Genomic DNA, 69,517 nt, shown 5'->3' on the forward strand with positions numbered 1-69,517 from the left:
TGCCAGAATCCAAACTCTTTGCCCTTGCCAAACATTTTTTTTTTTGGACACTTATTTGATGTTTTCCTTATTTGGCCTGGAGTCGTTTTAAATAGAAGTTGCTCAATATTCAAAGATTTGCTCCATTAAAGCACAGATGAATCCTCGCGAAAGGCTTTGCATCAGTATCTGCTTCTCAGGGTTGACTTATGGAAATCTCTCTCATTACTTCTGCCTTATATGGTTCAAAATCTCACATAAAAATATAATGATCCGAGCTGTTTCTGTTGTCTGCTGTGTCAGTCAACGATTTTTTAATGTTCTAAGTCTCTTCAGTTTCCATCCTCAGAAAGTCTGGGATAATTATGGGAGTAAAAAGGCTCCCTATCAGAGCAGATTAACAACATCTCACTAGCCTGAACTCCTCACTCCCTTTTATCTCCTCAAACACAGTAGAAGAGAAGAGGAGTTACGTAATTCCCACCTTAGGGACCCAGCCGACTTTCCACCCAACTTTTGTCTGTCTCTGCATGTCTAGGGCATCTGCTAGTTCTAAGCTGTTTGATGTGCATGTTTGAAGCAGCCATGCGATCGGGGAGGAAAGGATGTGTCTGTTGTTCGCAGCTCTTGCCGCTTTGCTCTGATCCCTCAAGGAACGAGTTTCAAAGCATGGCAAAGTTGGACCTTTCCTGGTTCTGCATTTAACACCTTCTCGATTCGCAGAGCTAAGGTGCTGTATAGCTTCCCTCCTTACCCGCTGTTTAAGGATTCCTCAAAAGACCCTCCCTTGTCATTTAGTTATAACGTCTCTTTTGTCAAAATCTGTTTCAAATTATTTCTGAGGTCCCTAAAAGCCATGTTAGCACACAGAGCCCTTAATGTGAGGTTATTTTACTGATTAAAAGAATATTAGATCATGTCAGCCATGAAAAAATTTTTATTACATATTCAAAATGGTAAAAACCGACAAGATTTTTTCTGTCTACTCATTAGAAACAGCTTTCATTCCCCTTGTGGAAAATAAATGAACAACAAGTTGAACTTTGGGTTAATTAGTCTCTGGCAGTTGGTGAAAAACATGTAGAAGAATTTCAAGGCTGTAGCTGTCTTGCTTGTTTCTATTAAAACAAGTATAGGCCATATGAATCAGCGGTCAAATGTGAGCATAACCTGTGTTTGTGCAGTGTAAATTAAATTATAACATTTCTACCGCGCAAACAGTTCTTAATCTTGCTTTTCCCTTGTTTGACAGTACAATAGCTAATAAGAGATCATTCCTGTTTTTATAATTTCCTTAAGGAGCTCCCGCTCCTTCTGCTATTCATAAGGGAAAAGCAGCACAGAACTCCTTTAAATAAAAATAACCAAAGCAAAAACGAAATCTTTGATTGAACACGTGTGCTTTCAGGATAAAAACTAATTACCAGCATCAGATTTACCTAACATGAATCAATTAGATATACACAGAGAAGAAATACTAAGACTTATGGATGCTCTCTTGAGTGGAATGAGAAATCACTGCACATTAAATAACATGATTAAGCATCTTTTGCAGGATTGATCTATGGAGAAACATTAATAGAGGACAAATTCTGCTTCGGTTGTCACTGTTGTATTTGTTGTGTTTGTGTATGCTTTTGGACTATAGCATTAATAACATAAGCATAAATGCCCATGGCCCATTAGAGCTGGAAACATAGTCTATAAATCTGTCTTTGGAACTGAAAAAGAATAGTTACAAAAGGCTTAAATAAGTAACAATGTTACAAAGAAAAATTGTACAGATATTGCTGTTAAGAATATTTATTTATTTTAACAAGACAAGACGTGAATGAAACAGTGTCGGAAGTGCTACCAGGTATCTTTTATTCATAAATCCCATTTTACATTGTACATTTAGGCACTTTGTTGCTAGCAGCCTATCACAAAAATACATAAATTGTTCCCATTTCTTTAAAATAAAAAAGGTATCGCGTAAAGCAGGCAAAGTGATTCCTAAAACTCGGCAATGCCAACACTCTCAGTCATGGATTGGCTGCCCCAGAACCTGGACATCAACATAATTGAAGCAGTGTGGGTTCCTCTTGACAGAAAACGGAACAAAAGACAGCCAACATCCAAAGAAGAGCTTTGAATGTCCTTCAAGAAGCCTGGAGAACTATTCCCAAAGACTAATTAAAGAAATTATAATGTTTCCCTAAGAGTGTTCCGGCTGTGTTGAAGAATAAGGGTGGTCATACTAAATATTGACTCAATTTTTTTGTATAACCTCCTTTTCTATTTAAAAGTGTTAGATAAAAATATGAAACTACATTGTTGAAGAATGGGAGACCCCATTTTTAGATTCCTCCATTTCCAGATGCTTGTTAAAGTCCCCCACTGCTTACGCAATTGTTTCGTCAAGTTCAAAAAACACACGAAGCTTTGAAGCTGGCAGATTCCTCGGCTGCACAGAATAATTTCTGAAGGTTAATGCTCAAATAATGCTAATTCTTGAATAGAATCGGAAAACTGTATTTTAAATGTTAGGTTAACTGCAAGATAAGTAATGTAATAAAAAAAAGAAAAGATTTACATTTCACATCGCACATAGAAGAGTTCATATGATAGCATAGAAAAGCTATAAAAGAATGTAACTACCATGAATTGTAAATTGTAAATAGATTAACAGAACTAATGATGAATATATTTACTGGTTGCATGCAGTGAATGGTCAACATTTTACATTATGAGAATTATTTGTCTTTTTATGGGTCCAAGCAGTAAAGCTGTAGTAACACAAATGTAATTTGTTCATTTTGTGTTATCATTATTATTCTTCAATAAAAGCGCAACAACACTGCAAAGACCTGGAAAGATAAAAGTTTGTGACATTGTGCCAAATTCCCTCCTCAACCTAGAAACCGTAACCATAGCAGGTACTATAATAACCAGGTTCATGCTTTTAGCAGTCATCTTATTAACATCTGCATCTCTTTGCAAGTTTTTCTAGTGTCCTTTTAAAAATACATTTTCTGAGTCCACATCATCTACAGCATTTGCTGAGTGTAAGTTGTTTAAGAAAATGTCAGCAAGCTATTAATCCACATGTCCACAACATCTAGAAATGTGACTACATTTCTAATTCATAATTAGTTTCAAAAAATAAATTTGTACAAAATTTGATAGGAGTATTTTATCATTTAGAGTATATATATATATATTATTATAAATGTCATACATTTATATTTGTAGTCAGTGTATATACACATGTATATGCATATATATATATATATATATATATATATATACACATAGAATTCAGTCATTTTTAGTTTTTAAGAGATTTCTATATTATTTGTGCGTGTGTGTGTCTTTTGCATTGTGATATGGGGATAAAGGCACGAATATAATACAATATAACTTTTTTCTCGACTAAATAAAAACGCCCATGTGAACTTGCATATGTACATCTGTAACTTGGACTTGAATGACGCAAACATTATTCACATGAGTCCTATGTGACAGTACCTAAAAACACCAGCAGTGGTCACTGGCAAACTTGGAAGTCCATGGCGCTTGTGATCAGAACATGGCATATGGTGTTTGTCAGTCATCCTGTTACCAGAGCAAGTCAGGACAACACACAGCAGGGGTTGAGTTGGGCATCGCTGGATGTCTGCCTTCTCAACTACATCCCGTTATTGCAGGTCCACACTCCGTTAAATGACGTAGTGCGACTGAAGAGCAGATCAGCATGCTTACGGGTCAGGGTTTTAATGAGAGGACCTTAGGGTTTTCCGCTGAGGCTGACAAAAGCCAGGTGGAGAGTTATTAAGGGGCAAAGGTAGCCAAGTAGAGATGTTCTCTACCAGTATAGCCCTATATGCCTAGGCCCTTTTCATCTTTAACCACCAGCTGCTCTGCTGCACTCGGGCCTCAAACACAGGTAAGGAAGTTTCTCTGTATTCCCTCAAGATTTTCACTGTTAAAATTTATGTGTATAATAACCAGGATGAAAATAAAGTGTGGGCAGAATCTATAATTCAACCCATCTACTGTGCCAAGGAGCCTGGCACAAGGCCGAGAGGGATAGAGGAGTGGCGGACCCGATAGAGTGTTCTGCCAATGCTGTAATGTCTGGCACAGGTGCATTGTTAAAGACACTGTTAAAATGATTTATTTTCAATCCAATAATCTGCAGTACATTATATGATGTCCACAAAAGGTCTATATAGTTTCTAAATGACTGCTAAATATGTTTTTCACCTTGAAACAGAAGCTGAACTTCAAACGTGCAAGAATATCCATCACAAATAGGATTTAACTAATATCACTTCTGTAATACTGGACAAATCATCTCCACTCTTGAGCACTGTAACTGCTAAGCTGGACAGCAAGGTGTGGGCTGACCTTGAGGATACACTGACAGTATCCACATTGGTGATTCTGGGGCATATTCTTTCTAGCTTTGATGGGGCCATCATAAAATCTGGCTCAACTGGGGATAAAAGTAAAGCAAACGGACTGAGAACAAAATCAATTTTCAATCTACTTCAACAGAGGCTGTGCAGAAATAACATTAGGCTCAACTTTGGGTGACTGAAATCTAAAAAAAACTAAAAAGGAAAAAAAAATATACCTATGAAACTTAGAACATTACAAAAATATTACATTTTTGGGGATGATTTTCTATTTAGAAAAAGATTATCACTATATGTTGCATTAGCCTTGTGAAAAACAGAGTGAAGACCAAGTGCGTCATCAAGATGTAACATTTCAAATGATCCTCTTTTCTCAAACACTGAAAATTTGGAGAATACGACAACTCTTCCACAGATCTTGTTTTTCAAATGGCATTTCCATCAAAGAATGCAGTATTAGCTTTTCCCCCCCTCTCTCTCCTTTCTAAATTTTGAGTTGGGGTATTGCCACGTGCCTCATCTTTGCAGCTATTAGGTAGAATCTCACAAGAAGTTATTAACAGAAAATGCCAGGAAAAGTCATCATTCGGCATCACTTCATGCTCTTTCACTCCTCCAAACCTTCAGGCATTATGTATTAATAACTGAATTCACTTTTACACTTTTCTTTGAAACCCAACACAATAAAAATCTGAATAGCTTTCAAATGTTTGTGTATGAAGTCCTCTTTTTTGTCCTTTGTTCAAGCGGTCTCCCTCGTATGGCCAGGGTATCATGGGCAGTGTCCATGCTGTTACTGCTGATGCTCTGCTCTCCAGGGGGGTCTTCGGTCCCCCTCAAGCATCTGTGTGGTTCCCACCTGGTGGACACCCTCTACTTTGTGTGTGGAGAAAGGGGCTTTTTCTACAATCCGAGCCGGACCCACAAGCGTGATGTGGAACATCTGCTCGGTAAGACCACCGTTCTGCTTCTCTTTTTTTTTGACTTGTGTAAAATAAGCTCTAATTGTCCCCTTGATGGTGGGAGTTCAGAAAGGAACAGCATGACATCACCCCAAGACCCCAGTGGTGCTTTGTGTGTCTAGTCTCTGAACACAGTGTTCAAAGTTCAGACTCAGTCTAATGAAAATGCCAAATTGGATGCTAGCTGGAAGAAAAATGTTTAGGGACAACATGCTGAAAACTTTACAGAACTATATCAATGTATTGAGTCATCATTAGTGTGCAAAGCCTAACTCCAGGCTCCTCTGAGTTCAGTGGTGTAGCCAGGCTTGTGGTTTGTAGCTTTCAACATCTATGCTGTGACAAAACCAGTTGATCAAAATTGTGAAATCGCTAAATTATTCATTATGTTATTTCTAGAAACTTTTTTGGATCTTCCGCATCAAACGCTCTATTGATGTTTCGACGTTAACATTAGGGGTGTAAGCTATGATATGCCTCCATTAGCGCTCCATCATATCTCCTACAGACTAACAAGACTAAATGGATTGGGGAGATCAGATTAACTAGCCATTAAGTCTCCGTTAAAGTGTGAACAGTAAATGGTATTTTGCGGAACTGGAGATTTGCACAGCAGCATCAGGACTTAACACAGGGCTGTGGAAACTTTCTCCACTTCAAAGGGTTCCTGTCTAAAAGGGCCAGACAGGACCAGCGACTGTGGAGGGCTTTGTCGGGCCGCGACGAGCCCAAAGTGAAGAGAGGGATCGTGGAACAGTGCTGCCACAAGCCGTGCAGCATTTACCACCTGGAGGGCTACTGCGACTGACTCGCCACTTCAGGAGCACCACTCATAGCCTGTAAAAAGGTCCTGAAGTCAATTTCTGGCCTGATACTTGCTGGCTATGTCTTATCAACTGAAGGAAATAAAGCTTCCTGACCCATAACCCAAGGCTCTTCTCTGCAAAGATGTGAATTTGTGTTTTTTTTGTCGCTCATATATAGTGCAGCTGAAACATGGGCTGTGGTAGCCTTTTGCTGTACTCCAACCTGTGGCTGCAGTCCTAGAGTGCTCTCTTCTGGCTAAGGATAGACATGGCCAAAATGATCCAAATGAGAGAAAAGAAAAAAGCTCCTTATAAAGCATTTCTACACCTAGCATGTGAATAGGTCTCAAGAACGATTGGGCACAAGAAGAGTATTAAAATTTGTCTTTATTTACAGAATAAGACAGAGCTTTTCCCCATGAGATAATTACTACAACCCTAAGATTAATGAAAAAGATTAAAATTCAGTTAGCAAAATGCACCTTGGATTTTTAGCCAGTTATACTTTTGATCTCCAATTGTTAGCATCTAAGACTTTATTCCATCTTTTACCTCATTAAGTTTAAACAGTTTTTGTTAAAAAAAAAAAAAAAAAAAAAAAATCCAAACAAAATGTACACACTAAAACAAAAGGCTGTAAAACCTCAGTTTACACTCTCATAACCCACAGATACTAGATCTCAGAAAAGTCTCTTGGCAGCACTGCTAGCAGAGTCCTAAAGCCCATAATGGTTTCCTAACAAAACAAACAGAGAATCAGAGTTTTAAAAACACTTTAGGAGTTACATAAAAATGAGACTCATCCACAAAAAAAATGTCATAGTTCATCTCATCATTCCTTCAAGGTTCTGGCCAGATGAAAGTGCTTACCGTCTTTAAGCGGCTCAGACGTTTCAGTTTGCCTGTTCTCCTTATCATGTTGGAAAGCTTTGCTGGGGTCAAACCTGCGGCGAGGCGCACCGGGGAGCTTTGACTTCACTTGCTCCAGATCAGTCTTTAGCCAGCTCACCTGAGAGCGAAGCTTAGACACCTCCTACACACACACGAAAAAAAAAGGGAAAATAAATAAATAAAAAGAAGGTGGGGAGGGTGTAGTGTAGAGGCATGTTAGCTTGAAATGATGTCTGCGTTTTGGAAGGCAGGCAATTCTGCATCACGTTTTACCTGTTTCAGAGAGATGTTCTCATCCTTCAGCTTCACCACGTGTTTGATCTTCTGCTTCTGGTTCTGGTGTCCCAAGAGGCGAGCGTAAGCGTCAGCCAGTTTGTTTAATTCCTCCTGGTTTGCCCCGTTCTCATTAAGTAGTGCATTTCGCTCTGCTGCAAAGGCATTGAGCTGTTCCTGCAGACACACATTAATTAGTTTTCACTATTATTCTGATAACTGTGTGTTCACAGAAATGTTATGACATCAACATTCATTTTGATTTGACCACTTGATGAATACACATCTCCACTCTTCAAATCTTCACCAACTTCTGGGAAAAAAAAAAAAAAAGTCTTGCCTTTTAGTTGCTTAAAAGCACTTCAATCGGTAAGACTAGAAAAGTACTGTGCAAGTACTGCTCCATTCACTGCTAAAAACCTCCACTTTTTTCCTCTCAATCACCTTCTTCACCAACTGTGTCTGTGAGCCATTTGATGCTGGGTGAATAGAGTAAATTGGGATTATTAGAACTCTGGAGCTCCAAAGAGAGTGTGTAGAAGTACTGAAGCTGTTAATTGAGCTGAAGACAACTAAAAGACAGCCTGAACAGCAGAGGTGGGTGAGAAATATCTGCGGGTTCATATGTGGCAGTTTTATTTTGCTGGTAAGATAAACATAAAGTGCATGCACCCTGTCAACTAAACCAATTAAACAAGGAGGGGTTTTGCTGTTATTAATCTAAAAATACTAATTAGTCCAACTTTAATGAAAACGTGTGTGGGTTTCTATGAGTTGTCATAAAAATAAATCACAGACCTGGAAGGGCTTGACTTTGGCAAACAGCTCCTCATATTGTTTCTTCCAGTGCTCGGTCTCTGAACTTGAAGAACTTAAAAGAAAGTATATGATGAGTTAAAAAATGCACAAATTGTAACAGCAAAAACCTCCGGAGGACACACAAAGATCAACCTCTCTCACCTCTTCTCTTGTGCTTCAGTTATTTGTCTTTGCAGTTCCTGCCGCTGCTCCTCCAACTCCCACTGCAGCGTAACCTTCTCCTGAGTCAGTACTTTTACCTGCTCTCTTATAGCTCGTACGTCTTGTCGCACCTCATCCAACACGAGCTGCAGAGCTTGTGTTTTCTCTTCTGCGAGGCCTAATTGGGCCCGGAAGCTCTCGGTTTCTTGTTCAACCTCATCCAGGTGAGACTGAAGCAGATTTCTGGCCTGCTCGGCCGTGCTAAGTTGATTTTCAAGATCCACCTTAGATTGGTCTCTGAGCTCTACCTGAGACAGTAGACCTTTCCTTTCCTCCTTTAATCTCTCGAGCTCAGTCTGTAGTATGATCACCTCTGACCTTAGCTGCTGGTGGTCTTTCCTTTCAACCTCACATGCTTCCTTCTCCTCCTGAAGGGCGATCTGAATTTTAACCTTCTCCTCTCTTTCTTGTTTGAGCTGTGTCGTCATTTCCTCCTTTTCCCCACTGATTTCCTCCAGCAGTTTCTGGGCTTTTTCCCTCTCTTTTTGGAACTGAGCTACACTCTGACCTCTCTCTTCCCCCAGTTGTCCCAGTGCGTCTTCTTTCTCCTTTTTCTGCAGCTGTACCTCCTGCTGTAGCTGACTGATCTGAACAGCGTGGCTCGCCTCCGCGGCCTTCATCTCATCATCTTTTTGTGCAAGGCAAGCCTGCACCTCCAGCAACATTCTACAAAGTCAAAGAGAAAGGTAGAAAAGTGACAACTTTAGCAAAGGTAGAAATTTTGTTTTAAAAAAAAAAAAAAAAAAAATTTTTTTTTAGGATACCTCAAAATCTGCTCGCTGGCTTTCACTCCAGCTAACTGTATCGCCTGCTGCTCTTTTAACCATTCCCTGACTCTCTTGATCTCCTCCTCCTTCTGTTGAAACCCTGTGAGGATCACCTCCTTAATTTCAAGTTCTAGCTCTCTCTGCCTTTCCTTTGCTTCCTTTAAAGCCTCTCTGGTACTGAAAATTAAAACGAGCATCCCGTGAAGCCCACGCTCTGGCAGAAATCCACATTTAAAGCAAGCACAAATCAAACTGGCTTTTCAAGAGACACATCCAAGAACTACAGACGCTTGAGCGCTCACCTTTCCAGCTCCGTGACAGTTTCTGCCATCTTGCTCAGGGACTTTGTGTGCGCCTCTTCAAGCACTCTCACAGCAGCTAAATGCTCCTCTTTCACAGCTGCCATGTCATTGCTTTTACTTAAAAAAAAAAAAATAATAATAATAATAATAATAATAATAATAATAATAATAATAATAAGACACATTGTCAGTTTACGTTCCTAAAACACCCAATTCACTATAACAATTGACAGAAGTATCAAAAAATATACAAAATCAAATAGCAGTGGTCACATAATGCATCAAGTAACACTGCATTTAGAAAAACAGATGAGACAGTTTTTCAAACTTTTTCTTCCTCAACTTCCTAAAAACATTAATAAATTACTGTATCTTTGGGTTTGGATTTTTTTTAAAAACACATAAATAAATAAATAATAATATTGGAAGATATAGTGGAATAACTGTGCTCGCAACAACAGCAGGGGTTGTTGCGAGCACACATCTACGGTCTACGTAACGAGGTGATCTGGGGTGAATACTTCAACTTTCATAAACTATTCGCTTCATGTTGCCTTGTGAAAACCCGTCCACTGGGATTTCCTCCTGATGCCACTGACTATCACAACTGGAGGAAGAGCTTACTGATGCTATTTGAAGAAAACTGGAGCTCTATGGTTTAACTTCACTTTTATGTAGTGTTAACGGAGTGAACTTGTACAAATGTAAGTGGAATAATAGGACTTTCTGTTTTCTCATGAAACTGCTCCCTTAATTTCATTCCAATTACCTTGTCGGCTGCAGCGAATATTCTCGTGTTGCCAAACTTTTATTTGTGTTTGGTGCGAACAAACCATAAGAGAATTAGTCTATGGTATGGAATAACCTTGAGTCGTAATAAAATCTTCGCTTGCAGCCCTAGCTACAAGGTGCACATCATCAATATTAAAGTGACGTGGCCCTCCAAACCTCTTACATTTACCAGACTCTCAAAAAGAGAAAAGAAAGAAAACATGGTCACCAAGTGCCCTCCTTTCTTTATACACCAAGGATGAAGTCAGTACATTTGGAAACTTTAAATTGGTCTAAAACAGAGACAGTGACCCACTGACTCCGTCATGCTTGTGATGGACTGATGCACAGCAATTATTTTCTCCCCGCTTTATTTACAGTGCATGCCAGGACATGCTGCCAGTCTAGTGGGTCAAAAATAGTAACACATGGGCAGTGACACCCATCAGTTTGCTTGCCCTTTGGTTGCTCACCTCTCCAAAAGTGCTTCTGTATCACTCAGCTGTCTCTCCAGCTGCCTTTGGAGGGTCTCCCGACTCTCTGTCATTTCCTGATTATTCTGCTCCTGTTCTTCCATAAGGGCAAGCTCTCCCAGGACCTCCTCCATCTCTTCCTTTAGCTGTCTGAACCGATTCTCAGAATCCTCTCGCACCTGCTCCACTAGCACAGATAGGGAGTCCACTAATGACTGCAGGGAGAGGTGAAAAGACAAAAAAAAAGAAACAATAAGTTACAGCTTAAAAGTTATTGCACTGAGTTTTGGTTAACAAAAAACAACAGCAAACCCAACAGACAAGAAAAAGTTTGTCTCACCCTTTCCTTTGCCAGTTCCTCAGTAAGCTTGGCATGTTCTTCCTGGAGCTCAGTGCATCTCTTTGTCTCCTCTTTTTTAGCCTCCTTTAGCAAGCCCAGCTCCTTCTTCAACTCTTCCACCCTCCTTAGTCCCTCCTCCTGAGTCTTGCCTAAGATATATAAAAACAAGAACTTCACAAACCTGGAATTATTTTCTGTACCTTGAATAGCCAAAGCCACTGGCTCAGGATGAACATACTTCTCTCTTCCTCGGAAAACAGACACCTCTGTTCAAGATGCGCCACTCGCTCATCCAGCTCCTTCTCCGTTCTCCGGAGCACCTCCCTCAGTCTAGAAAGCTCTGCTTCCTGCTGGCCTACTGTCACTTGAGATTCTTGAACATCTTGGTTGGCTAACTTTATTTGTTCCTCCATGGCACTCATAGAAGACTTCAGCTCCTGCTCTTGTTCCTCCAACTTCTTTTCCATTTCCCATAAAGCATCCTTTGTTGACTGCAGCTCTTGCTGGAGTTTGCGTACCACCTCCTCTTTTTGCCGCAGCACATCTTGAGTGGTTTCAAGCTCAGAAACACACCGCTCTAGTTCGGACTCCAGCTGCCTGTGGAAAAATGACAAATGAACATATAAGACACGCAGGAAGGATAAATTTAATTAGATATACATTAAGCGTTTGCTCACTTTAGTTTCTCCACTTGGGAACCAGCAACAGTGTTCTGTGTCTTCTCTTGAATCTTCAAGCGGAGCTCCTATGGCCACAAAGATGGATTAAACATGACTTTCACAATTTATGAATAAAAGATGGGGGAAGACAAATTAATAAATACATATTTGCAGCATGTGGTAATGTAAATCTAGTTTATACCTGGTTTTCATCATTGGTTGCATCCAGGTATCCCTGCACTACACGGATCTCCTCCCTGAGCTCCCGTATCACAGCTGGCAGAGAATGCAACCATTAAAAAGAAACACAGTAAAGGTGATGCTACTTGCTTACTAATGTTATTCCCAAGTCAAAGATGGTGAAAATGTTCATTTGCCTTCCAGTTCAACTCAACAGACTTTGTGAAAAATCCAAAAGAAAACTCACCATGTAATCGAGCATTTTCGTTTTCCAGATCTTCATTCTGACTTTTTGTCACCTGATGGAGGTCCTCTAGAGAAAGATAGCATCCCTAATTAGTTCACCTACACATTCTGCATATGTAATAGATAGATATATAGTCTTAAATCTTACCCAAGTCTTTATTCCTGTCCTTTAAAGCTGCGAGTGTAGCCCTTGCAGCTTGTAGGTCAGTTTCTAAAACTTTTATTTGGCCTTCAGTGTTAATCTGAAGTACACTAAATTCCTGAATAAAAAAAAAAAGACAATTTATTACTGCACATGGGTTAATATTAAGGTAGGATTTAACAAACTGAATGAATCATACCTGGTTTTTCACATCCAAAGTGTTCCTAGCTTCCATCAACTCCATGGTAAGGGAATTGATTCTCTTTTTTGTTGTATCAGCAGACACCTTGAAAAAAAATAAAAAATAAAAAACACCCACCATTCAAGTCCAAACACACTCATGACGGTATTTCTAAATACAAGTAGAGCCTAGATATCATCATACCTTGTTTTTTAGGAACTCGTTGACTTTCTTGAGTTCAGCTCGCTGTCTCTCAAGTGTGGTAACACTGGCAGTGAGCCCGGTCCTTTCCCTGATTGCAGCCAACAGCTTGGCCTCTACCTTCTTTAGCTCTTCTTCCAGGGCGAGTACCCGACGATCCTGCTCCCCACGCTGTTGCACCAGGGACCGGATCTGGGAAGAATCAAAGCTCAAACTATCTTTCTGGTACAGGCACCAACAGGATGAACAGCAGCTTGAACACTTACTGGTGCACCAGTTCCACAGTAATAACTAAGGACACAAGCTACTGATTACAGAGGACTATCAATCTTTGAGGTGTACCTCCTTCTCCAGTAGTTTCTGCTGCTTCCTCTCCGCAGTCATGCCATTCCTGTCTTTCTTTGCACTTGACCCTTCAGGCTAGTTTTTGACAAGGGAAAGACAAAGGAAACAAATATTGTATATCTCAAGCAACTCTATGATCAGCAGGCTCTGCAGAGTGGCGTTAACAATAACATTAAACTCACAAGGACATCAAGCGACAGAGTCCTGCGGACAGGAGAAACTAAGGCATTTCTGGAAGGCGATGGTGGTGGCGGCAGCATAGCAGCTCCATCAGCTGAAGACACAAAAGAAAAACAGTGGTACTAACGTTGTGTTACCAGTTACACCATTTCCTGTAGCATTACATGTAGCAGAGCCACTCACCCGCTTTAGGAGGTTTGAATCGATCAGATTTGTCAAAGGATGCCACTCCTCTCAGGTCCCCAGGTTTAACCTCATAGGACCCCGGAGGAGGGGCGCAACCTTCGAACAACAAGAAGACGTTAGCTGTAATGTCGATCACCGCAATCAACAGTGGTATCATAAACACCATCAGGCCTTTGTTATGTAAACAAATAACCACCCGTGGCTATGTTTTATTAATTTATATACGTTAAACAAGAAACCCCGCTAACCAAATGTGCCTTAACGCTTGCTTAGCTTTAGCCAGCGAACATAAGCCATTTAACGTTAAGTGGTTGAATTTGGCAGCATGCTACAGCCGTTAGCTTTTACTTACCTACGTGTTCGTTGAATCTCCTCAAAGGAGCTCGTGAAAAAGACATTTTATCCCACTGTATGTGACTAACTTTGAATTTCTAGAAGTGTCGCAAAGGCTGTAGTGCAACTCTCACTGACAAGCAACGCTTCGCCGCTGAAATTTCAAAATAACGTCATGCGTAGATTTATCTGCCCGTAGCCAATAGGAATCCAGTCCCCATGACGCAGTTCCGGATATCGCGAGCGTCTTCTTTTCACAACAAATTCAAATAGCCCTCAAGTTTACTTAGAAAGTGTAGTTTCGGATTTTGTTTAAATCCGTAACTGTAGAAATTATATATTTTACTTATTTTATACACCCATTGATGTACACCTGTACAGACTTAACATACTCGTTTTCGATTTGATTTGTTTTTTGGGGGAGGGGCTTCCCCAGGTCTTTTTAAATGGCTTACCATGGACGCTTTCTCCCATTGAAAAATAAAATACCATCCATAGCTCGATTTTTTTAAATAACTAAAAATCCAAAAATAATTAAAAACAGTTTAATTGGCATAAATTGCTAAGTAAAATAATTCTGTTTAATAGAATAGCAAAAGTCTACAAAGTCCAGTTTGGTCTTTGGTCGCTAACCCAGTTAATTTTTAAATACAATGCATTCAGAAAGCATTCCAACCTTTGTTATATTGCAGTTTATCTCAAAATGATTTTTTCCCTTTAATATGTACAGATGTGCTCCACAGTGAGACAAAAAAAATTTTAAATGCTTGGTATCTATTTTTACTATAGTTCTGCAATATGATAATAGTATTAGGCAAGGCAAGGCAAGTTTATTTGTATAGCACAATTCAACAACAAGGTGATTCAAAGTGCTTTACAGAGACATTAGAAACAAGAACAAATAAAAAGCATGATTTAAAATTGATTAAAACAAGCAAATAAACTAACTAACTAATTAACAAACAAACAACAAACAACAGTATATAAAATCAAAACAGATAAAATCAGAACAGTAGATAAAATCAGTAGTTAAATGTAAGTTTTGAAATTTAAGCTTAAAGTGTGGATTTGGTGCTTTATTCAAATGCAGCTGAGAACAGGTGAGTCTTCAACCTGGATTTAAATAAACTGAGTGTTTCAGCTGATCTGAGGCTTTCTGGGAGTTTGTTCCAGATATAAGGAGCATAAAAGCTGAATGCAGCTTCTCCGTGTCTGGTTCTGACTCTGGGAACTGATAAAAGACCGGATCCAGATGACCTGAGGGATCTGGATGGTTCATACTGGGTCAGGAGGTCATTGATGTATTTTGGTCCTAAACCATTCAGAGCTTTATAGGCCAGCATCAGAACTTTAAAGTCTATCCTCTGACGGACAGGCAGCCAGTGTAAGGACCTCAGAGCTGGACTGATGTGGTCCACTTTTTTGGTCTTAGTGAGGACTCGAGCAGCAGAGTTCTGAATGAGCTGTAGTTGTCTGACTGATTTTTTAGGTAGACCTGTAAAGATGCTGTTACAGTAATCAAGCCTACTAAAGATGAATGCATGGACTAGTTTTTCCAGGTCCTGTTGAGACATCAGATCTTTTATCCTTGATATATTCTTGAGGTGATAGTAAGCTGACTTTGTTATTGTCTTAATGTGTTTTTCTAAGTTTAGGTCTGCATCCATCACTACACCCAAATTTCTCACCTGGTTTGTGGTTTTTAGATGTATAGATTGAAGTTCTCTGGTGACCTGTAATCGTTTTTCTTTGGCGCCAAAGACTATTACCTCAGTTTTGTTTTTGTTTAGCTGGAGAAAATTGTGGCACAACCAGTCATTGATTTCCTCAATGCATTTACCAAGAGCCTGTACAGGGCCTCGGTCTCCTGGTGACATTGTGATATATATTTGTGTGTCATCTGCATAGCTGTGATAGTTTATTTTGTTGTTGTTTATAATCTGTGCCAGTGGGAGCATGTAGATGTTAAACAGAAGGGGTCCCAAGATGGAACCTTGGGGAACTCCACATGTGATACTTGTCTGCTCAGATGTGAAGTTACCTATTGATACAAAGTATTTCCTGTTTTCTACGTATGTTTTGAACCAGTTTAGTACAGTTCCTGAAAGACCTGTCCAGTTCTCCAGTCGTTTGAGTAATATGTTGTGGTCAACTGTATCAAATGCTGCACTGAGATCCAGTAAAACTAAGACTGACATTTTTCCACTGTCTGTATTCAGACATATGTCATTAAACACTTTGGTCAGAGCGGTTTCAGTGCTGTGGTTCTGTCTAAAACCTGACTGGAAGGCATCGTAGCAATTATTCTGTTTTAAGAAGTAACTGAGCTGTTGAGAAACTGCTTTTTCAATGATCTTACTTAAAAACGGGAGATTTGAGATCGGCCTGTAGTTGTTCATTTGTGTCTTGTCAAGATTGTCCTTTTTCAGTATAGGTTTGATTACAGCAGTTTTTAGTGATTCTGGAAACACACCTGATAATAAAGAAAAGTTGACGATCTGTAACAGGTCTGACTCTAAAGTCTTTGAGACCTTTTTGAAAAAACTTGTTGGCAGGACATCTAAACAGCAGGAGGAGGAGTTCAGTTGACCTAAGATGTCCTCCAGGTCTTTGCTGTTAATAGGTTGAAACTGTTTCATGGTGTTTAAACAGTTTTTTGGTGGACACAGTACATATCCTGGATCTGCTGTTGATGTACCAATTGCTTGTCTAATCTTTTGGATTTTTTCAGTGAAGAATTTGGCAAAGTCATTGCAGGCCATGGTCGAATGAAGTTCAGCTGCCACTGACACAGGAGGGTTTGTTAGCCTGTCAACTGTAGAAAATAAGACCCGAGCATTATGGCTGTTTTTAGTGATGATGTCAGAGAAGTAGGACTTCCTTGCACTCCTCAGTTGTAAATTATAATTGTGAAGTTTCTCTTTATAAATGTCATAATGAACCTGGAGGTTTGTTTTTCTCCATCTGCGCTCAGCTTTCCTACACTCTCTTTTTTCATTTTTCACCAGTGTGGAGTTTCTCCATGGAGACTTTTTCCTTCCAGAGATAACCTTCACCTTAATGGGAGCAATAGTGTCCATTACATTTAACATGTTAGCATTGAAGCTATTGACGAGCTCATTGACTGACCCTCTGGGCAGGTCAGGTGTTAATGGGAAGACCTGGTTAAAAATTGCACTACTGTGTTCAGTTATACACAGTTTTGTGATCACTGTTGTTGATATATTTGTGTGGGCTGAGATTTTACTTTCAAAGAAAACACAGTAATGATCAGACAGGCCCACATCAGACACAGTAACCTTTGAAATGCTCAGGCCTTTGGAGATCAGTAGGTCAAGAGTGTGTCCTCTATTATGTGTGGCCTCTGTTACATGCTGAGTCAGCCCAAAGTTGCCCAGAGTGTTACTCAGGTCTTTAGTCCCTTTGTCCTGAGGGTTGTCCACATGAATGTTAAAATCCCCAGCAATAATTACACAGTCAAAATCAACACAGATCACAGACAGCAGTTCACTAAGGTCATTATTACATAAGTATTCAGAACCATTTACTTAATATTTTGTTCAATCGTCTTGTCTTATGCAGGGGTCTCGAACGCCAGGCATCCAGGGCCGGTGTCCTGCAGGTTTTAGATCTCACCCTGGGTCAACACACCTGAATCAAATGATTAGTTCATTACCAGGCCTCTGGAGAACTTCAAGTCATGTTGAGGAGGTAACTTAGCCATTTAAATCAGCTGTGTTGGATCAAGGACACATCTAAAACCTGCAGGACAGCGGCCCTCGAGGCCTGGAGTTCAAGACCCCTTATAGGTTATGGTCCTACAATATTGACAACATATTATTTTTTTAATTTTCTACCATTCTTGACAGAATCCAACCCAGATAGGGTTGGATGAGAAGAATGGGTGCAAAGACAATTTTTGTTTCATTTTTTTCCAAGATACATTAGGATAAATTCTGGCTAAGGCAGTGCAGCACATTTAATTTTTCAAGTCGCAAAGGTATGATATAACAACATGATTGAGATGCTACATTGATCCAGGTATAACACCAACACGAGGATATGAGAGACCCTTCCTATAGGCCACCTGGCATATGTAACAGATGTAGTATGTACACAAGCTTCATTCTACAAGATTCTCAAAACAAACAAATTTGGAAAACTAAAACCTGAAAACATCCTCAGGTGTAGGTTCAGGTGTAATACGGCATGCTGCAAGTAAATGGTAGAACCCATTGAAAAGCAAACATGCTAAATACAACTTCTTTTTTTTCAGTTAAACATTTTTTATTTCATGGAAATACAACATAATTTCAAATCCTTTGCAGGAACATTGTTGTACATTTTATATTCTTTTTCTCCACTTTTTTTTTTTGTACTTCAAAACATGGTCACTTGTACAACAATATCATAAACAAAGCCTCATGTCACAAATGGAGCCATTGATGACAATAAATTACATTTGCCATGCTAAGGTTTCGAGATGACACGCCGGTACCCTTCATTTTGACGAGATCAACCTTTAAATGAACCGCAAGTCAGACTTGAATAAATACGCTAAAAAGACACCGGAGTTACAAAAGAAACTTTCTTCATTCAAAATGGAGCAGAAAAAAGAAGGCTGCTTTGAAGAGGGTTACTTCATTTGTCTTTCTTCATAAGAAAAAAATAGGGACAAAGTTTTTGCATATTTTGATAACACTGCTAAATCTAAAGCAAAGAGTCCCACAATAGTAAATACTGACTATATTTAGGAAACTGCCCTTTAATCATAACTGACATTTTAGTTTATTACTTCTTCTTTTTTTAATTATTTGTTCCTTCGCTGTATGAGGAGAATATTTCATCTTCACCCATTCATACTCAAAACAGGTTAATCTAGTACAGCACTGTCTTTATACAACCTAGAGGTATTTTCTAATCTTTTTGTTCCTTTTTAACTCTTGAAAAAGCAAACACATTTACTCAGATGACTGTGTGTCTTTTTGCAAACTGTAAATAATATCACTGTATTCATATACAGAATATAAAAATCTTTCCAACAGACAAAAGAGGAGGAGGGGACAAAACAAAATAAAAAATAAATAAATAAAAAAAAACTACCGATGAGGTTTTCCAGTCAATAGAAGAGAGGCAAGTATGCAAAGGATGGTTAAATTAAAATATTAATAATTAAAAACAAAGAACAATTACGACACTCAACACTTCACTTTGTTCAACGGTGAAATTTACAGTGGAACTGGTTACCGAGTAAAAGCGTGTCAGGAGGCCGACGAAAAACCAGGTAAACTGAAGGCAAATCAAAGATGCAGTGTACCTCCGCTCCTCTGAAAAGCAGGCCGTGTGTGAGAGTAATGAAAAGTATATAAACGCGTCATGACAGACGCCTTGTATCATGGACAGTGGGTAGATTATTATACAGATGCATCACGATAAACAAGTTTGGGTCTTAATAGAGGACACGCGTAGAGATCGCACAGGTGTACTGGTGCCTGTGCGAGTACTGTTGGGAGACGTCGGATCACGTAAGAGCACCATGTTGGACTTAAATATATTTATATATATCTATATCTATATAATTTGGAAAATTTGTTATTTGTTGCGCCGTTTCATATCACATTTTTTAAAATCAGATAGTCTAATTTTTGTCTCTTTTGGCATTTGTATCAGTGGTCCAGCGAACAGGTAAGCAACTGAAGGAGTAAGAGAAGGCATGCACGAGTCTTGAGTGGAAGCCACACAAACGAGGAAATAAAAAGAAGAGACGTGACTATACACTTCTACCTCTGGGGTGCTCCGCTTCTCGTAAGAACCCAAAGACACTCATTTGTATTAAATAGAGGAACAGTTTGAGGAGACGTGTCTTTGGATTCTTACAGCCAATGGGGAGCTATTGTGGTACCTTACACCTCACAAAGAGCAGTAAGAGGCAGAAATTAGCATCACAGCTAAGGGGAATGTGTCTTCACTTGTGTGTGTGTGTACAATTTTCAAAGGTCTTTTCAGCAAGTGGTAGCCAGGGATTGGTGTATAGGAGGCTGGAAACAGCGAACATGCTCCACAGTGGAACTGTCCGTCTCCACTGCCTTCATGTACTTGTTCAGGATGGCAAATATCTCATTGTTGAGGATCTGGTACTTCCTGATGCGATCTGCCATCTTCTTCAGCGGCTACGGAAGAAAAGAAGGGATGTATTTTTTGGACTTATAATTGCAAGTCTTCAGCAACAAGGCAAAATTGAGGATACGCAGCAGATAACGTGTACCCACCACATTTTTGATGATCTCGTCCTTGCCATCCTGCCTTTGGACTTTGAGCAGGTGGTAGCAGAAGTCGAAGAGGTCAAAGCGACGCTGCTGTCCCAGCAGCACGATGATGGCACAGCCGGCCCAGTTCAGCCCATCCCCAAAGCACTGCCTGTAAGGACGAGCACAAACAACACGGGGAGGGGGCGGAGGGGTGCGCTTTCATTATGTGATGCACAACTCGAGATGTGACAAGTCTGCAAAACAATGATGCAACAACGCTCTAATGTTTCCAGCTGCTCTGGCGACACAAGGGAGCAACGCGCCATGGAAAAATCCTCCCTCTGTCTGGGTCCAAACTGCTGTCACATATACACAGCCCGCCCCTTTCAACTTATTTTCAGCAATCTTATTCAAGGAGGGTGATGTAAAGGGTGTGTAGCACAGTGATAGAAAAAAAATTAATTAAGGGGAAGAAACTAAAGAAGTCACATAGTGTGTATTGAAAAAGTTTCTCCCAAAACTTTTCCACCCCTTTAACTTCTCTTCTGATTTGCCAACTTTAACCTTTTTATCAGAAGAGAAAAATACTGCTGGACCTGTCATATCAACATCTGCACCAAAATGGACCCAAAGAATAAAACAAAGCAGGCCAAATTTAGCTTAAAAAAGGAAAATACATCAACAGCCATCAGAAGCCATCAACACATGGCTGTGGGGAATTTAATTTTCACCATAAAGCAGCCGAGGTCAACAGACACTCTTGGAATCTACCATTAGTTTGCTGATAACTGCAGACTTCCCTTGAATGACTTTTCTACTGTCGCTTGCTGCTGTGCTTTGCAAGTAATGACTTTCTTTGCCAGGTGTCACTTACTCTGCCGTGAACTCGTGCGTGCCCACGGGGATGCAGTAGACGAACTGCATGGCGCTCCACAGGCGGTGGAACTCCATACATTCGTCGACATGCATCACACCGTTGGTGGGCGGAGGACCGCGCCACACCGGATCCTGCAGGAAGCTGCGGATTCGCGTTAGGATGACCTCGAACATGGAAAGGCCACAGCACAGGCGCTCTTTGGTCAGCAGGTCTCCCTCCCGCGCAATGGCAATTTGCTGGTAAAAAAGAAAACAGGCAGAATGCTCAAGGATGAAAATCTAAAAGAGAAATCAGACCATTCACTTCCTAGAGAATTTGCCAGGGGATTTTTGCCACTGCTATCCTCCTCTGTCGCTTGCTGCTAGAAACTTAAAGCTGATTACTCAGCTTTTTCTTTCCTCCTCTGAAAATCCGCAGGCTTCTAGTGTAAGTCAGTCAGCTTAAAGGATAATGCTAGGAGAGAGAAGAGAAACTTTCCCTCCAAAAGTCTAAAAAGTCTTTAGAGAATTTAGAAAATTGTGGGAAAGATTGGCAGCTTAAAGAGAAAAATTTTTGAAGACCAGCTATGAAAATTGTGCAAGTTCCCTTGAATTATTTATTTATAATCAATAAATAGTTAACAATGAAACACGCCTGAGAAAAGCAGGAGGAAGGGGTCGCATGATTAAGCTGCAAGACTATAAATATGTCCTTTCAGGTCTGCTTTCATGCCCATCAGAGCGGATGTTGAACTCACTTGCGGGGTTCCCAGCCTCTCAATTAGAGGCACGAGGTGGAGAGGGGCGTACTTCGCCTCCAGCCGCTTCATCCTCACCTCCAGACGCTCTCCCTCTGTGCGGCACACAAATACCAACAGTTGCGGACGTATTTCAAAAGAAAAATGCTTCTCAGATCATCCCAAACTTCAAACTGTGAGTAATGTAATTTGCACCCGTCTGCTTTTTAATTCACCGCTTCCAAACTTGTTGTATACCTTTGATGTAGACTCTGGGAAGAATGTTCTGGAAGGGAGCGGCGTGAAGCAGGTCACACACTTCCTCCTGGGACTGAGATTTAAGCACAACACAGACAAACAGCTCATTTTAATCCAGGAAGTCGCCCGCTGTTATTCTCTACGGATGCCCTGACAAAGCATGCAGACAGCCATGAGGCGGCTTTTTGCTGAACTTCTTAATTTAAGTGTTTTAAAGACATATTTTTGAATGCCTAACACGAGCTCCGAACCACAGGTCTGTGCTGACAGATTAGTCAACACAATGTCAGGCTTAGGGAGAGTGGGGAGATAAGATAACTGAATTAGAGTTTGGCTGTGTGGATAATGATGCTACGATTATCAAGCAATGATGACAGGCCAATTTTAAAAGGATTATAATTTGTAACACTTTAAGCACAAAATCCCATCTAGTCGGGTTTAGCGGCTCGAGGTCAAGTTTACAAACATCTTAATGAATCGAAAATGTCACGTGGCTCAGTGCGTGGTTTTTTGTTTGTTTTTTTGCCATTAGAGACTAAGGAGCAATTTCAAGCGGTCAGAGCGATCGTGGTGGTGACTGTTTGTCAAGACGACAAGGTACAAATCAAAGAAAGAGCAGAGGAGCAGCACCTCGAGACCTCGGCTAAAAAAAACGAAAGAAAGAAAAGGGACCGGCTAGAAGAAAAAGCCATGCAACACGCACTCGAATGAACGCACACTTAAGAGACAAACAACACACAACTAGGCTTTTAGTAGACGCACAAGCAAGTGCAGCCAGACAGAAATGGTAAAAAAAAAAAAGAAGAAAAAGAAAAGAAAAGAGTGAGATCTGGGCAGCGTACAGGCATTACAAGTGCCCAGAAGTAAAAGACAGTCATGGAGGCAAAAGTGCAGAGTTTAGCACAAGAATGTGCGATCACCTTCTAAAATAGTTATGATTCAATGTAAAAAACATTTCCTGTGACAAATGCAGCTTGATTGTCTGTCTCACTGATTTCCTGCAAGATTACTGAAAGCTTGCAATGTGAATATCGTGAAACGTGTCGGAGAGGTGAAGCAGAAGCAACAAATTGTTGCATACGTCTTAGGTGCACTCTTCAAACACTCTTTTAGTTTCACCTCATTCTTTTTAAAAAAATGAAAGATGTCTCAGTGCTTTTGCTTCCATGGCTAATTGAAGGTAAACTGCGTGTGTGTCAAACTAACACGGAAAAAAAGAGAAACAACAGAAAACAGCAGCCCAAACCAACAAGAGATAAAAGAGCAAACATATTTGGTCATGCTGTCATTTTCTGGTAGCCAATAGGAAGACCTGAATCCTTACCACCTGTGGTAGTTGCCAGCGTGTAATGAAAAACAGAATTGTATTTCAGAAACGTAAAAAACCCTCACACACAATCAGAGATTAAACACTTTGGGGCGTGTGGACTGGGAGCCTGATGGCTTCTGACCGTGGTGTTTGATTTAGCGAGTGAATCAACACCACAAATTGGGTGGAAACCTTCAGGCACCCAGGTTTGTTGGTCACCCACATTAAAACAAGGCAGTCAAGAGAACTTCATTTCAGTGGTCCTGTTTACTGAGCGTGCTCGGAGACCACAGACAGAGCTATCAGAGGAATCTTTGAGAAAGCAGTAGTAACAAAACAAAAAAAAAAAAAAGAGAGAGGAGGGGGGGGGGGGGGGGCGTGGGTGTGCAATAATCACATTAAAGCATTATGGGATTTTGACACTTGTAAAGAGAAAAGTCCTACCAGAGCTTGCTCGATGAGCAGGCAGAAGAGGATGGCGTTTCCCACCTCCCTTAAGCTCTGGAAGACATCCGTCTTTAGCTCAGCATACTCAATGATATCCTTAAGCTGGTGGTGGAAGAACTCCAGGATGCCTGGAATGGCAGATGGAGAAAAAGACAGGTGTGATACGGCGCTCCATCTGCATTTTTAAAGATACGCTGATAACATCTATACTCTCCTACAGTCTAGGAAGCAAGCGCCTGCTAATATCTCGTTATGTCATTGATAATCTCTTGCTAGCGGGATGAAATGCGGTGATGTCAGCGGGTCCATGCGGCCTCTCTGACCCACATTTGGTCTGAGCATCGGAGCCTCGCAGCAGAGGACAAGAGGATCATTAACTGCTGTCAGTGAGATCACAGGCAGTAAGCCAGGTACAGACCTCAGGGTACAGAACATCAGTAATCTACAGATTACTAAGCCCTCCTCTTAGGGATATTCCATCTGACTGCCTCTAATCTGCAACCACAGCTCTAGTCAAAATGCATTAAGGCAGGTCACGGAGTGCACAAAGATGTAAAAGAATTAGGCAGGTAGAGGATTTTTTGTGGTTTAATTGGACATTGTGCACAACCCAAATGGCTGAGAACAGTCGTGTTCCTAACTGTATTTTGTAGTGGTTCATATGTTGTTATCTAGAATTGTACTGCTTTCTCCAAGTTATGGCTGAATCTTATTCCAGTACTGTTGAATGTTTCCAAGATCTGACTGAAGCCAGAGAGGCAGTCTGTGCAGGACTTTCTCCAATAGTGAGCGGCGATATCTGAACCTGGAGGAAAATGTGACTTAAACTGCTGTGCTATGCATCAAATAAATAAAATATCTGTACCTATAACCAGCTATAAATAGTTAGTGCACATTTGTTACAGCACTTTTGTTTCATATTTCTTCATTATGTAAAGAATACTGTGCAAAAGCCTTGAGCCATGCATTGTTTATTTATATTTTGCTCGAAAAATAGGAAAATAAGTGCAGTGATTAACTGAAACATGTAAAAACATAAATGAAAATTTACTATGTGAGGCAAAAACACAGTGTATAGATCTCTAACAAGCTTGAAAGCCAATTTTTGGTTTGACCACCTTCTTCAACAGTAGATGACTCAACTGAAAGGCCAGACGCATGCTCTCAGCTGCAGTGTCAGGTCTGGTTGCTGGATTTTTCTCCACTTTTCTAGTTTCCTCATTTTTTTAACCACACACCATGTTAAGATATAACAAGTTTTTGGATAAGAGCTCTTTGGAAATCAGTTAATTTGTGCAAAAAACACTATTTTATGCCTGTCAAACTGTGTTCTCTTTGGCAACTTTCACAGACTCAGCTATGAAAGTGTCTTTTTGCCTTTTTGTGACAGGCAGGTAACAAAGCACCTAAAGATACAGTTTAAAATTGGTTCTCTGCTAAGTTCTCTGTTTTGCGCCTTTTATATTGTTGAAAGTGGCTCAAAAAACAAACAAAACATGTCCAACGTTCAAAGCAAAACTCTGATGCATCCTCAAAAAGCGTGCAGAACAATTGCTCAAGAAAGTAAAGCAAAGCATTTTTTTTTAAATGAGGGGCTTTTGCACAGTACTGTAAGTGCATTAAAGTAGTGTGAAGTTATTCTGACGCTGTGGTTTTCAGGCTAAATGATCTGCGATGATAAAAATCTCATATTGAATGTGCTAATCCGCAGCCCGTTTATCATACTTGACATATAAACTCGTGCTTGGTACACAGCTTGATGAGAATGGCATTAATTTTGCAGATATATTTCAACTAAAATTGTGGTACGCTGGTGGTACAAAATTTCACAGCAATCAATCAGGTATTGCTCAAATTTCAAGTTTATGTCGGTCAAAGCACCAACCAATATGCAGACCATTTAGTTTCTTTTTCTCTGATTGCCCCCTTATTCAAAAACGGCTTAATTTGACTTACCTGAAGTCAAATAAAGAATCATATTTAAGCAAAGCGAACAAAGACAGCTCATGTGGAAATGTTAACGCAACAAAATGTGCTCCATTCATTGTAATTTTGGGGATTATAAACTCACCTGGGGAGCCGTACTCGTGGCGCGGTAGGCGGCAGATCTTGGGCATGACTTCTATCAGGGTTTTTACATACTGCAGTATGGTGCCCTGTAACTGTAAAGTGACAGAGAAGATGGATAGTTCACAGCAGGCGAGGGGAAGAGAGGGCACAAAAAGGAAGGAGAATAATAACTGTGAGGATCCAGCACACTGAGGGGGAGGACAGCATGCTTTTCAGGATGGAAAATGAAGATAAATACCAGGCTCTTGACAATCTTAAGCAGCTCCTCCATCACCACAGCGATGCCTTGGTAACCAAGGAGGTGGCAGATGGTCTTGAAGTGAGGCGGGCCAACAAAGTTTCTGTAGGAGCTGTATATGTGGGAGTATGCAATGTTGAGAGGCTGAGAGGGAAAGAAGAAACAGACACAATGTTATTCTGAAGCAAGAGGAAGTTTGCTTTACACAAAAAATTACAAGTCTTTACTATAATATCACAGATGGTACCGCACCTTAGACCCATACAGGTAGTAAGGCTGTACGTTGGCTGGCTTGTCTCTTTGAGGCTCCTGGGTGAAGGGAATAGCCGTCCGTACAAAGCTGAACAGAGGGAGGCGAAAAAAAGGTAAAGAAAAAACACAAAAGGTAAAAGCAAATAAAATATATTCCTGCAAAACAACAGCGTGAAACTGACCGGTTCGTGGACCCGTTGTAGCAGTAGTTGGGGAGGAAATCAAAGTTGAGTTCCCAGAAGACGTGGAGAGTGATTCGTCCATAGGGGGCGGAGACATTGTGGTTAGCCTCGCGGAACATGGCGTCAAAGCTGTCCAGCGTCATGTGCTTGGACAGGAGGCGGTGGGTTAGCCTGTTAACCTCCAGCAGCCATTCCAACTCCTGTCCAGACATGCAGTGTGAGAAGGATGATGCGCACAGGACACAAAAATAGATTGACGATTTTCACTAGTTTCCCTGATGTTTGAGCTCACCACTATAGAGGTAAGATCCTCGCTCTCAAAGCGGCTGATGGCGTGGTCCAGGGACTTGTACATTGCTGCAGAGATCCTCTGGGTAATCAGACGGTTCAGGTCAATCGAGCGACCCAACAGCTGCGTGAGACAACAGGGATTGATGAAAAATACAGTGTGAAAGTCAGACTGGTGGTTAAATAAATACAGATACAGCAGATGTGTTTTCATGTTTCTGCTACCTGCACGTGTCTCTGTTTGAGCAGCGTCTCGTAGCGGTTTGATGGAGGATACGGGATGATTACGCCGTAATTTTTACACTCAGCTCTGAAGCGCTTGTCTAGGAGGACACTGAAGAACACATGGCATATGAGTTTGTAAAGTCTGCAAAGAGCGCTTCAATATCTGCCAATAACTCTAAAATACTTTTTTTTTTTAAAGTCACATTTTCTTTTTTTACCTTCCAGCCATTGCTTTGTAGTAGGCAAATATCTGATCTGCTAGCTTGTAGACAAACTGATCAAAGCAGAGGTTTACCTGAGAACAAAGCAAAGAAAATGGTTATTAGATTCAATTCAAAGTATTTATTGTCATGTGTCACGAGAGAAAAAGGCATTTCTCTGTGCAATGAACACCCACAGATGCTGATAAATATATACGATAGAAATAGAACATATAAATACAAATAATACAAATAAATGAAGACAGAAAAGGAGACAGAATATGGAGATTTGAAACAGAGATGTGTGCAAAAGAGCTATAGCTTAATATGCTGGCTTAATATGCAAGATGGCCTGATGTGCAAAAAAATATATATATTATTACTGTTCAAAAATGGGTCAGCAGTTCAAGAGTCTGATGGCAGTGGGGAAGGAGTTGTTGAGTCTGGATGTTCTGGATTTCACATTTCTGAACCTCCGCCCAGAGGGCAGAAGTGTGAACAGTCCGTGTTGGGGGTGTGTGGGGTCTTTGAGGATTATTAGATTAGATTTATCCCTTTAAATTTCCATGGGAATACTCCTAATGGTGGCTATTAGAACTTACCTCAGCCTCGATTTCATCATAAAGGAACTGTTTCTTGAACTTGGTGAGAGCGTAGTAGCCACTGTCATTATACAAATCTAGAGGGTACAGCACATACCTGAGAAGAGATAGTGGGAGTTAAAATACTGCTCTTTTTTAAAGTCATAATCAATGAGTGTTTAACTGATCTACTTCTTACTCCATCATGGAAGGCTCCTTGGTCTCCAGGATGTGGTCAGTGAGGATCCACGGCATGGACATCTCAATGGGGAACTGGATTCTGCGGCCCATGGTGAGCTCCAGGAAGAATTCTCTGAACCAGAGCTGGGACAAGTCACAGCACTGCTGCAGGGCCTCTGTGTGACAGGACAGTGGCAGGAAGAAGGAAAGAAATGGCAGAAAAGATTGGCAAGCATTAGCAATGTTTGCTCTCATTGCTCTTCCTCTGCCTCACAAAGGAAGCAAGAGTAAAAGCTGTTAATAATGTTAGCTGATGCTGTGGAGTATTCATTCACTTCTCTTCTGGTTTTTCCTTTGACAACTTGGTCTGTTTGAACTTTCAGAATTCCAGCTTACCACTAAAGTTGAGCAAATGTGTGAAGAAGAAGGACTGCTTGTGGAAGTCTTCTATGGCTGTGACTATGGGTCCATCAAGGCTGCTCCGCAGAGTCTTCTTGGATCCACTCTTGTCTGCTATTAGGGATTCCAGCATGGTGCGTACCATGTACAGCTGTGGAGGAGAGAGACAAAGGTTAAAATATAAAAAAGTGGAAACCTCCTTTTTACCAAGCAGCAACCTGGGTGAAAAATGAAGCCAGTATAGAAGTGTAAAAAGGAGCCACTTCCACAGGCACTAATGTACAAACAGATGAAACAGAGATGCAGGCTTTAGAGCCGAGCGCTGATAACAAGCCAGATGGTGTCTCTCCTCTTTAGTCTGGAGGACGCGGTGTGCGTGTTTTCCAAAAAGAATTAAAAACTTCGATTAATCTGACCACAAAACCTTTATTCGGTGATTATGAATGACTTTTGGCCTAGAGAACATGCTTCTGGATCGTGCTCTTTTTTGCATGATTGCACTCTAACCTGCAGATAGCAGGTTGCAGATAGTAACTGTGCTCACAGACAGTCATTTCTGGAAGTGTTCCTGGGCCCATACGGTGATTTCCATGACAGAATCATTCCTGTTTTTAATGCAGTGCCACTCAGGGGCCCAAAGATCATGGGCACCCAAGAGCAGATGGTCTGCCATTTTTGAGACTGGTGATGGCATCACATTCAAAATATGCTAAATTTTTTTATGAAATAATAAAATGTTTCCATTTAAACAACTGATATGCTTAAACAGTAGTGTATATAACTTTTACACTCATTGCATCAGACGAATATGAGTGGACAAAAGCTCATGTGACAGACCATTATTACTCATTTGAAACCTTTATGAAACACGACTGTCAGCTGCAAGAGAATTCAATATTAATGAATCAATGGTACGGAAGTAGAGGAAGCAAGAAGAATGAGTTGAGTAAAGTTTGACTTATCTGTCTGTCTTGTTTCACTTAATGCGCCTTATAATCCAAAAAATACAGTTACTTCTACCTTCCTTTAGCATGTCCAGAAGTATAACGTTTTGTGCGATGGTTAGCATCTTCCACTGCCTTTGACGTTGCAAAATGGTTTGTCAACATTTTTGCGTTTGTTGGGGATAAACTTACAAACATACAGTGCAGCACTTCAGAGTCACACTGCTAGCGATCAAAGATTTATGTAAATTTGACAAGCTGAACGCATTCTGTACTGTACAGGACAGACGGCACGGAGGAGACTGATTGACAGTAGTCTAGAGCCAATCGGGAAACAGAACACAATGCACTGTTAAAAAAAAAAAAAAAGCATGCAAAATTGCACAAAGAAATTCCCGAAACAGCAAGGCCGCGAAAGGTGAACCTCGTTATAGCGAGGGACCACTGTAACTTGAGAGAAAGCTTCATTTCTAATTTAAAGATAACACCTTTACTCAAACCCACACCCCAAATCTATGTATTTTAAAAAGTCATAACCTTCATGAAAATGTATCAGACTCCAAACAGTGTCAGTTTCTTTTAAATGGGAACACCGTGCAGCATAACTCACGCAACTCTCACACCACATGTACATTTTCAGGTTTTGCAACTGCTAATAGGAAGTTAAGCTACTTTAAAAATCTCAGTAGTTTCAAAGATAATACATGCAGATCTAAATGCTTTCACTACAGACTGAACACCATTCTTTAAGCACCCTGGTCCGTTTCACGTCTCACCTGTGTGCTGGAGGGTCCGACGGCTCTACGAGGCACCTTGATATCAAAACCGCCTTTCGGGTCCTTCTCACCCCTCAGACAGGGGTCATTTGGAGGTTCCCTGGCTCCTTCCCAGTCACAGACAGTTTTTCGAATGGCCTGGAGAACGCTGCAGAAAAATGTAAAAATACTTCGTCTGTTGTTTAGTCTGAAACAAAAGAAACGGATGCATTTGTGATTGCATCATTTTTGTACCTGATGAGAACGTTCTTCTTTTTGCGTACAGCCTGGCGCAGAGGTTCTCTAAGGGTCATTTGGGCAAAATCCTGCAGAGCTGCGTAGATGGTATTCCTAATGGCCTGGTTAAACACAGACTCCATTCGGCCCATCAGAACCTTTGGGACACATAACATCGTTTATTGCATCACCTAATTTTAATGCCGCTTTAATGTCAATTGTGCAAGTTGCATTTTTGGAAATAAACTAGTGAAAACTATGCTTGTGTCAAACCATGCACTCAGCTGAAGTGCAAAAAAATATCCAGATAGTGAACATCAGTGAGAGTGCTACTCATATTTCAATAATCTTTTACCTGCAGCCCTTTGATCATGGCAATGACCTCCACCAGGGCAAACTTCTCTTCACTGGTGTAGTTGTAACGTGTGGCTCGCTCATACTCCTCCGCCGTGCCTGGACAGTCCTTATTACAGAATTTATCCGTGGGATGTACCAGTTTCCATGAGTACTGAAACAAAGGAGAGCTATAATTAGATCAAAGCCAGAACAATAAATAGCAAAAAAACAACCCACATCATACGTCCAAAACCCACTCATATTCACACTGACGGCCCCACAAAGCATTTTCCCTACCCACACAGGGATGCAATCAATCCCACGCTTTACTCACAACTTCCATGACATGCGTGCTCCACTTAGACAGCAGCTGCAGACCCCTCAGAGCCAGGTCGAACAGCTCCCTGTACTCCTCGTCTGACTTCTGGCTGTCCAGGCCCGAGCCGGTCACCACTTCGCTGTTGCTGTAGCGCGCTAGCTCGGAGATGAAACGGATGTGGTCATCCCTGATCTGCACCATCTGCTCGCACAGGTTGTACTGCGGAGAGATGCTGCTCTGAGTGCACGTCCACCTGGGCACAGATGGGAAAAGAGGGTTGGGAGGGAGTGTGTGGGAGTTTGGTCATCAAGGAATTTTACTTCGGCCTGTAGTTGTAGTGGTGGAAAAAAAAAAAAGAAGAGTAACATCCAGATTTCTGTAAATTACACCGGTGGATGGGTTTGCTCACTTGGACTTGTTTTCTTCATAGTGTGCGCTCGTCTCAATGTAGCGTGACAACTCGATCTGCATGTCTCCAAACAGCGGCACCACTTGCAGCTGAGAAACAAGAGTGAATGCCTCACTTCGTGGGATAAACACAACAAAGCGTGTAATGGGAAAAAGAAAACGCTTAAAAGCCCTTACTTTGAAGAACTTGTCGATCTTGCTCAGGTTGATCCTCTTTTTGGCATCTAGTTTATAGATATTACTCACATTCCCATCCATCAGGTACAGACCAAAGCCCATAACCTGTCAAAAAGAAACGGAAGGGGAAAAGACAAATTGACAAAAAGACGCCAGAAAGAGATAGTTTCGAAATGTTGCGAGCTGGCGGCAGATAACGATGTCAAACGCGTGCTTACCTTAAGTAGCATGTGTTTCTCGCTAGGCGTCAAATACATTTTGTTCTCATAATAGTCTACACAGATGTTGACAATGTCTGCCAAAAGCTCCTCGTAGCCGGGAATCACCTCCAACTGTTGATGCAGGCACTGCACGGAAAAAGCGCGACACAACAAGTCACCTTTAGATAAACAGTAATGCACTGACAACACAAGAAAGGAGGACTCACTGTACCCTGTGCGTACGTGGGATTAAGCATCAACAACAACACAAATAAAATAAGATCGAACACAATTCAAGAGGACCAAAAACCAGCAATACACTGAGCCGTAACCCCGGCAGCTGTTAAATCTTAATAAGCAGACTTTCAATGAGAAACTTCCTGTTGGGTCAGCGTTCAGCAAGTTAAAGGCTGATTTAGGTGAGAACAGCCACACTAATTACATAACAGCTCCTCTGCTCTGACTAACATTCAGGCAGCAGCTCTGTGACACCTTGAGTACAGCTGTGAGTCATTCATTCGCTCAAGTCATTATCCTGGAGCAATCCAAGTCACCTGCTGTACTATCACCAGGATATTTAATTGTATTTGCAATAAACCCCCAATTAAAATGTCTATTTTCACAAAGATGCACTAAAAAAAACAAAAGAAAGATGGAACCTAAGTCATAGTCTTTTATTAGCCACGCATAATCCCCGCACTGACCTGAGTGATCCTGTTGTGGTTCGCTAAAAACATGGAGAGATTCTGAGACTCCTGGATGGACTGGGGATCAGCCATCTTCCTCAAGAACTGAGCTGCCCTAGAGGTAGGAGAGGAGAGGAAAGTTAGTTTGGCTCTGCAGCGTGAGAAAAAAACAAAACAAAAAACGTACATTTGAATCTCTTTACTTAGGGTTCACTACCGTTTGTAGGCAGAGTGATCGTTTTTGACGCTACACTTCATATTCTTCAGTTCGTCCAGCACTGCGAACATGTTGATGAATTTGCCCAGAGTGAGCAGATAGGCCTCAGACACGAAGTCTTTCCTCCTCTCGGCGTGGCACAGACGCTTCACTTCGCTGCAGAAGCGTTCTATGGCTTTCCTCTGATAAAAAACAAACACAAAACCAACTGATTATCAACAGCTCTATTAATAATGAATACATATGCATAAAAAATGTTTAAAAACCCTCCTTTGTCTCTATAGACATAAACATACGTTGGTCTGTTTAGTGCTTTATCATAGAGTTTCATTGATCTAGTTTATGTAATCTTAAAGTAGGATCTTACCTGGAAGTACATGAACTTCATGAGCTTGGTCACTTCGGGCTCTAGCACTTCCACCGTTTTCTCGTAGATCTCCACTCGGTTGGGCTGCTCGTTGCATTTCACCTAGCAGACACAAGATGGTGCCATCACACAGCCTGATCTCACAGCAACAATGCACCACATATACTTTCCCCCAGGTAACATATTAGCTGCTCCGATCCCCCACGACCCCACCCCACTCCCATCTTTTTGCTCCGTTTTCCCAAAAATCGCGATTACTAAACATTTTCGTTTAAAACTGTAAACGTCAGTTTTGGGGAACTTTGTTACATGTAACAATAAAATCATTAAGGTCACACTGCAGACCTGCGGGGTGTACTAGGAAACAAGATTAGTGAGGTATGCTCAGTTTAAAGTTAGAGTTCTTTCTCTCTCTCTTTTTAACCCGTCTACATCGCCATGGCAACTAACACTGAACGCTGAGCAGGTCCAGCTTGCGTGGTCCTAATTTGCTGCTCAGTCCAGCAGCTGACAGGACAAAGATGAGTGAATCGATCGGCCAATTTGTAGACTTTTAATGCTTAAGAATATCCAATGTGTGAAATTGATTTCACTCTCATCTGGCCACAATTTCCACATCTTCAGAATACAGGACAGAGTAAGTCCCGACTGTAGCGAGAGCGACTTAGCCATAAACAGCATCACTGAGGGCACACTGAGTAGGACAATATGAACATACAAGTTCGCTACATTTGAATGATTTTTTACAGCATCCTCCCACCTTGATTTATTTGCAGTGTTTGAAGTTTGACTTTCTTTTAATAGTCTTTATATTTCCTTTTCTCACATGTTCCTCTGGGAGTTAAGTGGGCAGCACTTGAGGGTCAGTTTATGTGAGCGTGCACAGAGAAAGTCTGAACAAACAGAAAAAGCCGACAACCACCCGCTGCAATGCCTCTGACTGGGGTTTAAGGTTTCATCGAGCCAGCTAATGTAAAAAAGCCTGACTGTGTTGAACTTGTGACTGCACCCCTTTGTTAAGGCAAATGCTTTGCAGTCCAATTCGGTTTGAATTTTTTACGTAACAGGGTGGTTTCTGATTCTCCCCCCCCCCCTTTTTATTTATAGCTAAAAATACAGCTGTCAGTGAACCAGAAGCTCAGCTGCAGGCGGTGTTGTTTCTGCTCTGTAGAATCACCACCGCCTGCAGCTGAGCTTCTGGTTCAGTGGCTAAAAGGTGCAAAGTTACGCAACCCAACTACCAACCCACAACTCAAGCCTGGCAACATCTGCATTTCATACGGCCTTTTTTGGGTAATTGTTCCTTACAGTGAAAAGACAGTGTGACAGCTTGAATAAAACTCTGTTATGATGGTTTAGCATTAGATCTAAAGGTTAAGATGTGAGGACATGAAGGAAGTGATCATTAACCTGGGGAATGGCTCTGGAACAGCTTCTCCATGTGTAAAGCATCACAGCATATTCATGTCCTTCCTCCAGCATCTCATTCTGTAGAAATAAACAGAACAAAGACATTTAATTCCTCATGCACAGCTGAAGTCACGCCAGAACTAGATACCTCAACAAGCTCAAGATTATATCTACATTGCTGTGAAAAAGTATTTCCCATCTTCTTTTTTGCACATGCCACATTTTTTTTGTTTCAGATGATCAAACTAATTATTTTATTAGACAAAAACCTGAGTAAATGCAAAATACATTTTTTTAAATGATGATTTTATTCATTAAAACAGTAAAAATAAAAATGACCCAACCGTACCCGGCCCTCTGTGAAAACCTCCCCTCCCCCATTAACTGTTAACTCATTAATTAACTGTGAATTCAATTTCACATGCCACACCCAGGCCTGATTACTGCCAGCTCTTTCGAATCAACAAAACACTTAACTATAACCTCTCTAACAAACTGAAGCAGGCTACAAAAATCTCATCTAGCAACTCATCAAGCTTTGATCTCTAATAAAATGAAGAACAGATGTAAAACACTGAAGTCTGGACGGGTTACCACGTCATCTGTAAAGGTTTGGGACTCCAGTGAATCACAGTGAGAGCCATTATCCACAAATGGAGACAAAACTTTAAACCAGGCAACCAAAATTACTCCAAAAGCGCATCGATCACTCATCTAGGAGGTCACCAAAGAACCCAGAACAACACCTGAAGAACTGCAGGCCTCACTTGTCTTGGTTAAGGTCGGTGATCATGATTTAAAATTCAACAAGAGGAGACTGGGCAAGAATGTCACCTGTGAGAGAGTTCCAAGGTGAAAAGCACTGCTGACCACAAAGAACACAAAGGCTCGTCTTACATTTGCCAAAAAAAAGCCTGGAGCACTGTACCCAAAATCATTTCCCCTAGGGATCAATAATGTATTCTGATTCTGATTGATGATCTCCGAGACTTTCGAGGCGAAAATCTTTTGTGGGCTGGCAAGAAGAGAGCTGAACTTTGTGGAATCTTTGAGTGCCGTTACATCTGGTGTAAAATCAAAGAGAGAATTTCATATAAAGAACATCACACCACCAGTCAAACGCAGTGGTGGAGGTAGTGTGATGGACTGAGGCTGCTTTCTTCTTCAGGATCTGGATGACTTCAACCCATGAATTCTTCTCTCTACCAGAAAATCCTGAAGGAGAATGTCCAGCCATCAATCTGTGCACATTTGGGATACACAGCAGGACAATGATCCAAAACACGCCGTAAGAGCACCTCTGGGTGGCTCAAAAAAAACCAAAAACCAAATAAAGGTGTTGGAGTGGCCTAATCACTTAAACCCAATTGAAATGCTCTGGCATGGCCTTAAACAGGCCGTTCATGCTTGAAAACCCTCTGATGTGCCTGATTTAAAACAGCTCTCTAAAATTCCTCCACATTGAGGTGAAAGATTCACTGCCAGTTATTGCATACACTTGATTGCAGTTCTTGCTGTGGCACAGTTAGGGGAAGTTTAGGAGAACTGCTTCTAACACAGGGTCAGGTAGGTTTAGATAGCTTCTTCTTCCCTAAAAAACTGCAGTTGGTATTGACTCAGGTTATCTTTGTCTAACATTAACATCTGTTTGAAGTGTGACAAATAAGCAAAAAAATAAAATAAAAGATATCTAAAAAGATATCTGGAAGGGGGTGAATACCTTTACACGGTACTATATCTTAGTAACAGACATTCTGCAAAGCTACTAAACACATCACACATTTCAGATTAAACCCACATTGCAGGACTTGATAAATATTTTAGCAGGGAAACATTTCATCCTCTCAGAAATAGGAAAGACAGATTCCTCCATCCCTGCGGCTAAAGGACGAGTGCCCCCAAATAGCCTGGCCTCAACCTGAATGTGACTTCCTCGTTGAACCGGTTAAATAAAGCTCTCACTTCCCCTCTTCGACAGTCACATCACATTCTCTGTTCATTCACAATCAGGGGAGGGATGTTTAGTGAGCCATTTAGTGCTCGGCTGCCTCTCTGATTCACCAGCGTGTGAGTGGAATTTGTGTCTGCAAGAGTGTGCGTGCGTTATTTTTATGTGTGTCCCGCCACAGGCCGAGCCAAATGATAATCAATTCACATGAAACGAGGCTCTCTTTAAGGGCACGAGGCTGCTTCCCACAGTCTGCTTTGATTTTACTGAAAGAGGAACAAAAACTACTGAGTTGAGACCACAAAAGACTGAATTTCACTAGTTAGCTATTAAAGGAAAAAAAAACAGTGGAATGGAGAGCAATCCCGTGGTGTTTATTTTAGTAACCAGCGCCGCAGGTCTCACCATGCTGGAGTGGACTGTGGCTTGCTCGATGTAACGGGCGATGCCAGTCACAAAAGCATTCCTGTCTTCAAAGTTGGTGTCAAAATTTGCCTGCCGAAGGAGAGACAAAAAGGGGTCAAAAGACTGTACACTGAAAAGGACCAATCAGCTGGGGACGATGGTAGGTGGCAGCGGTGGCGGCACTGTGAACCAGTGCGTACCTGGTACATAATAGAGGAGGGAGGGGGTTCAATGCACGGCTGCTGGTCCGGGAGCGGCAGCTCCTCCAGCAGGTCCACGTTGGACAGAGCATCCTCCAGGGTCACGTGGGTCGTCATGGTAACGAGGTGTCACTCAAACAACGCCCCAGGCTGACATAGAAAGAGAAAACAGAAGGAAAGATAGGAGTTAAAGAGGCACCGCAAAAAGGAGGAAAAGTGCTTTTGTGATTCCCAAAACAGAAGGTCTCACACGAGTACTTCCTACTGCAGTTTTACACATATATGTCGGCAAACGGGTCAAAAAGTTACAGGTGAAAATGACTTGGTCAGTCACGACACAATACTTTTTGCAATCCGGTCGTTAAGTCTGACGTCACTAGCCGTGTCTGGGCCTAAACTCCGCTGCAGGTCCATATATCAAACGATCACTATGGCATTACTGAGAGTTGAAAAACTGTCTAAAGTCTTTCATCTTTAATAAAATGATCAGCGTTCTGCTCTACCAGGTGTAACAATTGAGTTTAACATCCAGGCATCCATGAAAACGGAATTTATGACATTTAACGGAGTTAGAAGTTAGCAGGAAGTTAGCTCGCTAGCTTCCATCTAAATACAATATAGCATGTCCTGACTGCGGGGTTTTGGAAACAAATTAAAACGTACAGCTCTGTTATCACTTCCAGCATAAATGAAGACAGAAAACTAAACAGCAGTGACGTTTGTAGGGTTACTGAAGTTTGGCTAGCTGGTATATAATGATGTGCTACGTGACCGCTAGTGACACAGCTATGTTAGCATAATATAAACAAGCTAACTTTTTTTCCACTCGATAAAAGTTAACGTGAGTGTTCTCGGTGGTCAGGAACAAATGTAATCGCATGGCAGGATGCTGTAAAAGGACCAAACTTCAGCCAGGAGAACAACTGAGATAATCCATCCACAATACGAGGTTAGTCATTCATATACTGCTGCATGGGCTGGGCTGTAGTTACATCCTAAGGTTTTAAAAACTGAGCTTAAATAAATGATTAGTGGTAATAAAAGCCGAGGGAGGTCAACAGTGATTACTGACTGTTTTAGGAGCTTTTTGAGATTAAATAGAAGAAAATACATAACATTAAACATGTTAACAACACAAAAGCCATATTAAACGCAGACTACTTTAGGTCCGGAAGTAGGATTCGTCACGTCATCACTTAACAATCGGATAGGCTCTGTATTGCACTGACATGTACTGCAATTTGGGGTGGCTGTAGCTCTCATCTACTGATGGGAAGGTTGGTGGTTCGATCTCCGATCTTTGCTCCGCCAGTCTGCATGCCAAATATCCTTGGGCACGATACTAACCCCAAGTTGCTCTCTGGCGCATCAAAGCACTTACATAGAAAGAGCTTAGAAAAAAGTGCTTGTATAAATGGGTGAATGAGGCATGTTGTATAAAACACTTTAAGCTCTCAGTCCATTTATTACCTTTTTCAATTGTAAATTACATCCTTAAAGTTATATTTTGTGAGTAACCGTTTTTTAAACTGTGAGTAAAACCTGCCATAACACAGAATCAAGTCTGCTATCAGTCTACGGTTGCATGGGGTCAATTATACACTCTGTCAAGCTAAATGTGTCTTTTCTGTTTGGCCTGATTTATTGTAATTTTGCTAAGGTAATATTATATCAGGAGGTGAGCCCTCTTATTAGTAGAGTAGTATCTCCAGAGTATTTTCATGTATGTGTTTCTTTTCAAATAATAATAATAAAATATCAATATTTGGTGTCCTCGATACAAAAAACCCAAACTGACACGTGATACTGTGCAGCAAAATGAACCTGGGGTGCTTGTCTCAATCGGACAGAAAAGTCAGGGGACAACTGATCAAGAAATTACTGAATAAACAGATAAAAATGAATAAGCAGGTTACACTCTAGCAATTCAAATGCATTCTATAGTCAGATACTGCAGGGTTAAAGGACACATACACCAGACACTGTCTTAGTATGTCTAGACAACTTCATTTCCTCCCATGAAGCCCTGTTTTGGTGCAGAAAGTGTGTGCATTCACCCTGCACCTGTATCACTTGGGGGGAAGAAAGGGGAAGAGGCCCCTTGCAGTTTCCTTTTTGGCTTTTTGCTTGACTAGAAGAATATCTGAAGAGCATAATTCATGAAATGCCAAGACCTGGAAAATGCCATTGATCTGGCAAAAAGCAGAAAACGCTTCGAAAAACAGTGAAAGTTCGACAGCAAACACAAAAACGTGTTATCTTGTAAATGCGGCATTGGCAAAATCTGCTTTCCTGTTAAACTCTCAAATTGCTGGCAGCTTTGTACTTTTTTATCAATTCAAATAAATATCAGGTGGTATATATGAATGCATGATTACGATTTCACACTGCAGGATAACGTTAAAAACTACACAGTCACAGCCAGCACAAGCAGAGAGGAAAGTGTGAACACCAAAATACAAGAGAGGGGAAATTGAAAAATAAAATCCTCCAACAGTGGGAAATGGGAAGACGGGACAACTTTAAAGTAAATGCAGAATCTGCAAAACCGTCATTTTGTGACGAGAAGCCTACATAATGAGTTCGCCGGCTCTTGGTCATCGGTAATGGTCGCATATGCAGGCTTAACCAATGATCACAAATGATCTGAATAGAAAGTGGGTGGGGTTTCCTGTCATATCAGACTGTGACATTTTTTTCACATGGTAGGCCACCAGTCAAACAGCACCGAGTTCTCAGACCTCACCCAGCTTCCAAAATATATGCACACACAGTAAAGATACTTTATATGGGTGCTGCAGCTCTGTATACAGTTTACACTGCAACACAAAATAAAGAAGAAGAAGAAGAAAAAAAAAAAAAAAAGAATGTGGCACAAGTGGGTAAACGGCCACTTGGCCTCTTTAGTTAGCGCTTGTGGATCAGACCACACGGGCTTTCAAAACTCAACCTTTATTTTGATCTGAACTAAAGACCCATAAAGTTTCGTGAGTGTATGTTGTGGTGTTACAACACCACAAAAGGAAAAAAAAAACAAAACAACAACTACCAACCTTCTGTCACTATTGCAGTACTTCCAGCTACAGCGGGTCTCATCAATATCAGATTTTACCATGATCAACACACGTAAACACGTACACAGATAAGTATAATGATTACTGGATGCTAAATGTAGGTTGTTCCACTTCCCGTTTCTGCTATTGTGTGAATAACCGCTTCTTTAGTTGATTATCGGTGACATCATTTTCCATTATGGTATAGAGTACCACTCATTTGCTGAGCGCTATCGCCCTTTAACTGCTCTTTTTGTTTCTGTTCCATAATTTTAAGTATGACGTTTAATGTGGACACGGTGGTTGTGAAACAGATAAAAGCCGGCAGTGTATCAAGGATGTTGTGTACCAACTTATACTCTACACGTGTGTGTGTGTGTGTGTGTGTGTGTGTGTGTGTGAGAAACCCCTTTTTTTAAACGTCTGAGGATTTTGTCATCTTGAACAGAGTGTTTCCTGTATTCTTTACACTGCTGTGCTGCTTTACAACCTGGATGCGCACACTGCCTGATTCTTTTAAGACCTGGCTGGTTATTTATAACCATTCGGCATACAGAAAATGAAACGCGCAGCTCGCTACAGGGGCTTTGTCGGGCAGACAAACGCGCTCAGTGCTGCTAAACTCCCATCTGTGCATGCAAATACAGACGCGCTCTAAAGCCTGGGTTGGCTGAACAAACTTTCCCACCCTATACAGGGCTCTGTTAAACAGTAGGTTTATCTGTCAGTCTCTGTGTGTATGTGCATCTTCGCCCAGCAAAAAGGGCCCCTTCATTCCCTTCTGGGCACTTGGAAACCTAGTAGAACAACCAAAGAGGGACAAATGAGGCAACGAGACAACAACTCGCTTCACAAAACTCACACAGTAATATTCCCTCCCCCCCGCCGAGTTCACGTTATAACTGCAGCCTCTATACATGAAGAGCTCTGGTCTGATGTCTTCGTGACAGCACTAAACAATGAGGTGGTGAGAAGATCCCAGAATATCATGAATAAAGCAGAGGAAAGGAATGAGATGCAGTCAGAACATGGAGCATGATGTAACAGGCAGAAAAAAATAATAAAAAAAAATATGACCACTCTGCGCTGCTAGGCCTTTGTGTAATACATCTTGCCCGAGAGGAAGACAAAGTGAGAGAAAGTGTGTCAACTCCAGCCTCGCACCACTCCATGGGATCTCCCACCCAAGGCTAGCTTTGTAATACACGCAATAAGACCATATGTGATCAGCATTGAAGGCAGGCACAATACGGATCTCGAGCATTTAGTCACGCATGCGATCATTTAGAAAACGTTCAGCGACACCAACTAACTCTGCGGCTAAATGTGCGTCCCAGCAGCGTCTGTGCAGAGCATCCTGTGCAGGGGACGGTGTGTGGCTGAGGTATTTCACAGGCTGGTTGTCATTTCTGAAAGCAGCACAAGAAGAAGAAGAAGAAAAAAAAAAACTGCTTTCATCTTATGATTTCTGTGATGTCATGCTTGCAGAGATGAATATAGACTAGGGAAAGAACAAGAGCATGCCTCGCATAACCATCAGCAAGCTTGGAAAGTACAGACAGCAAACGAAAAGTAAACCAGGTGTATCTAGTTGTATTTATGTTGGCAACTTTATGAAAATACATTTGTAAGTGGTGATAATAATAACTTCATCTGACTGCTACAGTTCCACAACAGCTTGCGCTGCTTCCTTTTTCTTTGTCTAGTTCGTTATTTATATCTAGACTCATTGTCTCGCGGTGTTTCTCAAATCAGTCAACTGCAAAATAGTTGTACTTGTACCCTGAATCACTGAGCTGTTTCGGGCAAGTAACAGTTGTGAGGTGGGACCTGCACATATTGTTTTTTCCTCTTTGGATACATCCCACAGGATTTAGATCTCGGAAATCTGAAGGCCTAATCAACAAATCGGACTCTTGCAGAGCAAATTGTTCTGCTAAAGGAGAAAATGTGCTGAATGCTGTTGTCTGCCACAATGTTTAGGTAGGTGATAAGTGGAAAAATGAAACTCACATGAGTGATAATGACCCCGAGGTTTCCTAGCAGAATGCTTTCCTGATGATCACACTGACTTATTCCAATATTCTAGCTTATGGACCTATATAGCTTTCCCAGGTAAACACTGCACACATATAGCCGACCACATGATGATTAATCAGAGCAGCCCACCATTGGCCACTTTAATGCTCACATGCTTCCTGTGAGCACAAACAGGGGTCAGCATCATGGCCGGAATTAAGTTTCCAGCAATTTGTGTTTCAGCTCTTCACACAAGTAAGCCTTTCCTTCCAAAAAAAAGCATTAACGAGCCTTGTTACCTGACAAAGAAACTGCCGTTTCACCAAGTTTTTGGTTGGCACTAACTACTGCACACCAGGAATACCCCACAAAGCCCTCTGTTTAGGAGGTGCCCTTAATTAGTCTTCTAGCTATCACAATTTGGCATTTGCAAGTTCTTACTGTTGACCAGTTTCCTGCTTCCAACACATCTTTCACAACGGACTACTCAGTTGCTCCTTAATATACTGTTTTCTGAAGAACTCTGGAGATATAAGGATGTTTAAATATTAATTTTAACCAATTTAATAGAATGGAACTGGTATGAAAGCAGCACATTGGTATTGTGGTTTCCACTATTGCCTCACTGACAGAATGTCTGGTTTGAACTCCAATCTGGGGCTTTTCTGATTGGTTCTCTCCAGTTACTCCAGCTACCTAACCCTAACCCAAAGGCATGCTTGGGTTTAGGTTAATTGGTGATTCTAAAATGACTGTAGGTGTCTCATGTCAAGAATCAGCCTTAACCTGTTTCTTGCCCTATGACAGCTGGGATAGGCTCCAGCCCCCCTCACTACCCAAAAGCAAAATAGATAATAAGCTAAAGGATATAATTCAATCTTCCCTTTTACGTTAAAGGGAACTGCCTGGTTGCACTCACAGCATAGCTCTTAAAAGGAGAAACGGGGATGAGATGAGTTTATGAGTCAATTTTAACCACTCATGATTTATTCTCAGCAGATGGTTCAAACAGGGATGTTTTAGACAGCTCCATTTCTAGCTGTATACTGGTTTAGACCACATTAGCCTGGCATACAGCTGGTAACTAGCCTTAGCAGTTCAGACATCTCTCTGTGACAATAATAGCGGGATGCTGTGGTGGTGTTTAGATGTGTTTTTTCTTCTAATTTTAAAGCATGACAAACATGACCATGACCGACTTCACAGTAAATGATTTGATGGTTTTTCACTTCAGGTGGCAGTAAGCCAACTTTCGTAGAAACCAACCTTGAATTCACTTCAGTAATGTTAGCACTTGAGTTGCAACTAATTATTATCTTATATAATGATCGTAGCATATGTACGTATTAACCCTCTTAGACACAATTGAATCTGTAACTTACTATGTAAACTGTCTATGTTACCAGGATTATTAACATCTATGTAGCTTTTGGGAACTTTTTTTAATACCAGTCAAATCTTTACAAATTATAAATGTAGGTGAAGTACCTGACCTGAAAAATGAACAACATTATATGTATGTTGTTGACATTTCGTGTATGTTACGTGTATGTGGCTGACATTACGTGTACTTGTTAGTTGTTGACATTAGATGTACACTACATGTACGTTGTTGACATATGTGTATGTTACATGCATGTTGTAGTTTTTGTAAACACATTTTGCTTAACAGATTTTAGTGCCGTGGTACTCTGGGTTCATTGGAATGTATATCTGTAAATAAATGTCAATCAAGCAGTGATGCTACTAATGCCAGTAATTGATTACTTTATCTTATCGTTTTAGTCAGTCAAAAATGTGAAGTTTTCCCGTAAAACTATCACAAACCTAAAGAAGACTCTTTTTAAAAAATAAAAAAAAAACAATCCTAATTTTACCTGACTATTAATGGCACCGGGTTTCATTTTCATTGTGGTTTTAATTTTGCAATCCTTAGTGTTAGCAGAAGCAAAGCATCAAGATTCAAGCATTACATCACTGCTTGTGGGTGAGGGTCTGGCATACAGATTTACAGCTCAGAGAGTCTGCAGCAATGGCAGGCTTACATTTCTACCCAAACTGGCAGGTTCGTCTGTAGGAGAGAAATGGAAAGGAAAAACATCTGGGTTTAGACTAAGCCTGTCTGAGACGGAAGTGGGTGAACCTGTCATTTGAGCACAAGTAACGGCCCTGCCTGCCTGCTGGTGTGATAGCTGTGAAACAATCCTGTGCATCTGGCCGTGCTGTGGCCTGTTAGTCGATTGGAAAGAGGGGAGAGGACCTTTAAGGGGGAAAAAAATTAAAAAGCCAGAGCATCGTCGTGAAATCGAGCAATCTGAAACACCAAAACGTTATTTTTCGACATCTTTCTGTGTCTGTGCAGCGAAACGGTTGTTATCAGCTCAGAAAACCGTGGAGCCTTACGTGCTCCATCATTCATCAGTGCACTTGCCACACAGGCACCCTCTCCTCACCCCACCCATCTCAGCGTGAGCTACGATGCCGATGTAAGCTAACGGGGATCCCATTCATGTGCCACAATTATCCACGATAAAGCGGGGCGCTCGATCCCAATCAAGTCCCTCCTATTTACAAGGATCCCCCTATTGTTACATTTGCGCACGGACAGATAAGTAAAGGGAAAGGATGTGAAATGCGAAAAGGAGGCAAAATAAAAAGAAGGGGGGGAAAAACAGCACTCCAGTCTCCAGCCATCATCACTACCCAAAGCACATCACCAGCCCCGTTCATCTTCTTCGCTGCGTCTGCATCCATCGCTACTTTTTGCCACATACCTGAAAATTGCATGTCCGTCCGGCGACAAACTAAATCGGGCGGACCGTGTCGCGGTCTGCGACGGCGAGCCAATGTTTCCTAGGTTTTTCTTTTCTTTTTTTCCACGTCTTCTATGTCGACTGATGCTCTAGTTTCGCCCAGTACCAACCCGGTGCTAATCCACCCCACACAAAGAGCAGAAAATGGCTGCAAGTGCATTTTCTTAAAGAGACAGTCACAGTGGAGCACAGGCGATGATGAGAGGAGCCCCGACATGTTGATTCGCTTCATTTGAGCTAGTTTTCTGCTTAAAAATACTTTGGGTACGGATAAATACACAATGCGTTTCAGGCTTTTAAATTGACAACATCAAAAGCTGTGGGTATATGTTGTATGTATAGGGAAACTGAGGGTAACCTCATTTAAAGGAGGCGGTGGTAAATTCTTAGTTCTCTGTATGAATTCTAATTACATGATAAATAGGATATAGAAAAAAGTAAAGGGCCCTACTTCACCCACCTTGTACCACTATTTATAATTATGAATTCAAGTTGCATGTAGTAGCATGTAGTTAAATATTATTGTTTATTATTTCAAACGTATGTGTTGAATACAGTACTTTATAATGACAACATGCTATAACCTTGATTCCAGAAAACTTGGAATGTTGTGTGAACTGCTTAAAGACCACAGAAATCCCATTTTCACTTGCAGATCTTATAAACCTATTTTTTATTCACACAACAACATAGAAAACATATAACATGCTTAATTTGAGAAAATTGCTCATTTTAAGCAAAGAAATCACAAAAAATGAACGATACAGGATTGTAGTTGCTCGACATTCCTGGGTTTGATTTGTAGTATTTTCCATTTCATTTGACGCCAGATGTTTTCATATGGAGAAACGTCTGTACTGGCCAGTTCTGCACCCGGACTCCTCTACCATATGTAGCCATATGTTGTAATTGAGTTGCCTTGTGTTGTGTTCAGTATTGGCTTGATGAAATATGCGAGGCCTTCTTTGAAAAAAAATGCTGTGCAGAGTCTTTAGTCATTCTTGATTTCTTGACTTTCTTGTAACCTCTTAATGTGGTCTTGAGTGATAGTTCTTCAGGCTTTCTGAAGGTCTTTCAAAGTTTTTCTTTATACATTGGCTGCTTTAACACTTCAAGCATTTAAAAGCCACCAAGGCACTCAAACAATGAACCAACATTCATTCTATCTGCAAATAACACACAATTTAGCAACAAATCAGTTTTAAATTGTATCTTTAGAACCTGAGAGATGTGCCTGACCCTTCAGCTGATCCATCTACTTTGGTGTCAAGAAGACATCCTTAGGGAAGGGAAATGGAAAGAAAAGGCTGAGGTATGCCAAATTACACTGGATTTCCATTCTCTGCACCTTTTTTCCATTTTCCTATAATGGATATTAAAAAATGAGCGGTGGCTCAAGACTTTTGCACATTGCTCTATGTCCCAGCAGGAAACTGCAATTCCACGTCTTGCCACTATCGTCAGAAGAGAATGCGTTGGCTGACATGGCACCAAGAGAAGATCGCATATCACTCCAGTCTTGGCCTCCCTTCACTGGTTGCCTGTAAATTTTAGGTTTCATTTTAAAATTTTAGTTCTAACCTTTAGGGCCCTACATGGTCAGGCTCCTCAATATTTATCTGACCTGCTGAAACCACATACATCTTCTCGGGCTTTAAGGTCATTAGATCAGAGACTGCTGGTGGCACCGCGCACTCGTTTTAAAACTCGTGGTGATCGGGCCTTTCAGACTGTGGCACCACGGTTGTGGAATTCTCTCCCACTGTCTCTTCGCTGCACGGACTCCATTGATTCTTTTAAGAAACAGCTGAAGACATTTTTATTTAGAAAAGCATTTGATTAATTTCTTCTTATGCTGTTTTTATAGTTTTATTGTTTTACATTGTTTTATTTACTGTTATATTGTTTTTATATTCCCATTTTCTGTGTTGTAAAGCACTTTGTGATTTTTATCTGTGAAAAGCACTATATAAATAAATTTTACTTACTTACTTACATGATACAAGAGAATTATTGATCATTTGATATGGGAAAAAAGTTACTGTGCCTGTACCAGAAACTGCAGTTCTTTGACTGGCCACTGGAGTCTGGCTCCAAAAGTGAGTCATTCCAATAACGTATGGCTTATTTGACTGAAAAATTGATGTGGGTATAGACCAGCGGTCCTCAACCTTTTTTACGCCACAACCCGGTTTAATGTCAGACAATATTTTAACTGACCAGCCTTTAAGGTGTTGCGGATAAATACAACAACAACAACAACAAAAAAAGATACGACCAAGACAAAAACTGTGGTATTTTGTAAATATAATAATAAACGTGAATTCACTGTGTAATTGTGTAAGTTAATTAGCAGCGTCCTCCTGAAATGCACCAACAACATTGAGAGTAACATCCTCCTCTCTGCCTCTTAATGCTCTCTGGTCGCTATGGTAATGTGTAAATATTTCTTTCAAAAAAAGACACGCAACTACAACACGGGAAAAGACCCAGGGAAACCGAGTTAACGATACAAACCCTGAAAACCATAAATTTCACACCCGAGGCTCAACTCTCGTGGCCCGGTACCAAATGACCGGTCCGTGGCCCGGGGGTGGGGGGCTGCTGGTATAGACAGCTGTAGAAGTTAGAGTCACACAGTTGAAATCGACCAACCTTGTTCATGGTGTGGGTGCGATATGGAGCATTTTTTTGTTAAATATAATTTCACAAAAACATGACTTCATCTCTGGATAATTGTAGTAATAGTCTAATCAAGAAGACTGTGCTCCACCTTTAGCACAGTTTCAATGACTCATATTACTTACCACATATTACGATGTATCCGAGCAATGAGTAATAAATCTATCTTGACCAAATGTGGTCACCTGTGACTCCAAAATTAATTCATAAAAAAAAAAAAAAACATGACTCATGACTTTGTTGTAGCTATGTCCATCTTTTATATACAGTATATGGATGATCATCAAAAATATGACTGTTGTGGCTAATGTCAGTGAGCTCCATAAAACAGGAAAGCCTTTCTAATTTCTAAATATATATAACATCTGGCAACTTCAATAATTTCTTCATATAGAAACAAAAATATTTCTTATGCCAAGATTTCATTATTGTAGTGGAGGAAACTAAGACAGTGAGAAGTGACAAGATGTAAAACATTCAGTTTAATGACAGTCAGCTGACTGAAAAGCAAACATCTCACTTTTATATGGCTTATAGAATTACTCAGACCTTTACATGATTCTGCAGGAAGCACCAGTAGCTGTGTGAATGGACTGTGTGAGCCCTCTCAGGGGATACTTACAAAGCTACGAAAGAGATAAAGTGCAAAATCCAGGATATAAAATTGCTTTGGAATAATCTAACTTTACAAATGACAAGCAACTGGTTACAGTAAATAAATAAAATAAATATTATATATAAAAAAAATCACAAATCACATGTTGGTTCAGGCGTCTGAAAGGGAGGCCAGCTCGTGAAAGAGGAGCCCAAATGTTGGGCGATCGTCTGGTTTCTGGGAACAGAACAGAAAACAAACGACAGTTAATCGTTTGCTCATTTTATGATCAGCAGAAGTTCTGCTTGAAAAAAGGGTAATGTCCTCACCTCCTTCCAACACCACTCCATGAGTAGGTGGACAGAGTCCGGGGCCAAGCGTGGCTTCAGGAGCCTCAGGCCTGCGTTCAGGGAGTCCACCACTTCTGCATTAGTGCGGTTCTCATAGGGGAGTCGGCCTTCGTTGTACACCTCCCACATGAGCACACCTGAAGAGGGACACGGAGACAGCACTTGTTAAACAATATGGAAGCATTTTAGTCCATATTGTATCGTTCGTTTAACAGTGAGCTACTCTAGTCCAGTGCAGTGTGTTTTTATTTATTTATTTTTTTTATATAACTGAAACATATTTATTTTTAGCCTCATTTGAGAGTAATTTACTACAGATCAGAATTGGCCAAAATTGTTGCTACCCAATAAAAAAAATACACACACCTACACATGAGACACACACACACCTAAAATTTGCTCTGCTGTAAGTTCTTACTTTAAAAGTAATTCATCTCGCTTTCATTCAATACAACAAATATAGTCGTCTGCCTAAAGTATTTGATCCTTAATTGTAATATTGTGCAGCTGAGCAGTTTTTGTGATTCTTCACAAGAGGACGCCCACCTCCCTTTCACCCACTTACCTACCCCCACACACACCTACACACACACTCACACATCTCTGTAGGTTGTTTGACTCTTCATGTTCAAACCGCTGCGGTTCATTCAGGTTTGATGAACACGTTTTCCCCCCACTGTGAGTTTCAGCTTTTTCCACACTCGGCTCAAATGATTTTGTTTCAGTCCATCTTGTTGGAAGTATGTTTCAGATCTTTATACTGTTGGAAGAAGCAGCGTTGGCCTGTGACTGGCACAGAGCTCTGGCACAGGTACATAAATGTATTTCACTCCAGATTATCTTGATGAAATCCGTCGTCCCCAGCGTTCTTTTCTTCAAAAGCTTCTTTTTTTCGGCAAACTTGGAAACTAGTTTTAAATCCCAAACTTCATCCAACAAGAACCACTTTGACTTGTCTATTTGTATTTTATCAAACACAAGTTTAAGGGTTTTTTTTTTATAATCCTCTTTCAAAAGCGGGGTCTCTTTTTTCAACCTTCATTCAGAAACCAACGTATGGTGTCGACAGACGCTTTTGCACTTTGATCCTTTAAATCAGCTCTGTTTAGTCTGGAGTTAATGTTCCTCTGGTAGCCTCATCCACTGAAGCCGGCATGAAAGAATCCAATGAAAGAGTTTCCTAATATTCTTAGCAGCTGCAGTCTCAAGAACTTCACACAGCCTGTAGATGGTCCGACTGTCTCTTTTAGTTTTAAACCGTTATTTAACCAGGAAGTAAAAATCTTGACATAAAGAATCTTTTGAAAGACGCCTCAGACAAACTTTTCCCCTCTTTCTCCTGCCCATCATCAGTGTAACAATGATACTATACAGCTGAATTATTACTCTTTTACCATTTCAATGCATAGAATCATGATTGAAAACACTTGTGTTACCAATGAAAAGCAATAGCCTGCTTAAACTGTCACTGCAGTTCATTTGTTTTTCACGATTTCTAAGGGACGTCAGTAATTGGATCCAGACCTTTTTAGAATAGGTCATAATTCAAATCTGTTTAGAAATAGAAATAATAACCCCTATTGTAGAAGTTATAATATGTTTTATTTTTACTTAGTTTTAGCACATCCGTTTTACACAAGAAAATCATAGATTCATAATACAGAATCTTTTTTTTCCCCCAAAGATGACGTCAAGCTAAAAGCTTTCTGTCTGTTTAATCTCCTTTCAAACCTCGGCAATTGTCTGAGCTTATTGTGCATCCACTAATTGTCACTGAATCATGAAAATGGCTAGCTTTTAGACTATTTTATATAAAAATTTACCAAAAAAAATGGCTTTGTCACGGATAACTGCAGTAATAGTCTGCCCAAGAAAACTGTGCTCCAGTTTGAGCACAGTTTTTTTTTCACAGGATAAAAAGAATTGTTTAATATATAACGTCTAAACCACTGCAGTGTTATTTAACTACAGTTGAGCACATGTGCCATCAGGAAAACAAATATGATTTAATCTGCTCTCACCCAACCTGCAAAACTTGCCAGACGAGTGAATCAGAAATGCAAACCAAACAGCTGAATGGCAGACAAGCGCCCAAACTCACCGAATGACCAGACGTCAGACTTGGTGCTGAATTTGCAGTATCTGATGACCTCTGGGGCTGACCACTTGACAGGGAACTTGGAGCACTGTGAGCTCGTGTACTGATCATCAAGAACAAATCTAGGGTATGGAGAGTGGACACAGACCATAAGCTGTGACTCACTGTGACATTAATGTTATGTAATAATTTAAAAAACTGATCTTCACGAACATACCTGGTCATTCCAAAGTCCGATACCTTCACCTCGTTGTTCTTTGAGACGAGACAGTTCCTGGCAGCCTTTGGAAGGAAGAAAGGAAGGATAAAGTCCTCTAACAAAGCAGGGATATGAAAGTGTATCGTGAAAGAGCACTTTATTTATTTACCAGATCTCTGTGGATGAAGTTGGACATCTCTAGATAAGCCATCCCTTCGCTGACATCCAGACACATCCCCAACAATATATCCTGAGACAACGAGCCTTTCCTTTCTCGCAGGTAGTCCGTCAGGCAGCCGTTTTCCATGTACTCAAACACAAGGCAGATAGGAGAATGTTGTGTGCACACGCCATACAGCTGTACCAGCTTAGAGTGAGAGAGTCTCCTGTTAAAACACACATGCACAGATAAACTGAGTGGTTTCAAACTCGTTTTACAGATCTCCACCGTGAACTGTACTTACATCATAATCCGTGCCTCTTCTTTAAATTCGTCGTCTGACATGCACTCTTCTCTTACCATCTTCACCGCTACCTTGAGATCCCTCCAGCTGCCTTCCAGCACCAGTCCAAACTGGCCGCTGCCTATCTCCTGACCCAGTATCAGCTCCTCAGGGTCCACTTCCCACTGATCTGTTAACCAGCAAACCAGCAGTGAACCAAAGCATCCACACTATAGCTCAGTTATATAACCATAGAGTTAAACTTCATGCAAGTTTCACAAATAAAAAAGGACTTTTTTTTTCTCATTTTCACTTGCTTTTTTTCAGCAAAGATTAATTTGTATTACATTGGTTTATATTAAAAGACAAAAGGGTGGAGTTACTTAACAGCCCTGAAGTGTAATTCTGTGCAACCCACCAGAGGTCAGCAAAAACAAGATTCACAGCAATAAATTAGGACTGCTTGGAGCTTTAGTTCAACAAACTTCGGGCATCACAAAAAGACTTAAACCTTTTGTGATATCAGTAGAATCCTGGGAACAGCATCGACCTTGAGAGACGGGGTGTCTCAGCCGTGTTATTAGCCCTGCACAAAGAGAAAGAGACAACGGGAAATTTAAAAAGCAGGACCAAGAATTTAGCCGTTTCATAAGATGAACTTCATTTATCCTTTGAACTTTTTGAAATAATGCTGTTGCATGAGAAAAGCTGGCACACTTACCTGCAGCATTGTGCTGGTGGTAATATACGAGCTCAGGAATGGTGCTAAACAGGTACTTCTCTGCCAGGTAAAAAGAAGCTGGGCTCGTTTCGGTTTGTCTGATTTGGTAATGCTTCACTCTCGGATTCTTCTCCCCATTAGACCTGATGAGAATATATGCTTAACTTAACAAACATTTTTAAAGCAAATGTTTGCCTGAGCAGATGATTACACATAAACATTGGAAGATCAGAAAAATATCACAAGATTACACTAATCTTATACTTAATTCTCATTGGTTACATCTTTAACGGTCACTTAAAATGATTGAAATCCTATGAGCCATCAATTTTTTTTCATGATATAAGTAACCATATATGACTGTTTTAATTATAGAGTTGTTTGATAGATATTTTTTAAGTAAATTCATAAGAACACTATAAATAACATTTACCCTGGTGCTTTGGTGAAAACAGACACTGTGTACACTCCCGCCTGTCTTGAGTCCCGCACAATGAATGCACCTTCCTTACCCTAAAGACAGAATAACGAGATCACATAAGATTTCCCACGTTCGGCGGTGCATTCTGTAACACGTCTGGCAGCCGTTTTAATTCAAAGACGACGATGGATAACCATTTTCCCTTCCTGCTTGCAAAACTTAGCAAAGCAGGAAATTCAACATTGGAGGAAACTTTGTGGTTGTGAGAAATTTTTTTTTCATGTTCTATGTCAAGTCGAATTGTCGTTGTGCAGGTGCATATGCAGCGATTTTGCAAATGCAACATTGCTGTTGGCGGCACAGTCGCATCAAAATGCACTGTGTCATACAGGGGCTAAATCTTGCCTGTCATCATCATATCAAAATCATTATTTGAAATTTTATTGCCAAACAGAACTGAGTTTTTGTTTTTACCTCTTTCATTAGCAATTCTTCTGCTTGCGCTCTGCTAATGTTTTTGTTGTACCATCTGTTGAGAACACATTAAACATTTAACACAACAATTAAATCAGTTTTGGAGGGAAAACATGGTAATTCATTAGCAGCAATAAACACTGCAAATTAAAAGCTCGAGTAAAAGAAATGAATTCAAACTCACTCAAATCTTTCAAAGTTGTTGATGGATTTTTCAGCTACGTATGTACTGGGCACAAAACCCGAGTTCCTAATGGGTGACAGGAAAAGGGATTTAGCTAATGGTTCTTCTTTTGAAATGTACTGCTATTTTTTAATGTAAACAGTTCAAATGAATTTGGCATTGGCTGTAATGCGCTTTACCCTCTCTCATCCTGTACAAGCCACCAGGTGGAATGGGAATTCTTAACCAGGAGATACTCCTGATCTTTCTGAAGAGGTAAGTCATTGTCTCCCTGTGGCGTGTAGTTTTGCAAAGCGATGACCTTCTGTTGCCCCGAATCTTCCAGCTCCATCTGGAAAGGGAGGAAAAAATCTGATTTAAAAACCATTTGTACAGGTATGTACAAAATTTTGGGTTATTACCTCTAAATTTCGACATACTATCATAAACTTCCGAGATGAGATGAGAAAATAACTCGAGATTTAGAATCATGAAGCTGAAGTTTTGCAATAAGAACCCCAAATTTTGAATTTAGCTCTGCCAATCAGGAAAATGTTTTTTAAGTGGTGGAAATAACCTGGTACAAATTATTGAGAGGTCTGAGTGAACTCTTCCCAAAAAGTTCATACACAAATACGAAATCCAGAGGTTTCAAATAAAATTACATTTTCATAGTGCCAAAGGAAAAAGTATCAACAAGGATTTTCATTTGACAAACTTTAATGTACTTCTATTTCTTCTACTATCTATCTATTTAAGTAAACACTCAAACACATGTGCGCTGAAACAACTACAGAGCTGCTGCCTGAACACACAAAATCAAACCACAGAAACAGTGGTTAAAAACCAATGCATGACCTAATTATTAAATATGTAGAGAGAAACTGTGTTTAAAAGTATTGCAGACAAACATGACAGGCATTAAAACTGAAAAAGTGATTTGGTCTCCCTCGCTTCATTGGAATATCAGTAATAACCACAATAACATTTCAAAAGCTTGTGTCGTTTGTGTTTTAGATGGTGGTACCTCTGGCTCCGGGAGGCTGGGAAGCGGCTTTTTAGAGGCTGTAGGGGAAACAGAAATGTTAAATTGGAGAGCTATTTGGCCCATCTAAACTCACAAAGCAACAACGGTATGAACTGGATTAGGCAAAACGAAAGCATTTAGTTCAAGTTTACTCTAACCATATGTGCGAAAGCCATACAAATATCTTAATTCAAATGGAATCGCTACCACAAATCATTGGATTCACGAAGTAGAAGAGAAGGAAAAAGAAATGCTACAAACCATAGCCCACTGGGTTGTACACGTTGCACCCAGTCGCCAGTTTCTCTGTTTGCTGGCAGCATCTCCATTTTCCATCCATCCAGAAGTTTGGGTGGTATTTTGGAACTAAGTTGTTATTCTTTGTCTCTACATCAGACAGAACAAGGGAAATATTGTTTGAAATATCCATCCGTATGTGTTTGCAGTTCATACAATCAGCGGTTTATCATCGACTTGTCATAGTACTATTATTATTATTTGACTGGTGATATATGGTAATGGCTTACCCTCTTTAAGAGCTCTGACCCATTTCTGACGGCAGTCATTGTCTGGTGCAAATATGTAGAGGTAATAACTTTCATGAAAAACCTGCAGAAGAATTGAGATTTTAAAGAAAGGTTATATGCGTTGTCATTTTCAGTCATACTTCACCATACACTGTATATAGGGTGTATGTCGCAGTGTTTAGTAGATTTTAATGCGGTGACAATTGAGTTGGTCTCTAGGAAATGATGAATCTTACCTGAAAAGGGTACTTAAAGCTGCATGGTATGGGCACATCAGTACACACAATCTCCACGCACTTAATTCTGGACAGCTCGATGCAACCTTTCAGCAAAGGCTTTTTCTGCAACAAAACAGCTTAGATTACAGCAAACAGCCAAGAGTCTGCATTCCTGAAACAGCTCTACAGATTAACCGCACATACTGTACTTACCCCGGGACGACGTTCAGAATACTTCAGGTCTTGGGTATCCAACACAAAAAATCGCTCTTTATAGTTACAGGGTGACACTCGCTTCTTCTGTTGAGATTTTTTGATCAGAGTTCCCTTCAAAATCACCCTGGGGAACATTTTACCAGCTATGAGAAGCGCAATGAGAAATACTGCCTTGTTTTGTCATACCAAGAGAGGCGGCATTGCCTACAGCATGCAGAGACAGAGTAGCAGTGAGTGTACAAGAAAAAAAAATTGAGGATGATAAGTTGATAGATGTCGTAGCGTTTCCGGCACAGGGTTGTTGCACAGTAAACCACATCCTACGGCAACAAATGCGTTGTGCAAGCGAAATACACGCGTGCGCGCACATACACACCGTTCAGGGTGCTCGCAGGCACTTTCACTCACTTAGTGCACGTTGCAGTCAGCCACTATGAGTAGTGCGATCCCCAGAAAAAGGATGACTCGTTAACCTTTACATTTTTCAACGCTTTCCATCAACATTCACTTCAAAGGTCACGGATGTGTCCCACTACTACAGTGAGGTTGGGTTATAATGTCAGCATTGGGCAAAGGGGGGTTCAATCTAAGAGGGCAAAAAATGGCATAAATGATTTTAACTTGAAACAAGAAAGTAATAGGGGAAAAAACAAAAGTTTTTACTGAGATTGTGAGATTGCAAGAAACACACACACAAAAGAATCTGTTTTTTCCCCCTGCCATAATTAATACATTTAGAGTTTGGTGTTACGTGTTCATGATGTCTTTTAGGATTTGCCCTGTTTTTTCTCCATCACTGCTTTTTTCTCCCTTATATTTTACTTGGTTTTTGGGGGGTTTGTGCAGGAAAAGAAGGTTAATAATGATAATACAGGTTATAATATAGTAACAATAATATTGTAACAGTAATGATATGGTAATAAGAATATGGTTGGGCTCCATTAATGATTTTAAAGTGACCGAAAAATTTCAAACTGCTGAGGTAGTGCTGTCAACTTACAATGGAAGAAAATGTAGTTAAAGTTAAAATCTGAAAATATTTTTACAGTCACACCGAATGAAAGATTTAAAGGATACTACAGCACCACCACCAGGAAAGAGTTCCAACAGATTGGTGTGGATTGAATGAGTTGGGATTGCCATTTAATTTAATTTAATTTAATTTAATTTAATTTAATTTAATTTAATTTAATTTAATTTAATTTAATTTAATTTAATTATTGTCAAAAAACAACAACAACAAAACAGATCCAAAAAGCCAAAATTACAAAATCGGCTTTGACTGTATATTTTTATACAGTTTGAACTGTGTAAATGTCAAAATTCAAGGCTCTTTCTTCTTTTGTCAATTAAAAACATTTCCAGAAAATACCTGAATTTAACATTTTTAGGAGTTAACGTGCTGTTGAATGGGAAATGTTCAGCAATTTTGTTCCATATGAGTATTTAATAAAAGAGAACATTTGTCATGCTGTATGTGAATAAGTGCAAATAAGTATAAAATAAGTGTAAAAGTAGATGTGAAGGACCGTGTGACACTAAATAATTTATTTTCTAAATCTAAAGCTCCAAACTAAAAATGTGGAAAGTTTTCATTTGTTTTAAAGATGTGACAGAATCAGAAGGGTGAACTTAAGATGCTCAATACACTATAGTGTTTAAAAGCATTCAACTGTATTTTATTCTTCTTGTTGTTTTAAGCCATATATAAGTGATAAATTGGGGGAAAAGAAAAAAAACAAAGGAAAGTTTAGAAAATTGTCTTATACTGACACAACGTTAAGGATAGATCCTTGAATTTTTAAGCTTTTGTCTCTTGTATTCGTAATAGTTTATATCTATTGTAATTTTCTTCCACATTTTATTTACCTCTTACCTGCTGCTGACCTTCTACCGCTCGTCCATTGAGAGCCTGCTAACCTACTGCATCACGGTATGGTATGGCAGCTGCACCAAGGTGGATAGAGTGAGGCTCCAGAGTGTGGTCAAGACAGCACAAAAGATCATTGGCTGCCCTCTCCCCTCCCTGATGGACATTTATTCCTCCCGCTGCCTCAGCAGAGCAGCAAACATTATCAAGGACAGCTCCCATCCTGGTTTCAACATGTTCAGCCTGCTTCCCTCAGGGAAGCGCTACAGGTGCATCAGCACAAAAACCCACAGACTCAAATACAGTTTCTTCCCCAAAGCCATAACCACCCTGAACTCACACATGCACCGATAACACAGCCCCCCCCCCCTCCCCCCAATTTTTTACATATTACTTTTTTTTTTAAAAACGTACATGTTTGTACAAAATGTATATATATATATATATATATATATATATATATATATATATATATCTTTTTCCCTATGTTAATACTGTCTATATGTATATAGCGCTGCAGAACTGTACCCCCCCGAGCATGTTTACACTGAGTACGAGGTGCTCTGTATCTCATTGTACAACTGTATAGTGACAATAAAGGCATTCTATTCTATTCTTTTCTATTCTATTCTAAAAGTATTGGTGGCGTTGTAAACTGCTGGTTTGCTTTGACTAGAAAAATATTTGACATTACCAAATGATAACAGGTGCTGGAGATGGTCACTATTGTAAAAAGACATCAGTCCTGTACAAAATAAGCTTCAAATTAAGCACTTTCGTATCAAAAACTACAAGATCAAGCGTGGTATCCTCACACCCAATCGGTGTTTAGTTTGTTCCATTGCTATCGTCCAATCCGCGGGACAAAAACCAATGACGTCGAGCCTTAGGGACTGAAACGAAAATCTTGTTAGTGTGGAATGGAAGGAGCTAAACTAGCTACAAGCTAATGGTCGGAACTAACGGACGTCTATATCTAGCGTCTTATATCTTCAGCGACTAAAGAGTTATTTGAAAGGTGTGTATAAATATCATAAGTCTTCCCCCTTTTAACGGTATTGTGGGTTAGCATTATATTTGGTGTAGCGATTTAACTCGTTAGCGGAGGTTAGCAGTTAGTCAGTCAGCAGGTAAGCTAACGACTGCAGTTAGTTGGAGAGTAAAGGGCTAACATGTTGATAAAACAAACAAAGGTTTGCGACAGTAAATGGTAGTCTTCACTCAACTCTATTCCCATGCAGACAGCGTTTAACATAAGTTATATGCAGATATTTACCGTACAGACAACTGGCTGGGCAGTTTGTGTTAGCATAGGCCTCTTAGCACATCTTTCGAAGCGATGGTCTCAAACAAACACTGAATTTGTTTGGAGTTAGTGCAAGCAAACTATTTAGACACGGCTAACGTCTCTGCAATTAAAAAGCTATGCCGTCTTTTTGCGGCAAACATCCTGCTTCTTGTCTACCTGTGCCCCCAATAGTGAAGTGAGAGAGACACCTTTTCACTTCTGTTATATTTAGGCACATAGCCTAAATTAATGTGTTTATGTTCAACTACTGTGAACTGTAAACACTTTTTTTTTTTTTAAAATTAAGATACTAAATTGCAAAACCTAATGTATGTTGCTTTCCTTTTTATATATATTGACACGGATTCTTGTGCTTTCAGGTCGGTATCATGGGTGAACCACAGCAGGTCAGCGCCCTGCCTCCTCCACCGATGCAGTACATCAAAGAGTACACAGATGAAAACATCCGCAAGGGTCTGGCCCCTAAGCCACCTCCACCCATCAGAGATAATTACATGATGTTTGGCAACCATTTCCAGTGTGATGACCTCATCATCCGGCCTCTCGAAAGCCAAGGCATTGAGAGGCTTCACCCTATGCAGTTTGACCACAAACGGGAGCTCAAGAAACTGAACATGTCCATTCTTGTGAACTTTTTGGACCTTCTGGACATCCTTATCAAGAGCCCTGGTAGTATAAAGCGTGAAGAAAAGCTGGAAGACATAAAGCTTCTGTTTGTCCATATGCACCATCTGATAAATGAGTACAGACCGCATCAAGCCAGGGAGACTCTAAGGGTGATGATGGAGGTCCAGAAAAGACAGAGGCTAGAGACAGCAGAGAGGTTCCAGAAACATCTGGAGAGGGTGGTGGAGATGATCCAGGGGTGCCTTGCCTCCCTGCCTGATGACTTGCCTCAAGTGGAAGGTCAGGATGGTGCTTGTGATGGGACAAAGAGTGCGCCTCCTGCAGCTAGTGTTGGCTGTTCATCTGGGCAGGCCACCAGGCTGAAAACAGAACCTATGGATATAGAGGAAGCAGCTGCCAGCTGCATGGCAACGAGTCAGCAGGAGAAGAGCATCCCTACTTCAAGAAGTGACAAATGGGACAAGGATGCTGCCATGTGCAGCATTATTGATGAACTAGCATAGTTTAATATTATGTTCTTTCTTTTTTGTCGTTTCTTTGCTGAACTCTGTGTAAATATGGCACTTTCGTACATGGTATACACAGAATATTTTTGTTCTTTTTATTTTATAACTGGTTATGTCACTGGTCTTTGCTCCACAAGTCTTTAACATGACTGCATTCTGCTATTGAGTTATACGTATATGGTTGTAATACATCTCTGTTCTCATGGTTTCATGCACGAGAGTGATTTAGAGAGTGAACATGTTATACCTGTGGTTTTTGCCATACACATAAAAAATGTGTGCCTGGGGCCTCAAGAATTATCAGCATTAAATCAAGTGTAACCACACTGTACAACAGTGATGCTCGGTAACCTCTCTTCTGACTTGGGAACTTTCAAAACACATCATCGACGAATGTTTCTTACTGCTAGCTTGAAACAGCTGGTGAGATAAAATGTTGGGCGCAACATTTTATCTCATTTCATCTTTGCTGTTTATGGCTTTCTCAACTGCATCGGTTCTCAAAGTTTTTCTAGTACGTTTAATTTAAATCCCCAAACTCCAGTTTTTATCCAACCACTAAGAAAAAAAGTTTTACTTAAAGGTCACATTAAGAAAAAATCCACTCAAGTTTCACTTCACCTTGTTGATTATACTGCACCAGTGTTTCCCGCCATGCAGGTAGTGTGAGAACTGCTGCTCTAATAAGATGAGCACTCCAGCAAGAGAAATGCACAGTCATGCTTTTGTCCATGTGTGTCAGTTAATGTGACTTTATCATTCACGTTTGTGTTGTTTTACTAGGTACCACACAGTAAGGCTGATGCCTAAACCTTTATTTAGAAGTGACCAGTGTACTCGTTCACCCACGAAACTTGAAACTATGACAATAAATGCTGTCACATTAACGGGAAGCTGTGAATGTCAGAAATGGACATTTGAGGGTGCTAGCTGTGTTTTCAAGGGCCCCATTGAATGTTGTTTTTATTTAAAATGTAGAAATTCTGACTAATTCCGGAAAACATATTCCCAGAATAGAAATTTTTAACATAGATCAGGTGGGGGTGCTAAGTTTGCATAATTGTAATAAACCCAATAAACAAATTTGCAGTCAGAGTGCAGTCATCTCACAGAAACATAGAGGGCTTTATTAGACCCGTCAGAGCAGAGTCGCATGAAAACTCATGTAAATGCTGGACTGCCTTTATGTTTGCAATGCATGATTCTTGTCACTGATTTGCAGATTGTGTAATCCATGGAGAGTCGTCACAAAAAAGTCGTCATGTATATTATGTAAAATGTCAAATAATTCTGACCCTTCCCTCTTTTATAGGTTTTCATAAGCATACCTAACAGTATAACCAATTTTGTGTTGCCTTGCAGCAGATTGCTCTTACACAACTGTTCAGGGAAAGAAATGTGAGCCTTTCAACTGGTTGCTTGTAAAGCAATTCAAGTGCACATGTTTGGTTGTTGAAACTGAAAATACACCTCAGGCTGGTGATTGCAGCGCAGATTTCACTACTTGCGTTTCTGTGATGTTAGCTGAGGTGTCTATGTAACTTGCATAAGTTCAATAAATCAGTGCGTGATACACAAGATGTGTTTTGGCCCAATTTTTCTTTTATTTGAAAAGACAACCCAAGGTTGTTTCTCTGAGAATTCATCAAGGATTTCTGTTCTAATGTCTGTGCAAAAAGTGTGCTGTTTTTGAAGCAGGCAGGAGTCATGATGTGTGTCGCTCTGAGACATAAAGAGTATGTGTATTTGGCCAGTTGCAAATTCCAGCTTTATTTCATTGACCTAGAGTAAATGCTCTGCAGCACACTGCATTTTATGTAATGATGTAATGGCACAAACTGTATGCACATTTTTAGCTGTGCATAGACGTTAAGCTGTGTTTGTGTTGACCTTTTGTTTTAAACGACAAACAGGATGGACAGAACCAGGTAATATGCACTGATCCTTTCACCGCACCCCCTCGGAAGTTATTACCCTTAGCTGGAATTCCCTGCTTTGAGGCAAGGTAGTTTCCATAATTTTCTCCACCCTTGGATTTATCATATCCACCATTTTTCCCCTACTCACGCTATACCATCAACTCGTGCCCTGGGGTAGTTTAAATGTACAGATGAAAATAATAGGAAGCGTAGTCGAAGGAATTATGTTATGAAACTCGGCATCGTTGGGTTTCACAACAGGGTGGAAAGCCATTCACTTCACCCAATCGGGTTGCTCGCTGCTGCGTCACGTGATCTTTATTTATGTAATGCAATGGTGTTACACAGTCACCTAGCTTCGTGGCCGCGGAGAAGTAGGCTACAGGGGTTAATAGCGGACTCGGATTACTAAAGAGAAATAACATTAATGTGCGGATTTACCGACCTCGATCGTGCGGCGTGTTTGGATTTTTGGAGCGTCGAGGAAACCGGCGCATTGGACTGGGAGCCGAGAGTCTTTTTTGAAAAGGGAACATGGCATTTGTCCCAATACAAAGACTAAGTTAGGGCTGAAAACGAACAATGTCACTGAATGTTTTGAACACGAAAAGAAAATTTGCCAGGTGAGCGTATGAGGACTCAGTTTTGCAGCCGGACGGAAAGCGGTCTGCTTTAGGCTGATGTGTGACACTATTATTAGTGCATCGCCAGCTGCCAGCATGTAATTTAAAGGGTCCTTGCAATAACAATACCGCCAAACCGTCTATCTGCAGTGCTTTGACGAACAAAGCGACAGTTCTTCCCGTGGGACACTGTACTAGTGACATAACCAGTAAAAAAAAAAAAAAAATACAATGGAAATGCTGGAGTGCCCCCTTTGCCTCTGTCTGATGTGCGAGCCGGTGACCGTGTCGTGCGGCCACACGTTCTGCCGGAGGTGCGTCGGGGGCTACCTGCCTTCCAAATGTCCGCTGTGCAAAGAGAGGCTAAAACAAAAGGAGGTGAAAAACACGAGGAACAACGTCTTGCTCATCGGCGTCGTGGAAAAGTGCTGGCCCGAAGAGAAGGGGATGAAGTGCCAAATTCAGGAGAAACTCAAAGCCACCGAGTTCGCGGAAGCGTTACGCTTAGCGAACGAGGGGCTGAACTTAGGTAAGTGACACACGTGAGAGGTCTTGACAAGTGCAGGCACACATAAGTGTGCGTGTGTGTTTTCTTTCTTTCTTTTTAAGTGTTTGTTTGATTTATAAATACTATTATTATTTTCCGTGGAATCAAATTACTTTTTTCCTCCTTTTCTTCCACTTTTACGCACTGCACATACTCTTTGCTGGTGTCCAGTGATGGTGCAGCCCCCCTAAAAGCCAAGTACCCGGGTTATTAAGAAGGTTAATAGAGAATGCAAAATGATCAAACATATTAAACCATTTGATTGAAACAACAAAGTAATTTGTGATTTGTGCTGAATAAGCAAGATGCAGTGGAAGAAACATCTGTCTCATTTAGCTGTATTACGCAGTTAAGCATTATGACATAAGGTGAGATGTCGATTGGATAAACGTATCTGGCACAGACTCGGTCGGTGTGTGTGCTTCTTTTATGCACCTCTGCAGGAGGAGGGGAATTTAAAGATGTTTTGTAATATTTTAAAAACTAAACAACTGCAGCCTTGCAAGCTGTTATCTGTGCAACTGCTTACCTTCGGCGTCTTTTGCATGTGCGGTTGATTTTTTTTCTTTTTATTTTCTTTTTTGGTTCATGCAGCCACAAGGAAGTAAAAGGGTCTGCTCCTGCCTTAGATGTGTCGATCAAGTCAGCAGGCGCCCAGGGGATCATGAGAGTGTTTGTGCTATGGGGAATCAGTTGAATTAACCTTCATGTTCGCCTCCTCTGCCAATCCAGTTAAATACTTCTACCTACCTTGCTCCAGCATTGCGGGCTCTTGTGTAACGAGCTCCCTGCAGATTTGTGAACTAGTTTTTTCCCCTTCTTCTTCTTTGTCTTTTCTTTTGATGATTTCTCATGGCACCTGTTCACTTTCACTTGTTTCAGAGGATCATTACCAAGAACTGACTTTGTGTTTGCAAATGCTTATGTGCATAACCTTGCAGGTTCTTTTGTAATGACTAGTCAAGCAGCTTTAGGTAACAATGTCACCAGGAACCTAGAATGCACACTAGTGTGTCAGCTGAAGCTAGAAAGTCTTGAATGGACTGGAATAGGAGATGACTGTGCACATATGTGAAGCAGAAGGTGCAGATGCTGTCGGCGCCAGGGGGGTGGAGGGGCTCGATCAAATATTAATTATCTTTATATAGCGTGCCCATGTGTGTGTTATGTCAGTGATTGAGGAGTGGCATTTAATTGCATTTTTTGTTTTATATGGTCAGTAGTGGTGCCAAAAGCAATTCTTTCCTTAAGGCGGCGCATCATAAGTTCTTGGGTCGATTTCCTCCATGCTCCAGAAAGCAGAATTACTTGTTATGTGGGCCTGTTACTACCTGATGCGTGTTTCCTCATTTGAATGTTTGGATTGTTTTAATTTTGGCCACTTCTCCTCAAAAGCTCCACACACCATCATCCCTCACCTATCTCACCTTTTCTCACTTCCTCTAGTCCCAGACGACCAGAGTTTGAAGGTGTTCAGGGCCGAAGCGAACTTGGGCCTGAGGCGTTTCTCCGACGCTCTGACGGACCTCGACTACCTCTGCTGCCTTCGCCCCAGCTGGACGGAGGTGAGAACGGAGCGGAGCCAGCCAGACGCAGTGTGCCTTTGCTGTCTGTGTGGTTCTTTTGTCCGGACAACAAAAGCTGATCTGTTGTAGGGAACATTAACAGTGCCACATTTATAGCATTTCACTGCACTCTGGTGTGGGAAAGCCGAATCTGAACCTCCACACCCTCCCACTGTCGGCTTGGTTTTGTAACATGCATGCTACGGCACAACCGTAACTGCAGGAAGAAGGTGTTACCTCATTTCATAATTTGCCTTACCATGTCGACCTGATACATTTGAAGCAATTCCCCTGCTTTTATTGATGTTATGTCATTCACAATGTTATGCAAACAGCTACTTATGTCATAATGTCATTTAATCACTCCATGCCAGTGGGTGACTCACTGCTAATGCAGAAAAACATACTGTACAGAGTCCATTATTGCATTGTTTCTGTTTTTATATCTAAATTTAGACAAAGCGGAGGTTATTGTACTCGGCCCTAGAAATCCTAGGAACATGGTTTCTAACAAGATGCTTACTCTGGGTGGCATCACCTTTGGCCTTTAGTAGCACCATGAGGAACCTTGGAATTGTTTATGACCAGGATATGTCCTTCAGCACACATACTAAACAAGGACTGTCTTCATTCATTTGCACGATATCTCTAAAATTAGAAACATCCTATCTCACCTCTGCTGAAAAACTAGTTCATGCATTTATTACTTCTAGGCTGCACTATTCATTATTAGTATCAGGTTGTTCTAAAAATTCCCTGAAAAGTTTTCAGTTGATTCAAAATTCTGAGTACTGACGGGGACTAGAAAGAGAGCATATTTCTCCCATATTAGGTTCTTTTCATTGCATCAATGTTAATTCATAATTAAATATAATTAATTAAATCCTTCTCCTCACTTACAAAACGTTGAATAATTAGGTCCCATCTTATCTTAACGACCTCTTAGTACCATATCAACCCATTAGAGCTCTTTGCTCTCAGACTGCTGGCTTTCTTGTACTTCCTAGGATTACTGGGAGGCAGAGCCTTCAGCTTTTAGACCCATCTTCTGTAGAACCAGCTCCCAGTTTGGATTTGAGAGACATACATGGTCTCTGCTTTTCACATTAGGCATAGAACTTTCCTTTTTGATAAAGCATATAGTTAGGGCTGGATCAGCTGACCCTGAACGCTCCCTTAGTTAAACTGTAATAGGCCTAAGCTGGTGCTTGTCTTATTGCTGGCGTTTCTTTCTAATATTAGGGTCGTTACCTTACAATAGAAAGCACCTTGTCATTGTGATAGTTATATTTATATAGTTAAAACTGAATTGAACTGAATATCCAGAGATGTTATTTTACAGGAAATGTTCCATAACACCATCATTTTACAGTTTGACTGACTCTGCCTCTAGTGCAGAAAAAAAAATCTGTAATTCTGCAACATACTTCATGTAGAGTTTTTGTTTAAATGCTCTGGAGGTCTTTGCTTAAACAGACACCAATGTGCTGATTGCATCATTCTGTTTGTGCAGGGCTCCTTTCATAAAGGGAATGTACTGTTGGAAATGGGTCAGCAGAAAGAAGCCCTCATCCACTTCCACCGTTGCCTAAAACTTCAAGCTGATTTTGTTCCCGCAAAGAGCCAGATTAAGAAGGTCTGTTAAACCTCCCAAGAACTCATCAGTGAGAAATGTAATGTAATTCAAGTTGAAGAGCACATGCGATTCCTTATGTATAACAGGATGTAGCACAGACATAGACACTGCTAAATGAAAGGCTGGAGTCATAGAAGGTTAAAGCAGCACCTGCAATAGCATTCTGCGCAGAGTTGCGCAAATCATTTAAAGAACAGGTGATCTTAAGAGATGTTTTAGGATCTGACCTGAATTTTTGATATGTGTGAATGTATGATTTTTTTTTTAATTATAGGTCACACCATGGGTCATATGTTCAGAAGGCAAACATACCTCTAATAACAGATGCAATCAGTTATTAGAGAGCTAATTTTAAAGTTTGAACTTCCAAATCAGTTTAGATTTAGTTTGTTTCTCTCTCTGTGTGTGTGTGTGTGTGTGTGTGTGTGTTTAAATCAAACAACTGAATGAATGAATGAATAGATAAATAAATAAATAAATAAATAAATAAATAAATATACATGATATCACTGTATAATATAACCCATGATTACAGGCATAATTCCCTTGTAATTAAATGGAACTTTAATATTTTTTATTTGAAATTACAATATGGTTGTATTTACCTACAAATACTTAAAGTTACGCACGATAGAATAAATTTGTAGTCATTTTTTTACAAGAAAAAAAGAAATAATTATATTGTAAATACATGTTAAGCTGGGCATCATTTCATAGAAACTTTGTGAAATGTAAGGAATATGGCACTTGTACGGGCTGTATTATGGTGCAGGTGAAGTACTTAAATTTACTTAAAGAGTTATTATTTCTTTGAAAAAAAGCCTTTTTACCCCTTTATTCTAGTGTACCTACCATAAAATATTAAAATTAATACTTAAAATTAATGTTCACACCCCCATTTTAGCTTTATTTGCATTACTTCACTTAGTTCAGTCTTCTTGCACTAAAACCTAACTTCACTGTGATGACAGTGAGGTATCATGGCACATTTTCTTTTTATATTGATTTTATTCTTACAATGGCAGATCCTGGAGGCAGAGGGAGTGGAAGTGCCAGAGGAGATGCCCTGCATTTTGCAGGCAGTGTCCGAGTACCTAAAAGAGCCCTGTCCCATCACAACCCTCGGCAGCTCGCAGGGGCCGGTTCATGCTGAAGGCTTCAAACATCCTCATGGAGATAAGGGAGAAGGAAAAGGGAGAAGAGATACACATCAGGTAAACATTTCATATGTAGTTAGAAAATGAGTTTTAAAGATTAAGAAAAACAGGAAAAAAAAAAAACATGAGGCGTGTCAGAATTTGCAAATAGATGGCCGTAGTCCTGGAATTTCCTCTGTTTTAAGGTCCTCCCATGAGGTGAGTGTGGGGAAGCTTATGCACTTAAAAATAAATCTTAACAGATAAAACCTAATATCTGCTTTCTCCAAGGTGAAGCATGACACGGGTACTGAATGCTGCCTCAGCCTCTGCCAAGCGGTTTCCTTCCTCCCCGCTGCTGATGAGGATGAAGAGATGATGACGAGGAAAGAAGACTTGCACGGCAAGTGTAAGTCAATATATCGGTGCTCGCATTCATTATGATTTGACTCTCATCTTTAACATCGGCGTACCCAGTAGGAGTCATTTTTGTCTTTTGCAACTGCAAACAGCTTTCTCCACCCCCGCCACCCAGCAGATGGTTTGAAACTACACGATGATCGGGACTTGTTTTCCGAAAGGTCAAACTCACTGCAAACGTTTCAAGGGAATCTGTTTTTGTGTCTTTTCTCTTTCAGTCTTAGGTGAAAGTTATCACGAGAGAGAGAACGGCATGGTTATTCTCACCGTGTCAGACTTTGAGTGCCCTCTCTGCATTAGGTGAGTGTGTTGGACTGCTCGCTGCAATCAATAATGCACCGCTGTTTGTAACGGGGTCATATATCTGGCTGGTCTCGCTTTCCTTGCTTTGTCTGGTTAGTGTTTAGCACACATGCCAGCACTCACCAGATTTAACAGCTAAATCATACATAGCATAAACAGCCTAATGTGTTATGTCTGTCCTCTAAAGGTTATTTTTTGAGCCAGTCACAACTCCTTGTGGGCACACATTCTGCAAAAACTGCATCGAGAGGAGCCTAGACCACAACCTCCGCTGTCCACTCTGCAAACAGCCGCTGCAAGAGGTAACTAGACTGAGTGCATTTAAACCCAATGGGAAGAAGGCCAAACAGCTCCACTTTAAATAAAAAAGTACTTTTTTTATTATATAAGCTTTGTTAATGCTACCACATTGCGGTCTTCAGGCGCCAGATTTAGCTCAGGCACTCTGACATGAATCTTTTCAATGCTCTACTTTTGTGACAATGTGTGCAAAGATACTGGGCCTCATTTTCTAATAGAAATGTTACTAAGCACACTCAAAATCAATGTTGGATTTATGTTGGCCAATTTAATTCTTAATACTGTCTGTGTGTCAGTCAATCTGAATCATTTTAAACCAGTGGGCTCTGGCTTGCTACCTGCAATCTGCAACATACAACATGCTATCACACTCTTTTATCCCCATTTCACTGTTTATAAGGAAACACATTTAAATCTGTACCATTCAAACAAAGGAAAGAGAAGGTCTGGCTGAAGACACTGAAACAATAGTATCTGAAGAGGAAGGAAGAAAAGGCACACTTTCCAAAGTTTTTCCACAGGGGTGATCATGCTTTAAAAGTGGGCTGAAATAAATAGCAGCTTTGCTGAATATATTTTAACCTAATAAAGCTAACTGTGGCTGAAGAAAAAAAAGGAACGTTTTAGCATAAAAAATACTAACAGACCATAAGAATAAGACACTTAGAGGATATGGCGCAGCTGGTCTGTTAGCCCAAGATGAAAAACTTCAGGGAATTTTTGAACAACACTCATATCAGTCGCTATATGCGGGACTACAGAGGAATAACACTGAAACTGAAGACATCCAGCACGGATTCAAGTTGATTTTAGTAAATGGGATGATACCTATAGGACATGTAAAATAGCCAAAATGAAGTAATCACACAGTTATATCAGCACAGTTATATTTTTCGACAGTAGCTGTATATACAGCTGAGACAAGACTTTAAAAATGTACTATATTTAAAAAAAAAAAATCAATATTTTAAGGGTGGCTTCAGTAGAAATTACTTGTGCTGCTAATTTGCGTATTTGCATATTATATGCATACTTGCACCACTGCATTTCATGCTTCCATTGCTGGACTACTGCCACTGGAGTATCCGTAATCAAACACAGACAAATCAGTCACAGACAAATGTATATCTATGAGCACCCTGACACTCACATTAATGATGGAGCACAACAGTGCAAAGTATAATTTTGTTTAATGGTTGCAGGGGTTTTTTTTTGTTTTTTTTTTGCAGTACTGTAGTATCTTTTCTTTCTTCTCATTTCCAGTACTTCAGAAACAGGAAGTACAACCCCACAGTTCTGCTCCAGGACATCATGACCCGACTTTTTGCCCCCCAGTTGGCTGAGAGGAAACAGGTCCACGATGCTGAGATGGCTGAACTGTCAAAGTAGGCGCTTCACCGACACAGTCTACACCTAATTATTGTCGCGACTTTAATAGATTGTTTTGTCACAAAATAGCCCGTTGTCCTTACAGTTGTGGTCTTTTCTCTTTCTTCTAGTCTCACTAAGGACATCCCTATATTTATCTGCACCGTGGCCTACCCTGGAGTGCCCTGTCCACTGCATGTGTTTGAGCCTCGCTATCGGCTGATGATGCGCCGCTGCATGGAAACCGGCACCAAGAAGTTTGGCATGTGCAGCTACGAGCATGGCAGAGGGTATGCAACAGAATCTTCTACCTATTTCCACACGTAGCATACTGTACATCAAATTATGATGATGATGTTGGGATGAGAACAGTGGCCTATATGATTGCATGTGTATAGAAATTTAAAATAACTTTCTCTAGGCTGTCTGTGTGTGTAGAGAGATTTTGGGTTTGACATTTTCCCGACTGTGAAGCTCACAACAGGCTAGGTGGAACCTGATGGGAATGTCAGCAGGGCACCGCAAGTAGACAGCGCAGGGGCAAAGTTTAAATCACTGATCTGTGACCCTGAGGGGATGGGAAAATAACAACATGGTCACAGGTTTGCCATGAGATCTGCTGTGCATTTTCATCTGCTTCTGAATAGCGTG

General features: G+C 40.6%; 6 protein-coding genes across 6 annotated transcripts in view; 3 read left to right on the forward strand and 3 right to left on the reverse strand.

The window, feature by feature from the left end:
- Positions 1-5,139: 5,139 nt before the first annotated feature.
- Positions 5,140-6,152, forward strand: insb (preproinsulin b). The gene is made up of 2 exons (XM_085368944.1): positions 5,140-5,332; positions 6,007-6,152. The coding sequence occupies exons 1-2, from the start codon at positions 5,143-5,145 to the stop codon at positions 6,150-6,152; spliced, it is 336 nt and encodes a 111-aa protein (XP_085225070.1). The 5' UTR covers positions 5,140-5,142.
- Positions 6,153-6,982: 830 nt separating this feature from the next.
- hmmr (hyaluronan-mediated motility receptor (RHAMM)) lies at positions 6,983-13,705 on the reverse strand. Its single transcript, XM_085368957.1, has 19 exons — positions 13,660-13,705; positions 13,305-13,403; positions 13,124-13,215; positions 12,939-13,016; positions 12,600-12,788; positions 12,414-12,500; positions 12,221-12,332; positions 12,074-12,139; positions 11,849-11,922; positions 11,665-11,732; positions 11,226-11,584; positions 10,988-11,136; positions 10,648-10,862; positions 9,404-9,520; positions 9,099-9,278; positions 8,275-9,000; positions 8,113-8,185; positions 7,315-7,491; positions 6,983-7,183 (listed from the first exon to the last, which is right to left on the reverse strand). Exons 1-19 carry the CDS (start codon positions 13,703-13,705, stop codon positions 6,983-6,985), a joined length of 3,108 nt encoding a protein of 1,035 aa, XP_085225083.1.
- A 5,937-nt stretch (positions 13,706-19,642) lies between these two features.
- cyfip2 (cytoplasmic FMR1 interacting protein 2) lies at positions 19,643-44,678 on the reverse strand. Its single transcript, XM_085368970.1, has 30 exons — positions 44,565-44,678; positions 36,719-36,868; positions 36,519-36,608; positions 34,166-34,243; positions 32,756-32,857; positions 32,389-32,570; positions 32,190-32,286; positions 31,504-31,632; positions 31,286-31,390; positions 31,110-31,198; positions 30,716-30,953; positions 30,401-30,553; positions 30,064-30,203; positions 29,830-29,977; positions 28,107-28,260; positions 27,730-27,886; positions 27,552-27,648; positions 26,968-27,044; positions 26,750-26,858; positions 26,529-26,648; positions 26,237-26,436; positions 26,055-26,142; positions 25,803-25,946; positions 25,566-25,656; positions 23,492-23,622; positions 21,739-21,811; positions 21,502-21,596; positions 20,763-21,001; positions 19,910-20,057; positions 19,643-19,810 (listed from the first exon to the last, which is right to left on the reverse strand). Exons 2-30 carry the CDS (start codon positions 36,833-36,835, stop codon positions 19,643-19,645), a joined length of 3,759 nt encoding a protein of 1,252 aa, XP_085225096.1. The 5' UTR covers positions 36,836-36,868; positions 44,565-44,678.
- Positions 44,679-48,051: 3,373 nt separating this feature from the next.
- On the reverse strand, positions 48,052-54,872 carry itk (IL2 inducible T cell kinase). Its single transcript, XM_085368983.1, has 17 exons — positions 54,735-54,872; positions 54,540-54,644; positions 54,304-54,385; positions 54,038-54,163; positions 53,777-53,814; positions 52,950-53,101; positions 52,771-52,836; positions 52,587-52,641; positions 52,125-52,204; positions 51,692-51,834; positions 51,482-51,556; positions 50,992-51,160; positions 50,697-50,913; positions 50,546-50,610; positions 50,332-50,450; positions 48,210-48,367; positions 48,052-48,117 (listed from the first exon to the last, which is right to left on the reverse strand). Exons 1-17 carry the CDS (start codon positions 54,870-54,872, stop codon positions 48,052-48,054), a joined length of 1,854 nt encoding a protein of 617 aa, XP_085225109.1.
- Positions 54,873-57,519: 2,647 nt separating this feature from the next.
- On the forward strand, positions 57,520-60,614 carry med7 (mediator complex subunit 7). Its single transcript, XM_085368995.1, has 2 exons — positions 57,520-57,625; positions 58,276-60,614. Exon 2 carries the CDS (start codon positions 58,285-58,287, stop codon positions 59,044-59,046), a length of 762 nt encoding a protein of 253 aa, XP_085225121.1. The 5' UTR covers positions 57,520-57,625; positions 58,276-58,284; the 3' UTR covers positions 59,047-60,614.
- Positions 60,615-61,311: 697 nt separating this feature from the next.
- The window catches only part of lonrf4 (LON peptidase N-terminal domain and ring finger 4), an 11,505-nt gene continuing 3,299 nt past the window's right edge, over positions 61,312-69,517 (forward strand). Inside the window, exons 1-9 of the mRNA XM_085369006.1 lie at positions 61,312-62,120; positions 63,585-63,703; positions 65,217-65,339; positions 66,365-66,553; positions 66,767-66,884; positions 67,114-67,195; positions 67,386-67,500; positions 68,762-68,883; positions 68,998-69,156. Of these exons, the coding sequence (XP_085225132.1) occupies positions 61,823-62,120; positions 63,585-63,703; positions 65,217-65,339; positions 66,365-66,553; positions 66,767-66,884; positions 67,114-67,195; positions 67,386-67,500; positions 68,762-68,883; positions 68,998-69,156 (1,325 nt within the window). The 5' untranslated portion in view covers positions 61,312-61,822. The remainder of the gene's footprint in view (positions 62,121-63,584; positions 63,704-65,216; positions 65,340-66,364; positions 66,554-66,766; positions 66,885-67,113; positions 67,196-67,385; positions 67,501-68,761; positions 68,884-68,997; positions 69,157-69,517) is intronic.

Source organism: Diplotaxodon limnothrissa, linkage group LG2 (genome assembly GCF_057381915.1).
Source record: "Diplotaxodon limnothrissa isolate DT_005_m linkage group LG2, D_limnothrissa_male_GT1.1, whole genome shotgun sequence".
Lineage (NCBI taxonomy): Eukaryota > Metazoa > Chordata > Actinopteri > Cichliformes > Cichlidae > Diplotaxodon > Diplotaxodon limnothrissa.

What these genes read in the sequence shown, in the direction of transcription:
- insb (XM_085368944.1), top strand. Translation starts at nt 5,143, where the DNA reads ATGGCCAGGGTATCATGGGCAGTGTCCATGCTGTTACTGCTGATGCTC. An exon ending in TGATGTGGAACATCTGCTCG is followed by an intron (nt 5,333 to 6,006) that starts GTAAGACCACCG and finishes TCCACTTCAAAG; the next exon opens with GGTTCCTGTCTAAAAGGGCC.
- hmmr (XM_085368957.1), bottom strand. Translation starts at nt 13,705, where the DNA reads ATGTCTTTTTCACGAGCTCCTTTGAGGAGATTCAACGAACACGTAG. An exon ending in GGACAGGAATAAAGACTTGG is followed by an intron (nt 12,140 to 12,220) that starts GTAAGATTTAAG and finishes ATCTTTCTCTAG; the next exon opens with AGGACCTCCATCAGGTGACA. An exon ending in ACTGTCACGGAGCTGGAAAG is followed by an intron (nt 9,279 to 9,403) that starts GTGAGCGCTCAA and finishes TTTAATTTTCAG; the next exon opens with TACCAGAGAGGCTTTAAAGG.
- cyfip2 (XM_085368970.1), bottom strand. Translation starts at nt 36,835, where the DNA reads ATGACGACCCACGTGACCCTGGAGGATGCTCTGTCCAACGTGGACCTG. An exon ending in GATCACTCTGCCTACAAACG is followed by an intron (nt 32,287 to 32,388) that starts GTAGTGAACCCT and finishes TCCTACCTCTAG; the next exon opens with GGCAGCTCAGTTCTTGAGGA. An exon ending in AGAAACACATGCTACTTAAG is followed by an intron (nt 31,391 to 31,503) that starts GTAAGCACGCGT and finishes TCTTTTTGACAG; the next exon opens with GTTATGGGCTTTGGTCTGTA.
- itk (XM_085368983.1), bottom strand. Translation starts at nt 54,872, where the DNA reads ATGTTCCCCAGGGTGATTTTGAAGGGAACTCTGATCAAAAAATCTCAA. An exon ending in GTACAACCCAGTGGGCTATG is followed by an intron (nt 53,815 to 54,037) that starts GTTTGTAGCATT and finishes TTTCCCCTACAG; the next exon opens with CCTCTAAAAAGCCGCTTCCC. An exon ending in CTTGTACAGGATGAGAGAGG is followed by an intron (nt 52,837 to 52,949) that starts GTAAAGCGCATT and finishes GTCACCCATTAG; the next exon opens with GAACTCGGGTTTTGTGCCCA.
- med7 (XM_085368995.1), top strand. Translation starts at nt 58,285, where the DNA reads ATGGGTGAACCACAGCAGGTCAGCGCCCTGCCTCCTCCACCGATGCAG.